Source organism: Rhinopithecus roxellana, chromosome 11 (assembly GCF_007565055.1).
Source record: "Rhinopithecus roxellana isolate Shanxi Qingling chromosome 11, ASM756505v1, whole genome shotgun sequence".
In the NCBI taxonomy this organism is placed as follows: Eukaryota; Metazoa; Chordata; class Mammalia; order Primates; family Cercopithecidae; genus Rhinopithecus; species Rhinopithecus roxellana.
Window position 1 is genome coordinate 12023329 of NC_044559.1, and position 69566 is coordinate 12092894.

The 69566-nt window shown below is 50.0% G+C and overlaps 2 protein-coding genes across 5 annotated transcripts; one reads left to right on the forward strand and one right to left on the reverse strand.

The window, feature by feature from the left end:
• The first annotated feature begins 337 nt into the window (after positions 1–337).
• Positions 338–46861, forward strand: ANXA11 (annexin A11). Of its 3 annotated transcripts, XM_010363276.2 has the most exons (15): positions 338–585; positions 29913–29975; positions 31837–31952; positions 33356–33748; positions 35386–35473; positions 35720–35814; positions 36492–36605; positions 37893–37983; positions 38416–38495; positions 38624–38680; positions 39984–40077; positions 42808–42903; positions 43998–44056; positions 44257–44379; positions 46079–46861. In XM_010363276.2, the coding sequence occupies exons 2-15, from the start codon at positions 29921–29923 to the stop codon at positions 46136–46138; spliced, it is 1521 nt and encodes a 506-aa protein (XP_010361578.1). In that variant the 5' UTR covers positions 338–585; positions 29913–29920; the 3' UTR covers positions 46139–46861. The 3 variants fall into 3 exon arrangements, with proteins under 3 accessions (XP_010361578.1, XP_010361575.1, XP_010361576.1); XM_010363273.2 differs by lacking the exon at positions 46079–46861 and having other exon boundaries at positions 44257–45043; XM_010363274.2 differs by lacking the exons at positions 338–585; positions 46079–46861 and adding an exon at positions 3895–4641 and having other exon boundaries at positions 44257–45043.
• A 10397-nt stretch (positions 46862–57258) lies between these two features.
• On the reverse strand, positions 57259–69486 carry PLAC9 (placenta associated 9). Of its 2 annotated transcripts, XM_010363270.2 has the most exons (4): positions 69248–69478; positions 60556–60653; positions 58289–58412; positions 57259–57738 (listed from the first exon to the last, which is right to left on the reverse strand). In XM_010363270.2, the coding sequence occupies exons 1-4, from the start codon at positions 69309–69311 to the stop codon at positions 57728–57730; spliced, it is 297 nt and encodes a 98-aa protein (XP_010361572.1). In that variant the 5' UTR covers positions 69312–69478; the 3' UTR covers positions 57259–57727. The 2 variants fall into 2 exon arrangements, with proteins under 2 accessions (XP_010361572.1, XP_010361571.2); XM_010363269.2 differs by lacking the exon at positions 60556–60653 and having other exon boundaries at positions 69248–69486.
• Positions 69487–69566: the final 80 nt, after the last annotated feature.

Genomic DNA, 69566 nt, shown 5'->3' on the forward strand with positions numbered 1-69566 from the left:
TCACATACTGTGCGTGACCTTCCCCCCTCCACCACCACTGAGTTTTGATACGAAAGAAATGTGTTTGACCTTTTCAGTGTAAAAAGTTTTCTTTACCTTAAAGAGAGACACGAAAGACGCACACGGGGCTGGAGAGGACTTAGGAAATGCCCACCCCTGCAGGAGGGCGAATGCGGCTCTGCGCTGCACCGGGCGCTGCAGGGGGTTAGGGGCGACAGAGGGACCTCCGGAGCCGGAGACGTCCTGAAGCAGCTGCGCAGCCGGAAGGGCGCTGCTGCTCGCGGGCCCGCCCTGCCCAAACCTCATCTCGGGGCGGGGCCGCGCTCAGGCCTCGCCCCTTCCCTGCCCTTCCCCCGGCGCCTGGGGCAACCGCGCCCTCGGAGTTTTCCGCCCGGCGGGCTCCTCCTCCCGCCCCGCCCTGAAGGCTGCGGCGCCCGCGACTCCCGAGTGCCCCGAGTGCCCCGCGAGCGGGAGTGGGACACAGCCCCAGGCAGAACCCAGGCACCGCGTCCGGGACGCCCGCGGAGAGAGCCACTCCCGCCCACGTCCCATTTCGCCCCTCGCGTCCGGAGTCCCCGTGGCCAGGTGAGTGAGGGTCCCGGGCCGGCCGGGGGCCTGGGACCAGGCGGCGGCAGTGCACTGCGGCACCGCAGGTGAGGCCCGGGGCTGCCCCGCTCCCAGCCCAGCGCGGCCCTGCTGCTTCCTGGTTGCATTACAGGCGTTGGGGTGGGGGACAGAGGAGGCGTCGGCGGGTCCCGGGCTGGCCGTGTCGGTCTGGCAGCCCCCTCGATCAGCCTTGGCGTCGGGGACTGCCCCCTCCTGTGCGGTCGGGGTGCACTCGCCGGCCCCCCGCCCCCGCCCCCCCCGGGCTCAGGGGTCAGGGTCTCAGTCTGGGCTTGGGTAAGGCCGGGGGCCCTGACCCTGGGCGCAGGAGGCAACGGGTGGCGGGAGGGATGCCGGAGGCCGGGCCCCGCGGCCACGCAGCCCCGCAGCCCCGCGGGCCCTCCGGGGTGCGCGCGCTCTTTCAGGCAAGGCTGGGGGAAAGCAAGCAGAGAAGGCTATCTTCAGAAACTTTCCTCCGAAACTGGGAGCACGCACATTCCTGGGAGCTGCTACCATTGCAGTTTATTTGTAAGGAACTCTCCCCAATGTTTGAGAGAATGCGGGAGCCATCCCAGATGTTGTGCCTCCCTTCGCCCCTTCCCCAACTTTGATCCCCAGTTTCAGGAAGGGATTCCTGCAGGCCAGCCCCTTAAGACTTAGAAAGGTAAAACGGTCTGTTGGTTTAAAGGAGACACGCGAAATTTGCCTCCTAGAGACTTTGGAGGGGAAAAGTTAAGCCAGCCAGTGCTAGCCCAAGCTGGAAACAGTCGGCCCGGGGCATTTCTGTCTCTGCCCTCCTATCTGTGACCTCTCTGTAGAGATTGGGCGTTTGTGGTGGTTCTCCCATCTGTTCTCTGCCTTAGGCATGGAGTGGAGCTGTGAGGCCGAGCCCCTGCCCTGCCCACGCAACAGGGACTAAAGGTTTGCAGGGCATGCTCACCCTTCACTGGCTCTCTCATTGCTTTCCTCATTCCTTTTATGCGTCAGTCAACTGTTGGGGATTCCAGGAGGATTAACAGGCCCCCTTTCCTAAAGGCATTCTTTGTGCTGCAAGGTGTTCCCTGACAAGAGAGGCCAGGTGAGGTGCCAGGGCAGTTTGTTGCCCTGGCATTGGGTGCCCACTACTTCAGGCTCCTACATATCTTGCTATCTTGTCTCTGACTATTGTCTGTGCTTTGGTTTCCTCATCTGTAAAATGGGGGTAATACTAATCCCTGCCTCACAGGTTTGTTGTGAGATTCAGTGCATTTATTTAATAACCATACAGCACTCAGGTATGGACCAGTCAGAACAGGTGGTGACTGCTGCACCATACTTATGTGTCCCAGATGGGTGTCACCCAGATTAGCCATAAAGTGTGTGAGGCAGGCCTTGGTCATAAATAATCAGGTGTAAGGGTCAATAAATAGTAGCAGTGGAAGGTTCAGCTAAAGTTGAAATGCGCTTCTCCTGAACCATCTTTCTGGCTTAGCTCATGCTAAGCGCATGCTCTCTGTCTTCCTGGAATGCTCTCCCTCCCCGTCTGGCCCAGGATTCTCCACCCTCCTGGGAGCCATGCCGGTGCCTGCTGCCCAGCAGGAGGGATGGGATATGCTCTGAGCTCACTCAGCCCCTCCAGCACTGACTCAGTTCTCATCTCTCGCCTTGCCCGTAGTATTTGTGTGACCATGTGGTTTATCTCCGCCCTGTCCTCTGACTCTGGAGGGTGGAGGCTGTTTCTGACTTACCTCTTGGTGGTGGCACTCAGGATAGGTCTTGCCTAATGTAGGTGCTCAGAAAATTAGTTGTCGTTAGTTGAACAACAGAGGCAGCACAGGGAAGTAGTTTCCTTGTGGTTAAAATATAGGACCTTGAAGGCTGGATTTGGATAGGCAGAGAAATGTGGGGAGGGTGAGATGGAGATGAATTGGGACTAAGAGGTGGGAGTGGAAGCCCCATCTGATGCCTTTATGCATGATATTATAGAAAGGGCCCACCCTGGGTGGATGTGTCTAGAAGGCCAGGATCGATTAGTGATGCCTAGTTCATGTGGTTGGGGAGGTGATGTGTGACTTGGGATGACAGGAGTGGGAGTTGAGACAGAATAGGTTAGTGTGGGTTCTTCTTGGGAACTGTAGAATAGAGAAAAGAAACTGGTGTGGGCAGGAGGTGAATGTGGAACCAAAATGCATGCTGAATGCTGGAACATCAGAGGTTCCAGGACCTTTCTGGTGCACCCCCTCCTTCCTCCTGGATTCACCCCTCTTCTTCCTCTTTTTTTTTTTTTTTGAGACAGATCTCATTCTGTCGCCCAGGCTGGAGTGCAGTGGTGCAATCTTGGCTCACTGAAACCTCTGCTCCCTAGGTTTAAATGATTCTTCTCCCTCGGCCTCCTGAGTAGCTGGGATTACAGGCATGTGCCACCATGCACGGCTAATTTTTGTATTTTTAGTAGAGATGGGGCTTCACTATGTTGGTCAGGCTGGTCTTGAACTTCTGACCTCAGGTGATCTGCCCGCCTTAGCCTTCCAAAGTGCTGGGATTACAGGAGTGAGTCACCGTGCCTGGCCTCCTCTCTCTTCTTTGCCACCGTCTTCCCCCGTAAGCCTGAAGCAGTTCCTGACACTTGGTCCCATGGGGAAGCGTCTGTGCAAGGGTGTGCTTCACCAGCACTGCCAAGGAAACAGACTTTTCACTTTCTGTGGATTTTTCTCTGCAGCACTCTCAGATCCCATTACCCCCAGAATAGTGGGAATTCTGAGTGATACCTAGATAGGAAAGCTCTTAGGATTAATGAAGAAACTGAGGTTTTCTTGGTGGGAGTTTGTGCTTTTAAAGGGAATTGTTGCAATTCAGTGGAACTCTCTAATAACCGCTGAAACTGTTACACATTAGGCTTACTGATCCTATCTCCTATAACCCATGAAATAAAAACCTGATAGTCACATAGTTGTTTGTTATTTGGGAGGATCCTAAAAGTACAGCCTGAACAGTGACCCAGACCACAGCTGGCCTTGCCCATGCTGAAGTGAGGAAGGAATGGGTGGGGGCCACCAAGAAATTGGGGGACAGAGTTCTCTGTACTGGGTATCCTGGGACAAGCCACCCAGCCACACTGAAACCCCCCCCCCCCACACACACACAGAACAGTTCTGGATGATAAAATGCCTGCCTGGAATGGAGAATCAGATGAGAAGATGTTTGCAAAGGGGTTTGAGATCAGTTAGGGGGTGGTGATGACAATGTTGATATCGTGGGTGTGTGACTGCCAGGAGTTGTGAAGCAGCGGGTGGAGCATGCGGTGGTCAAAGCCTGGTTCTGAGATCTCTAGTTTTCCAGGGGCTTAGGCTCCGCCTTAGCAGAAAAGAAGGAAAGGAAATTGAGAGGGAAGTCAGATGCCCCCTGCCCCTCACACCTGGAGGTGGCTGACTTGGAGGACTTGAGATGGGGGGAAATCTGAGTGAGGGCAGAGAGGAGAAATGTGGAGGCTGCCCACAGGGAGGCTGGAGAGCATATGGCACATCCAGCCTGGGGAGTGGCACCGCTGGGGGAAAGGGTGCATGTGTCGGTGGGGAAGGAGTGGTGATAGCAGATGTGAGCTTGCTGTGTCCACTAAAAAGGTCACAGCTATTTTTAGGAAGTAGGTGACAAGGCATGTTCCGGTAGAACGGCTCATTACTGAGAACCCACTGTGTGCTTAAAAGGAGAGACCGCCCCCACTCACCCTAGAGTCATCCCCCTGGTGTCCCTGAGACACGGGACACTGGATGAGGACCAGGTTTGGAGGATGAAGAAGATCATGTATTTGGTTTGGACATACTGTGTTTGAGTTATCTTTGAGATACCAAATAAGCTGTTGGGTCTGAGGCTCAGGAGGAGTCTTGGCTAGACAGACATTTTTCTAGGTTGTGTTTGTGTTTGAAGTCATGGGCACAGCGAGATGGAAGAACTCACCTTGAACAGCTGAGTAAAGGAAGATGAGCCTATAAAGGACCCAGAAAAAGAGCTGCCTGAGAGGGGCCCAGAAAGCCAGCAGAGAGTTGTATCTCAGGAGCCAGGGTGAGTCTGCTTCGTGGGATGGAGTGGTCAGCTTGGCATCGCGGCTGTGGTGAGTGGCATGGAGAAGATGCAGCTGCCTTCACTGCTTTGGTGGGATGATGGGAGCAGAAGCGAGGTTGGAATGAATGGGTGAGGAGTAGCAGGACATGAGGATCTGATGATAGTAAGTTTAGACAGGCTCTGAAATGGTGGCTTTGAAGGCGAGGAGGACGTGTTTGACCCTGTTGCCTCGATTTACCCTCCTGCTCCCTTTCCAATCCCAGAAGGGAACATGTGGATGGCCTGCTACCGACATCCCTCCCCATGGCGCTCCGTGCTCAGGCAGACCTAGGTGCCTGCAAGGGTTTGCTCCTTTCACAAAATGGATTCATTTTCATGAATGAATGAATGAGTGAATGAAGCATGTTGCCCAGGCTGGTCTCAAAGCCCTGGCCTCAAGCAATCGCCCCACCCCGCCTCAGCCTCCCAAAGTGCTGGGATTACAGGAGTGAGCCACTGCACCTGGCTGGTATTAAATTTTCTTTGTGGCCAACTGCATGATAAATATTAACATGTTTCATGGGCGTGAAAGGAGAAAATAGGTACTCTGCGGGACACTGACTTGAGATAGAGCTCTTAACTTCAGTTGCCCTTATATCCCTGCTTGCCTGGCTGTCAAATTCTGAGAGGTATAACAAAAACTCACTGTAGTTTTTTAAAGTCCAGCTCTATTTATATTTGTGGGAGTTCTAGCCTTTTAAATTTGGCTTTCATGTTTCATGTATACAGGCTTATCAAGCTGATCTTCCTACCTTGTGTCGTTTGCTGGTTATTTAATGCCTTTGGTCTTTGGCCTTAAATTCCATATTGTCTGTGTTTTAGGAGAATACATGGCTAAGGATCTGGAAGAATCTCTTTTCTTTACAGTCTTAAAATTAATAAATAAGTGCATTTCATAAGATAATAAGTGAAAGGCTCAGAAATTTTAACGCAGGCATCAGAGGACATTCAAGTCATGCCCCTTTAGTTTCTGTTCAGGCTCACACAGAGCAGTTAGTAATCAGGTCTCACTGCTGATCATGAGCTCCCTGTCCTTGGGTGTCCTGATGGTCCCCATGATAGCCAGATTTTTAGGAGGGGTGGATAAAGTGAGATTTGCTTGCAAACTCTTGGGACGTTGCCTGGGAGCCTCTTCTCTTACTTTGCAATTCTTGCCCGCTTCCTGTAGGTCCAAGGAGCGGACTGCTCTGCCTCTCATTTACGCATTTCCTTCCTCATTGGAGGCAGCAAGATGAGCTTTTGACAGAGTAGCCAGTACAAACACTTCCCAGGGCCAGAAGTCAGAAAGATGTGGGCCCCAAATTGTAAGCTCGTCTCTGTGCTTGTGTTTTAAGCCACATAAACTTTCTCAGCGGGCTGGACTAGCCTACGCCTTGTTGTACCCTGAGATCCTAGTGAGTAGTTCTCCAAGTCCTGTGTTTACAGATAAAGGCAAATGCCAGAGAGAAATGGTTGGAAAAACCCCTTGGCCTGCTAAGGCAGGATTATTGAAAAGTCTTCCACGTATGTACTTTTGAATTTTACATATTTTTTCATTTTTATTTATTGTGAGACCAGACTAATTTTTGTATTTTTGGTAGAGATGGGTTTTGCCATGTTGCCCAGGCTGGTCTGAAACTCCTGGGCTCAAGTAATCTGCCCACCTCAGCTTCCCAAAGTGCTGGGATTACAGACATGAGCCACTGCACCTGGCCAACCACTGTGCCCAGCCTATTTTTAATATTAGTATTTCCACCTCTGGTTTTTCTTTGCATTTATTTGGTATGTCTTTGCCCAACCATTAGTTTTAAATATTTCTTTCTCACTTAAAAAAGTTTATCTTGGCCGGGCGCAGTGGCTCACTCCTGTAATCCCAGCACTTTGGGAGGCCAAGGCGGGTGGAACATGAGGTCAGGAGATCAAGATCATCCTGGCTAATGTGGTGAAACCCCATCTCTACTAAGAATATAAAAAATTAGCTGGGCATGGTGGCGGGTGCCCGTAGTCCCAGCTACTTGGGAGGCTGAGGCAGGAGAATGGCATGAACCCGGGAGGCGGAGCTTGCAGTGAGCTGAGATCGCACCACTGCACTCCAGCCTGGACGACAGAGCAAGACTCGGTCTCAAAAAGAGAAAAGAAGAAAAATGTTTATCTTGAAAATAGAATCTTCATAAATAAAATTTGTTTCTCTTATAATCAGCACATGGTTGAGGGTGGATGGAGGTTGACAGAAGGCAATGATAACAGCAACAAACCTAATTGCGTGGTTTCTGTCTTTGGTAGAGGAATTCTGACTGCTCACATGCCAGATATACTTGATTTTGTTCTTTGCATCTTGCTTATTATTTATTATACTTGCATGTTATTCCTTTCCTGATTTTTGCTGTTTGGGTTAAGTTTCTCATCATCATCTTCCCCACGCCACCTGTATTACGTTTCAGATTTGGCTGTGAATGAAGACAGGATCCTCTCTCTCTCTCTCTCTCTCTCTCTCTCTCTCTCTCTCTCTCTCTCTCTCTCACTCTCTCTCTCACTCTTTCTTGAAAAATCAGAGTTGAAGTTCAGTGGGTATTCCATGAGGTTGTCTAGGCATCAGGCTCCTTACGGACTGTTGTCCCTAGCATTCTTGAGGGCTGTGGTTTTCAAACTTGAGCATGTATAAGAACAATCTGGAAGGCTTGTTAAAGCATAGATTCTTGGACTGCACGCTGAATCATTCTGATTTGGGAGGTCTGTGATGGGACCTGAGCATTTTAATTGCTTACAGGCTCTCAGATTGTGTAATGCCGCCAGTCTCCGGGCCACATGTTGGGTAGCACCGTCCAGGTGCCTCCCTAACCTGCATGGCCCAAGACAGCTCACTTTCACATCCTCATGGCAGGCCCTCCTAGCTGCTAGGGGTCTGGGAAACAGTCCTTAGTTGGGGCTGCTGTGTGCCAGGCTATGGTGAGTGTTCCGTTACTAAAGCAATAGAGAACAGATGGTTGAGGAAGACAACCAGAAGTTTCTGGAACACCACCCACTGCTCTCCTGAATTTGAAACTACTGCTGTGAGTATCAGTCTTGCTATTGGCTAAGCGTGTGTTCCTCAGGTTAGGAAGTAGGAATGGTTTCTCATGACAGTGGCAAGCCTGCAGGCAGTGCAAGCAAGGCAGCCTCTGTTCCTGTGGGCTGGTGCACAGACTGGCAAGCTGCTGTGGCTTTGCTGATGCCCCGAGAGTCATCTGCTGCTCCCAACCATCAGGTCTGGCATCCACATGTTCCATCACTGCAGCCACCACCAGATCTTCCAGACCCCATGGGATCCAGGGGCCCCCTCCAAGACCCAGTGGGATAGGGGTTATTTTTTTGTGCTACCTCCTCCCAACTTGCCTTCTTCAACCCCAAATGGGACACCTATGTGACTGTTTCTAGGAGAGTTTGAGGGCAGAGGCCCTTTGAACCCTGAACTGAGGTGGGGCTGATGTTCGGTCTCCGTGGCTGGTAATATCCTTGAGAGATCAGAGCAGTGGTTGCCAACCCCTATTCTCTGTTGTCATAGGGAGGTGATCTGGAGAGAAACAGGGTCATAAGGCTCCTGTGGAGCAGCTGATTCTTTTCTGTGTGGCTTGATTATATGGGACATTATTTGGGAGGCAGCAGTTACTTTCTTCTCTCTTTCCGGAGTTTAACCTTTGTATTTCTCAAGTGCATTCTCCAGCCTGAGAAGGTGGGATGGAGCTCAGAAATACATTGAGTGGTGGGGGACCCACCTGGTTCGTAATGCACTGGCCTGGAAATCAGAGATGTGGTTCTAGTCATTGTCCTGCCCCCAGCCAGCTCTGAGACCTCAGGCAGAGTCCTTTTGCTCTCTGGGCCTCAGCTCCCACCTCAAATAAAATAAACCGGTTGAATGAAGTGATTCATGAAGGCCCCTCCCAGCTCCAATATTTTAGGATTCTTATGTAATCCAAATGCTAGTGCACTGAGGATTGACTTTATCCTGAAGAAGTGTCTTTCAGAACCTGCTTGCTTAATAAGTTCAGCCCCTTGGTGAGGCTCCAGACGCTGCCCGTTGCCATTCTCCCAGCCTGTCTTGCCTGGAGTTTCTCCAGGCTTAGCTGCCCCAGGTGCCAGCCCTCAGAGGGGAGGTCTGAGGCGCAGCCTGGCTAATGATTAACATAGGCTGCAGCTATTTTAGTTTCTGGCATGTGGGTGGGGAGTTGAATGCTTAACAGCACCTGTGTAGATTTTTTGTTTAGTGCCTGGGAAAATATGGTCAGGGTTGGTGGAGTGCTGCCCTGAGGCTGGCTGGCTGGCTGGCTTTGGTGACTTAATGGCACCTGTGACCAGCAAGGGCAGCACACTGGGGCTCTGGAATGCCCGCCCAGGGCCCCCACCCCCTTCTCAGTAGAGCTGGGGATGTTCATACGCCCACTTACATCACTGAAGGTCCTGCCTTGGGGTGGGGGAGAGAGGGGGAATGTCCTAGATGTGTCCTCCCTGCCCCCAGAATTCCTGGGACCTACGTAACAGAGGCACCAAATAGGTGCCACCCAGAGAGTGGAAGAAATGAGTCAGGGTCCACTGGGGTTCCTGCCAATATTCAGTATGTGTCAGGGGCCTCACAGTGTAAGCCCTGTGGCAGATGGTGGTGGGGGACAGGAAGAGAGGCCTGTCCTACAGCCTGTAGCACTGATGCTGTCATGGGGAGGCCTGGGAAAAAAGTGTCTGGCTCTGGCACTTGGGTGTGTGACCTTTGCATGTCCAGAGTCAGCTCAGCCTTGGTTCCCTTGCTTATAAAATGAGGATGATAATACCTATCCAATAGGAGCATTGTGGCAGTTAATGAGCTAATACATAGGGAGGTAATATGTGTATCTATCCTAGGAGTTAGAAAAAGGGGAGCTTATTAGAACACTAGAGAACATGGAAAACATTTTAGGACAAGTGCTGGGAGAGTTCCAGGAAGAGCGAGTGTTGTGGCTAGGAGATCAGGGTGGGCTTCCTGAAAGAGATATGATATGGTTTGGCTGTGTCCCCACCCAAATCTCGAATTCCCACGTGTTGTGGAAGGGACTTGGTGGGAGGTAACTGAACCATGGGGGCAGGTCTTTCCCATGCTGTTCTCATGATAGTGAGTAAGTCTCACAACATCTGATGCTTTTATAAAAGGGACTTTCCCTGCACAAGCTCTCTTCTCGTCTGCTGCCATGTGAGATGTGCCTTTCACCTTCCGCCATGATTGTGAGGCCTCCCCAGTCACGTGGAACTGCGTCCATTAAAGCTCTTTCTTTTGTAAATTGCCCAGTCTCGGTTATATCTTATCAGCAGTGTGAAAATAGACTAATACAAGGTGGAACTTCATCTGGACTCAGGGAAGGCCAGGAGACAGGAGGTCAGACCAGCTGGAGGGAGCACCTAAGCAGAGGTGTCCTGAAAAGGGAAAGTGCTGAGCTGGACTGGGCTAAGGACATGCATTTTCTGTGCTTCTCTCCATCATGCATGTCCCTGAGGTACCTTCTGTTTTCTTGCTGTTCCTCAGTGGCCCAGTGTGAGTGACTCTTGGCTCCAGACTGCTTGACACAGCTTAGAATGCCAACTGCAGAAGGGTCAGCCCATTCCCAAGTGAAGGTGTTCTCTCCTCCAGAGTGAGCTGCAGGTCCTTCAACTTCCAGCTGCAGGCGGCTGACTGGGGAGCTTGTCACCATCTGAAGAGCAGCCCTTGATAAGGGATATTTGGAAAGGTTTCCTGAGGCTTCTAGGCAGAGCAGGGGTGCTCAGCCATTTGGAGCTGGAAGATACACTCTGTTAAGTCTCCCAGGCTTGAAGGGGCTGAGCTTCCAGAGTGGTTTGAACAGGCCCTGAGGACTGGCTGATGGGCGTCAGGGCCTCTCCAGGAGAGGCCAGGGGACCCCCTGCTGCCATCACACTCTTCAGTCTTCTTCACTTCTCTCCCTCAGCCTATGGTGAGAGAAGGGTCTGGGCCGGCCATTCATAAGGAGATGAGATGGCTCATCACACACCAACTGGAAGGGCCCTGGTAAACCTCTGCTCCTGTGATCACACATGCAGATTCCTGCAAGGACAGCCCCAGCAGCTGAAGGAGAGAGGGAGGGAGGTGCGCAGTTGTTGCCAGCCCTAGCTGAGTGTCACCATGCAGAAATGTGGGACCTTTGTTGCCAGAGTTCCCGTTTTAATATTTTTGAAAGATTTAAGCCAGAGTCTCCCTTTTGCAGCCCTTTCCTGCCTCCAATGAAATAATGCTATTGAGCTCCAAAACCTTCAGGAGCCCCAGGTTCTGGGAGGCAGCATGCAGACCACTGAGGCCCTGCAGGCGCACTCACTGAAAATAGGTGAGGTAGACGAGGCCAGGAGGGCTTAGGTTTGCCAAGGCCCCTCAGAGAGAGGCCGGTTTCTCAGACGCCCCTATGCTTCACTCCCAGGGAACACATTTTCTAAATTCTTTGTCTTCCCCCACACTCTTCCTGGGAGTGGCTCTTAAATATTGTAGTGTGTGTTTCCTGGAAGTGGGCTATTGTGTTTATCTCCCCATCTAGTTGGAAAGCATGATGCAGGCCAGGACTTTATTTTTTTCTTCCCTATCCCGGGGAGTCTAGCCCAGCCCCTGGTGCCTCCATAAACCCAGGTGGGATTGCTGTGAAGCTAATGAAACAGAAGCTTCAGGCCCCTGGACTTGCAGCACCCTAGTGAGGGGCCATGGGAGGGGCACTACCAGTGAGTTCACAGAGTCCTATGATTTGTAACATTCGCAGAAAACTAAGATGTTTTGTATTCTTTGTCCTGAAGAGGGCTGCTAACCTTGTATAAGCTTCAGGCCCCACAAAACCTGGACCTACTGCAAATGCTGGTATCAGTCTCACAGACTGGCTGCTAGTGTTTTATTTTAACTTTCCCTTAAAAAATATGTGCCTGTTTTTTCAGAAAGCAGTTGTAGAATGTAGTTCACCAGGCTGGTTGGTCAACATGGCGAAACCCCATCTCTACTAAAATTACAGAAATTAGCTGGGAGTGGTGGCGCAAGCCTATAATCCCAGCTACTTGGGAGGCTGAGGCTACAGTGAGCTGAGATTGCGCCACTGCACTCCAGCCTGGGTGACAGAGCAAGAGACTGCTTCAAAAACATAAAAAAAGAAGATGAATGTAGTAATATTCTCTTTTTTTTTTTTTGAGACAGAGTTTCCTTCTGTTGCCCAACATGGGCATACGCCACCACACCAGACTAATTTCTGTATTTTTAGTAGAGATGGGGTTTTGGCCATGTTGGCCAGGCTGATCTCGAACTCCTGACCTCAAGTGATCTGCCTGCCTTGGCCTCCCAACGTGCTGGAATTACAGGTGTGAGCCACTGCGCCTGGCAGAAGTAATGTTCTCTTTCTACAGTTAGATAATAAAGGATGCTTATTTTATTATGCTTTATAATTCATCTATATGTTGTATTTATTGCTGTATTACAAACATATTTTATAATTAAATAATGAAAAAAGCCGAATATGTTGATCCAAAAGGCTTACAATGAAGCCAGCAGTCCCCTGACACATCCTTCCTCTTTCCCTCTTTCTCCAGAGTTAACCATTTTTAACTCTTTATTTTTAATGAATAGGCTTATATGACTGTTTCTTCATTTATCAGTTTTGAAATATGTTGACTTCCTGCTTGATAGATTAGGAACCAATATATTCATCAATATTTAATGTCTGCATTATTGTGACCATAAATTGTATTGTTCGATGCTGTGCCAGTATTGTGCTGTGGTCACACATTAGGAGTACAATCCTTCCTGTCCCATTATTCCTCAAGTGGATGCTTTCCCTGCTTAGGGGCCTGATTTTCCGTGTATCTGTTGTTCCAAACTGGCCTGGTTGCTCCCCAGGCCTGCTGCTCAGCTGTTGTCCAGGGACACCTTTTTACAGTCTTCTGTGTTAGATTTTCCTGTTCCTAGATCCTATATATTTTATTTTCTTTATATTCCTTATGTATGTTCTCATTTTGCTGAAATCATCCAGAAGTTCCTAAGAAAAGTACATGGAAGGTAGATTTTGTTTTGTTTTGTTTTGTTTTGTTTTTTTGTTTTTGAAGCTTGTGTGCCTGCAAATATCTCTGTTCCTCCCTAATGGATAGAAATATCCATTCCAAATATCTCTATACAGTAGTGGTTCATTTAGCTGGCTATGGAATTATAAACTGAAAATAATTTCCTTCCCAAACACTGAACACATTGTTCTGTTATCTTCTAGTTTCCAGTGTGGCTGTTGAAGTCCAGTGTCCTTCCAGTTCCCCTAAAAAGGACCCTTGTTCTTTCTTTTCTAAAGTTTTAGTATCTTTCTTTTGCCTGTTGTGTTCTCAAATTTCACAATGATTGCTTTGCTGACCTTTTTGCTTTGTGGATATAATATTTTCTCTTCCGTCTCTGAGGATATTATTGATTATATTTTTGTCCTCTGTTTCTAACCATTGTCTGTTTCTTTGGTTCTCTTCCGTCTCTGAGGATATTATTGATTATATTTTTGTCCTCTACTTCTCATCATTGTCTGTTTCTTTGGTTCCTTTTCTTCTGTTTTGGTCTCTCCCTTTCTTGGTATAGACTTTCTCAGATGTCCTGTGACCCTTTGCAGTCTATATGAAGAGGGAGACCATAAAAATCTGATTAAAGTGCATAGGTGAAATGTACAGGTGGGGCAGGATTTTATCACATCTCTTCCTCCTTCATTGTATTTCCTGGAAGGCAGTCATTCCCCAGTATTGCAAAATTCATCTCTCCTCAGCCCTGGTCTTCCCACTGTACCTGCTGTTGCCTCGGGCAGGAAGCACCAACCCAGGCTTGAACTCCCACGGGCTGCCCGCCTGATGGAACAAAAAGAATCATCCTAGAGAACTGGGCCTGAGTCTGCCAGCGGCTTTGAGGACAGGAAGCCTCTCCACCCACCCACCCTGCCCTGGGAACGATGAGCTCTAGCCTGGGAGTGGGGATTGGGCACCAGCCCTCTTAGGCTCCTGCTGTATCACCTTGGCATGCCACATCCCTCTCTCTGGTTGTCAGTTTTCCCGTTTGTGAAATGGGGTGAGGTGGGGTTGGTGGGAGTGAACTGAGTCATCTCTGAGGTGCTGAACTGGCCTCTGGCATCCCGGTTGTGAGGTCTTGGCCGATGGGGTGTGATGGCCCTGCCTGTGCAAATCCGACTGGGCAAATGCTGAGTGCGCGTGCATAGACTGGCCACACGGAAGCCACTGAGGGCCCAAGTCCCCTGGTGACTCATGTTGACTGGTAATTCAAGTTAACACACCTGTAACGAGCCTGTTCCCGACACGTGGGAGAGGCAAGCACCTGGTTCCTGCTTCCATTGTTGGAAAGGGTTTTTTTGTAGTCTTGGTGGTTTAATACTTCCCTTGTTGAGGAAAGCTGGCTGAGTTAGGTAGATGTGTTCACAGAGCTTTCATGCAAAGAGAAGAGAGGCCCTTGGAAAGAGAATGCCATAGAAGGATCTGGAAGGGAAGAGAGAAGGAATGGTCACTGTATATATTAGTTTTCTTTAAAGTTTTTGTTGTTGTTGTTGTTGTTTGTTTTTGTTTTTTGATACAGAGTCTCGCTCTGTCACCCAGGCTGGAGTGCAGTGGCACAATCTCGGCTCACTGCAACCTCTGCATCCTGGGTTTAAACAATTCCTGAGTAGCTGGGATTACAGGCATGTGCCACTACGCCTGGCTAATTTTTGTATTTTTATTTTTATTTTATTTTATTTTGAGATGGAGGTTTGCTCTTTTTACCCAGGCTGGAGTGCAATGGCATGATCTCGGCTCACTGCAACTCTGCCCCCCAGGTTCAAGTAATTCTCCTGTCTCAGCCTCCCGAGTAGCTGGGATTACAGGTACATGCCACCATGCCCAGCTAATTTTGTATTTTTAGTAGAGATGGGATTTCACCATGTTGGCCAGGCTGGTCTTGAGCTTCTGACCTCAGGTGATCCACCTGCCTCAGCCTCCCAAAGTGCTGGGATTACAGGCATGGATCACTGTGCCTGGCCAATTTTTGTATTTTTAGTTAGAGACATGGTCTCACTATGTTGCAAGTGATGTTATAATCTATGAATAAAATGTGAAATAATTAAAGCAAACTAGTTAATATATCCATCACCTCAAATAGTTTTCAACAATTAGTTTTCCATTACTGCTGTAACAAATTACTACAAACGTGTGGCTTAAAACCATGCAACTCTTTTTGTGGTAAAAATATACACAACATAAAACTTACCATTTTACCCGCTGTTAGGTGTGCAGCTCAATGGTGTTAAATACATTCACTTTGTTGTGCAACAGTCATTACCATGCATCTCCAGAAGGTTCTCATCTTCCCAAACTGACTCTGTACTCATGAAATGGAAACTCCCCATTCCCTCTTACCCAAGCCCTGGCCAACAGCAGTCTACTTTCTGTCCGTATGAATTTGACTACTTTGGAGACTTCATATAGGTGGAATCAGAAGTATTGGTTCTTTTGTGTCTGGTTTGTTTAGCATGATGTGTTGAAGTTTTATCCGTGTTGTAGCATATGTTAGCTTTCTTCCGTTCTGGGGCTGAATGATACTCTCTTTTTATGTGGAGATCTCGTTTCATCTCTCCTTTCATCCATCCATGGGTGTTTGGGTTGCTTCCACCTTTTGACTACTGTGAATTAGGCTGCTGTGAACATGGGTGTGCAAATCTCTGTGGGAGTCCCTGTTTTCATTTCCTTTGGGTATATAGGTTGAGTATCCCAAATCTGAAATGTTGCAAAGTCCGAAACTTTTTGAGCTCTAACATGATGCTCAAAGGAAGTACTCATTGAAGCATTTTGGATTTTGGATTTTTGCATTTTGGATGCGCAATGGTAAGTATGATGCCAGTATTCCAAAATCTGAAATCATCTGGTCTGAAGACCAGCATGTCTGAAACATTGCTGGTCCCACACATTTTGAATGAGAGGTACACGGCCTGTATGCTCAGGAGTGAGATTGCTGGATCATAGGTATGGTAGTTCTATGTTTACGTTTTTGAGGAATCTCCATACTGTTTTCCATAGTGGCTGCACTATTTTACCACATGGCTTTTTTATCTTAACGGTTTTATCTAATGGTCTCTTGGATCTCATGGTGCTAAAATCAAGGTGTTGGCAGGGTTGTGTCTTTGTCTGGTGGCCCTGGAGCTGAATGCTTCCTTGTCCTTTTCAGCTTTAGAGGCCATCTGAGTTCCATGGTACTTGGTCCCTTTCCTGCATGGGTGGAATCCCTCTCATGCCTGGACTCTCTCCTGCTTATTCTTCCTTTTCATCCTTAACCCAGCAACAAAGGCTCTCTGCTTTGAAGGACGCTTTTCATTGGATTGGGCCCACCTGGATAATCTAGGCTAGTCTCCCCATTTCATGGCGGGTAACCTTAATCATGTCAGGACAGTCTGTTTCACCATGTAAAGTAACGCATTCACAGGTACCAGGGATGTCTTTGAGGGACCTAATCAGGGAAGCTGATGGTAGCTGAGTTTCAGGCTCTGAAAAGCCCTCCCTCTACCCCTTCCCTTACCAGCATTTTCCTGAGACCCTGGGACCCTAAGGGTTGGCTGGACACTACCCTTACTGTGTGGGCTGGGCTGGTCCCCTGGCGGGAGCCTGACACCAGATGAGGTTAGTGTGTGCCCAGGATCTGTGACCCTTTTCTCCCTCTCCAAATGTCAAAGCCTGGCCTCTTTGGCCACTTGGGAGAGATCAACACTAGGTGTGTTAGTCAAAGAGTGAAGATAACTGTGTCCTGCTTTACAAAGCGCGTTCCTGTTCTTTTTACTTTTAGTCCTCATAGTAATCCAAGGTAGGTGGGGTACATCAGATCTTTGCAGACAGAATGGAGGTTCAGAGAGGTTAAGTTGCCCAGGGAGGGTCACACAGCAAGCAGTTGCTTTAGGAACCAGACCTTGGCTCCAGGCTAATGCCTCCTAGGGACTGAGTTAAAATTAACTGAGCACCTGCTGTATGCTAATACCTGGTGTAGAGCTATATATATATATGAATACTATATTCTCACAGCTGTGTAATGAGATGGATGCATTTTTCCTCTTTTTACAGGTAAGGAGGAAGGCTCAGAGAGGTCAATCTTTATATCCAGGGTCACACAGCTAACAAGAGGTAGAGCTAGAATAGAATCATTGTCATTGGACTCCGAACCCTGTGTGCCATCCCGGTGGCCCAACAGCAGTGTTAGAAGATGATATCAGAGCTGTGTGGGCTGTGGTAAAACTCATGCAGCGGAATTGAGAAGTCCAGTGTGACTGTCCTGTGATGTTTGGGGCTCTTGATGGGGGAGTGTGGGCTGTGAAAAGATGGGGGAGCTGGTTTGGAGTGTGTGAGAGAGAGTAATTGGGGTGGTAGAAGGGCCTACCGAGAATCTAGGGGTAGACATTGTGAAGCCAGTGTCAGTGAGACTCAGGCCCTGTGTCTTGGGTAACCTGCTGAGCTTCCCTTTACCTCGCACTGCAAGATGAGGGAGAGGTTTAGAGAAGTTTTTGCTTCCTTCCGGCAGAGCTGCTGGAAGGGTTGTCTTGTAGACAGTAACTGCTGCAGGGCTTGGAATGTGGCACGTCCCTGTGGGCCCAGGAGCTCTGGGAGGAGCTGGGTTGGACTTTGCAGTGATTGGAGTGACCTGACAACTAAGAGGGGTGGGATCGACAGGGAAGCCTCAGCCACCCTGGGACTTGTGCCTGATTGACATCAGCTCACTACCATTGTTTTGTTCGTCTCTCCTAGGCGGGCCCTGGGAGAAGCTCCCTCTGCTCAGGTGGTGTAACTGGCGGTGGCTTCCCCATGCGGAAGTGGGCAAACAAAGACAGAGACCTGTGTCCCCTCCCTGCCCCTGCCACCTGCACTTACAAACACAACCCACTGTTTCCCTTTTTGGGAGTGAGTGTGTGAGTGTGTGTGTGTGAGTGTGTGTGTGTGTGTATGTGTGTGTGCGTCCATAGGTTCCGTCTAAATCCGTTCAGGCTGCTGTAATAAAATATCATAGACTGGGTGGCTTATAAACAACAGAAGTACATTACTCACAGTTCTGGAGGCTGGAAGTTGAAGATGAAGGTGCCAGCTGACTCAGTGTCTGGTGAGGGCCCACTTTTTGGTTCACAAATAGGATAGTACCTTCTCCCTGTGTTCCCACATGATGGAAAGGGTTGGGCCCTCTGGGCTCTCTTTTATAAGGGCGTGAATCCCATTTATGACGGCTCCAACCCCATAACCTTCCAGAGGCCCCACCTCCAGATGTCATCACATTGGGAGTTGGGATTTCAATACATGAATTTTGGGGAGACAGAAGCATTCAAACTATAGCAGGTCCTGGCCACACTTTGGAGTCAGGGCTTGGGTGGGGGGCTTTTCCTGTCACTGCCACTGTGTCTGTTACAAGAACCTCAGTGTCCTCCAGGATCTGAGTGCCCATCACATGCTGGCCTGCGTGGCAGCCAGATATTAACACTGTGTCTCTGTCACCTTCTTCCTCTGCTGCCTACTTTCCACTCCTCAGAAATTCTGAATCAGACTCAGCATTTGACCCAGCATTGGCTCTTGTGTGAGCCCATTTAGTGTGAGTCAGAGATGACTCTGCCCACAAAGAGGAGTGGCCCAGCTTGCAGGGAAGCCTGCTCTGGAGGAGCGTGACAGAGAGACCTGCGTGTCATGCTGTGTGCTCTCGGCCTGCCTCATATGGAAAGTGAGTTCCTCCTCACTTGCCCCCACCCCCCTTCTCAGCACCTGGTCTGAAAAGGCAGGCAGTAGGAGAGAAGATGGCCCCGTCCGTGCCACGCCTCAGTGAAGGTTCTGAGGACAGGCTCCGGTGCCTGCAGGATTGGAGCTTCTTGCAGGCCAAGGCCCTGCCTCTGTGGATCCCTCTCCCAGGCAGGTTTCCTCTCCGAGGGTCTTTCAGATCTCCCTGCCCTGTGGCCTCCCTCCACCATCAGTCTTGCCTCCACTGCCCTCTCTACTACTGGAGTGGAGCAGGCCCCCAGACACCCAGGCACGTGGAGGGGATGGAAAGAAAACAGTGCCAATTTCCTGTTGGTGCTTTCTCTATTGGGAGGCTGGAAAATCTAACACAGCCATGCCAGTGTGCTCCCTACTCCCATCCTCCACCTGTCACACTGCCCTGACCCTTCCCAATTCCGTGTTTCTCTCCCACCCTCTCCCTTCCCCCTTCAGTCCCTACAGTTCTCATCCTGGGCATTATCAAATGGCCCAGGGTCCTCTCTTTCTTATTTTGTTTTCGAGAAACAGGATGTCATGATATGTTACATGATATAATGGGAACAAACTTGGTATTAAACTGTTACTATCCCCATTTTACAGATGAGGAAAACTGAGGTGCAGAATGGTCATGTAAACCGTTAAGATCGCCTAACTGGTGGGGAGCAGGACTGGGATGTGAACTTGGGTAGTCTGGCTTCAGAGTCCATGTACTCACCATCCTCCACTGCCTTCAATGAAGTACCTGGGGTCATACAGTGAAACCAGACTTAGAAGCCAGGTATCCTGATTCTGAGTTCCATGCTATTTCATCATACCAGTATTTCTAAAGCTCTATTCTCAAAATACTAGTTCCTGGGACCAGTGGGTACTGTGAGGAAGTATAACGTAGTGGTAAAGTCCTGGGTTTTGGAAGCCGACTGCCTGGCTCAGCCATTCAATAGCTATAACCTTGAGCAAGTTACACAGCCTCTCTGTCCCTCAGTCTTCATTTCTGATATGAGAAGGATAATTTTAGTATTTGTCTCATAGGGTTGTTGTAAAGTTCAGTTCCACGTGAAGCATTTAACACAGTGCCTGGCACATAATAAGCATTCAATAAATGATGACTATTATTATGGCCTAATTAGTTTGGGAAATTTGAGGATAGAGTTAAGCAGGCACCATTTTTCCAGGATTTATCAGAGCTTTTATTACGCTATTGCAAATTGGCAGTTTCTTGGAAAGGGGATGTGTAGTTATAGTACCTAACTATATGTAGTAAGCATTTTCTAAACTTTTCAAGCAACTAATCTCTTGCTCTTGTCTGCCTGTCTCGCTCCTTAAACTGCGTGCCTTCTAACTTCACAACTTGCAAGATATGAAGCTGGCGTCAGAAAACACATTCAGGGCAGCACTGAACTGCCCACCACACTGCCTGCTTCTAGGTGAGGCTGAGCTGGGCCTGGGCATCCCAGTTAGATCTAAGCAAGACTTTTGGGGGCAGTAGATGGCAGGTGTTCAGAAGCAAACAGACTTATAGTGAAAATGAACAGACCTGATGCCTGGAGGAAATGTTTGGAGCGTGTATGTTCTGGATACTTGGAGCTGTTTAGCTGTCATCAGTTGACTGAGTTGACTGTCACGCACTAGGTGGGTCCTGCTCTACAGAAGACCAAAATGCATATTGTGGGAGTGTGATGTCCTTGCTGAGAGCCTTGGATTTATAAGTGTTTATTATGCTCTTCCTTGCCCTGCAGGCCAAATACATCCTATTTGATACTTAAATAATCTTAGGAGCCAATGAAGGAAGAGGTTATAAAGGAGAAAATTGACTAACTGGCAAAGCAGAAGCCAGTCCCCAGAACTCTATCTATTCTTCCACTCAAGCTGCATTTATGAGGTGCACTTTCAGCCAGATGCTTGGGTAACAGTGGGGAACAAGGCTGTGGGACTACATTTTCAACTCTGGAAAACATTTGCAGATGGTTGGCAGCATCACCACTAGGTAGAGCTCAGTGGCCCTGGAAGAGTCCTAGGGAGGTTGGTTTTCTGGCCCTCTTGTATTGACAGGCGCCCCCTCAAGCATTCCAAGCTCGTACTCTTCCTAAGGTGAATCAGCACCTGAGTCCTTTGCTGGTGTAGAAGCCTGATCTTAACTTAGAGTCCCAGCTGTATTAGTTATATAAACTCTCTGTGTCTGTCTGTCTCACACACACACACACACACACACACACACACACACACGGTCCCTGATTCAAGATGGTTAAACTTACAGTTTTTCAACTTTATGATGGGGTTACATCACTTTAAGAAGAACTTATCGGGATGTAACAAGCTCCTCCACTTATGATGGGGTTACAATGAGGCTACGGTTTTGATTGAGTGCATGTCACTCTTGCACTGTCATAAAGTTGAAAAATCGTAAGTCGGACCATCGTAAGTTGGGGACTGCTGTGTTGCCAGCATTAAATGCATTTTCAACTAATGATGGGTTTATTGAGATGTAACCCCATCATAAGTCAAGGAGCATCTGTATGTCTTTTGTAAAGACAGCGTCTCATTATGTTTCCCAGGCTGGTCTCAAACTCCTGAGCTCAAATATCTGCCTGTGTCAGCCTCCCAAAGTGCTGGGATTATAGGCATGAGCCACTGTGCCTGGCCTCTTCTTTTCATTTTAAAGAATATATCAGCAGGGATTATTGGACCTGCATGGTTTAAACTACTGTCTTAGTTCATTTTGTGCTTCTCTAACAAGATATCACAGACTGAGTAATTTATAAACAACAGTAGCTTATTTGGCTCACAGTTCTGGAGACTGAGAAGATCGTGAGGCTGCATCTGGCAAGGGCCTTCTTGCTGCTTCATAACATGGCAGAAGAAGTGGGTGAGAGAGAGCAAGAGTGAAAGAGAGCATGTTATACTTTTGTAACAAACACACTGGTGGTAAAGAGCCCACTTCCTCCATGACACATTAATCCATTCATGAGGGTGGAGCCTCTTAAAGGTCCTGCCTGTCAGAACCGTTGTACTGACCATTGAGTTCGCAGCACATGAACTCTGGGGGGATACATTTAAACAATAGCAACGATATATTTACATTTTATGGATGCAACCTTATGGGGAAAGTACTTTAAAAATAAATTGGTGTGTGTGTGTGTGTGTGTGAAAACAGGTTAAGGATCTAATGTTTAAAAAAAAAAAAGAAAAAAAACCTAATATACAAATGAATATTCCAGCCACCAGGCTAGGGAAGGCCAGTGGAAAATCATTCCACGAAAGCCTCCATTTTAGTCCAGGCCTGCTTGGTTTGCTGCTAGGCCCTGAGGGGCAGGGGGTGTCACTGCTCTGTGGCTTCTGGCCCGAGATGATGTTTCTAGGCCCTTGCCTCTCAGCATTAACCTGGTATAGGCTCTGTTCCCAAATGAGCCCTGTGCTGTCCCTCTGGGGAGGACAGTCCAGAATCCCAGGCATGACACTGACACCATCCACCCCTCCTTTCCCTTCTGTGTCCCTGAAGTCAGGCAGGACACCAGCAAATGTGCATGGCCTAGCCTTGCTGGTGGCTGGAGCCCATATCTCCACCTCCCATTGTTGGGTAGAGACACAGCAAGGCTTCCCTTTTGGTAGGGGGATGACTGAGTGGGGGCAGTGAGGCTCTTCTTGCTCAGGCAGTTGCTTCCTGTCCCAGTGTAGCATTTCTAGATTCCCGTGTTAGAGGACTCCGGCTAGTACCCTTTTAGAGCCTGTGGAATTGAATGGTACACTTACGTACACAAAACACGGCTTTAGGGAACAGGCCCTGTTGCAGCTCCTGAGAAGCACCCTCAGATAGCTGCTCTATGCTTTTGGCATTCACCGAACGCTTTGAAGCTGGCTTCTGATGCAGTGCTGTCATGCCAGACTCCTGTCGACTTTAGTAGGGGTGGCACCATGTTTGAGAGGCTGAAGAAGAGACCCCAGAGCCAGCGAACAAGGCATAGGGCTTATTGAGGGGACTTTTATATGGGGCAGTCCAGTGGTGATAGGCTGGATGGGAGGACCACTACTGGTTGTAAAAAGCATGCAGTTTGTATGGCCATTTTTTTTTTTTAATGGAGTCTCGCTCTGTTGCCCAGGCTGGAGTGCAATGTTGTGGTCTCGGTTTATTGCAACCTCCACCTGCCGGGTTCATGCCATTCTCATGCCTCAGCCTCCCGAGTAGGTGGGACTACAGGCGCGCGCCACCACGCCCGGCTAATTTTTTGTATTTTTAGTAGAGACATAGCATTTTAATTTAGCATCCTCCTTCCTAACCACCACCACCTGGCAACCTTCATTTAAAGTAGAACAAAGGGCCTTGATCTCTTGTATGGCCTGCATCCCATGGAATGGCTTAGGGATTCTGATGTTCCTTATAGATAAGGAATGTATCTCCAGGTTGGCCACAGTTCCTTAGCTCAGAACTCTGAACACACGTTCTTCTTAGACTGTAGGGTTGTTCTGGGTATGCTTAAGTTAAGTGATTGCTGTCAGGCGCATCTGCCATACAACTGTGGGGGGTGCCTAGGTCTGGTGCGTGTCTCTAGAGCTTGCTATTGTGAAGAAGAGTGTGTTAGTCCATTCTCACACAACTATAAAGAAATATCTGAAACTGGATAATTTATAAAGAAAAGAGGTTTAATTGGCTCATAGTTCTGCAGGCTGGGCCTTTCCCAGGTTGAAGGGCCCAGAATATGGGAGCCAAGGGACCAGCATTTTTAGCGAGCTCTCCAGGTGAGGGAAAGCATGATGCTGGCATCTACTTGGGGAGGCCACAGGAAACTTAGAGTCATGTGGCAGGCAGATCTTAACCTGGCTGGAGCAGGAGGAAGAGAGGTGTGGGGAGGAGGCGCTACACTTTTAAACAACCAGATCTCACCAGAACTCTGTCATGAGAACAGCACCAAAGGGGGAAATCTGCCCCCATGATCCAGTTAACTCCCACCTGGCCCCACCTCCAATGCTGGGAATTACAATTTGATTGTATTGTAATTACAAATTACAATTTGGGCAGGGACACAAATCCAAACCATATCAACGAGTGAGATCAGATAAGCTAGAGAGTATCCAATACCTTAAAGGAAAGGGTGTTTCCTAGAGTGTGGACCACAGAACCAGTTACATCAGAATTACTGGGGACTAGGGGGTATGTGTGCTTGTTTACACTTCAGATTCCTGGGCCTATCCCAGGTTAAAAGGCCCAGAATGGGCCAGGGCACTAGAGTGTTTAGCGAGCTCTCCAGGTGATTGTCATGCGTGATGAAGCAGTGTGGCCTGCAGGCAGGCAGCATCAGCATCACCTGGGAGCCACTGGAAATGCAACTTCTTGGGCCCTGCCCCAGAGACACTGATTTACAGACTCTGGAGGTGGGGCCCAGCAATCTGGGTTTTAACAAGCCCTATGGGTGACTGTTTTCCAGAAGCACCGATTTAACTGGAGAGGGCCCCAGCTGGATGAAATCAGGTGCACAGCTGCAGGTGGATGGTCGCAGTGAGGAAGGAAGGGCGGTATTTGTGCTGCAGCCTGCCCTGAGAGGCAGGACCAGAGGCCAGAAGTTCCCCCGAGACAGGTTTCTAAGAATTCGACCAATCCCTAAGGAGGCCGGCTGCCTGCTGTGTGCAGGAGGCCCTCTCCATTGAGTCCCCGTGTCAAAGGGCTGTGATCAGAAGCAGGCATAGAGTGGGGGACATGCCCCAGCCATCAGAATTGCACCAGCAGTGTGAAGCATGTCACTTGCCCCATGCAAGGAAAGAAGGAGGAGAGAAGCATTGGTCAGGGCGGAAGGTATGATTCTCATGGATGCCAGAGAGAGAGAGAGCAGATCTGCTGGATTATAGCTCACTGTGTTGCCTCTCTCCTAGAGAGTGGGGGTTGAACAGGCTAGAGAGGGGGACATGAGGGCCTTAGAAGTCCTGCTGAGCCCAGATTTGGCAGCCCTGGGGTGCCAGGAATGACTCCTCCAAGGACAGTCCCTTGTGGTGGCCTCTTTTGAAAAAATGCAGAGGTCAAAGTTACCAGAAGACCGGACCGTGAGCAGATTTCTTAATTTTCAAAGAAAAGGAGAAGAATGCTGCTTCTGTGAGTCAGAGAGAGTGTGCTGATCCTGCAGCCTCTAGCCTCCTGGAACATGGATAGCTGCGGGGGAGATTGGTCGGCACTGGGAGTCTGTGTCCACCTGAAGGTCACCCCTGGCTATTGGGCTGTGTTTATTTTTCTTCTGGGGGTAATTAGGCAGATAAACAGGCTTCCTTCAGAGTAGATGTGCTAGAACCCTCACTTGGGCACGTGGAGAAATGTGTACTGGGTGGTGGCAGTGAGTTGGGGGAGAGCGGGTTAAATGCCTGCACCCACATGGTGCCTGGTGTTTGATGTTGAACTGGGGAGTTCTGAGTATGACAGTTCTATAGTGTCCCTCATTGGTCCTTACATCGTGGTTACTTGGCAGAACACAAATGCCATGTCTATTGTGTCTGTGGATGTAAAACAAAGCTGAGAGAGAGGGGGAAGATGTTTGATGTTGAGGAGAATCCCAGAAGGTCTCAGCAGACTGGAGCAATGGGCAGAATCCAAGGGAGAAATTTCACAGGAGCCCACATAAGGTCTCTGTGGCCTGGAAAACCCACATGTACCAGTCCAGGGAGGTAGGGAGTACCATCCACTGGATGGAGAGGAAGGTCCTGCCCTGCACTCTTCAGACCATACCTGGGGCCTTTGCTTCTGAAAAGAACCAAAAGAGAAAGATAAGAGTGGGGTCAGGCCAGGCATGGTGGCTCACACCTGTAATCTCAGAGCTTTGGGAGGCTGAGGCGGGCGGATCATCTGAGGTTGGGAGTTCGAGACCAGCCTGGCCAACATGGTGAAACCCTGTCTCTACTAAAAATACAAAAATCAGCCTGGCCTGGCATGGTGGCAGGTACCTGTAGTCCCAGCTACTTGGGAGGCTGCGGCAGGAGAATTGCTTGAACCCAGGAGGTGGAGGTCGCAGTGAGCTGAGATCGCGTGGCTGCACTGCAGCCTGGGTGACACAGTGAGACTCTGTCTCAAAAAAAAGAAAAAGAGTGGGGAGCAGACTTGAAACTGTTTCAGGCAGAGAATGGTAGAGGGAAAAATGAGGCTATTCTTTCTAAGAAGGGAGGATTAGAGACTAGAGGCATATCTTGGGGAGAGGGGAAGACCCAGGGTTTCAGGACCACAGCTCACAGTGGGGTTGACCTGCTCTGTGGGGCTGTGCGGGGCAGAGCTCCTAGCCAGGAGGCAGATTTTGACTCCTGCTGGGAAATCCCTTAAAAGCCACCCCAGGAATGAACTCCACGAGTGCCATCAAGGCTGGCCTGCAGGCCCTCCAGGGTTACCAAGGCTGCCTGGAACTGAATGGACCCTGTGTGTGTTCTTTTAGTCTAGGAAGACCAGCCAGGACTTTGGGGGCCAAAAGGCTAGCCTCAAGTGAGCTCAGAAATCCGCACCTGAATTGGGCCTTTTTAGAAGTTTTTTAATGGGCAATATATGTGTGTGGCAGAAAGGCACGGGAAACAGATCTAAACCGGAAGCCTCATTTTCTAGCCCCAACTTTCCTCTCGAGAGGCAGCTAGTGTTAGCTCGTTTCTTGTGTGTCATTCCAAGGAGGTCCCTGCACGTATACACACAGGAACCACTTAGTATGTTTCTGGGTTTTTTATTAGCTTAGTACGTATACAGTACTGCACCTTGATTAATAATGGTGGTCTTTTCATCTTTCCATGTACAGAGCTGGCTAATTCCAGAAATAGCTACAGAGTATCCATTGTTGGATCTCTTGTGGTTTATTTAACCAGCCTCATTGGTGGAGGTTTAGGAGTTGTTGCAGATAAGGCTGTAGTAAAATTCATGTCTGTATGACATTTCACACAGGTGTGTGTCTAGGAAAGTCACTTACAGAAGTAGAGTTGCTGAGTCAAAGGTGTGTCATTTTAAATTTAAAATTTTGACATCTCTGTGTTTTATTTATTTATTTAGTTTGGAGACAGAGTCTCTCGCTCTGTCACCCAGGCTGGAGTGCACTGGCGCAATCTTGGCTCACTGCAACCTCCGCCTCCCAGGTTCCAGCCATTCTGCTGCCTCAGCCTCCCGAGTATTACAGGCACCTACCACCATGCCCGGCTAATTTTTATATTGTTAGTAGAGACAGGGTTTCACCATGGCCAGGCTGGTCTCAAACTCCAGACCTCAGGTGATCCGCCCACCTCAGCCTCCCAAAGTGCTGGGATTACAGGCGTGAGCCACTGTGCCTGGCTGACATCTGTGTATTTTTAATTGGTGATTTCCTCAGCACAGTGGTGAAGGTAAACATCTTCAGCTCCTTTTCTGTAACTACCAGATCTGTTCATATCATTTGACAGTTTCTCTAGTGGTTGTTGATCTTTTTCTTATTATATTAATAAAACTTTTTTCCTAAGTTTTTTTCTCATCTTTTTTTTTTTTTTTTTCTAGTTTGTCTCTTATGCTGAAATTTTATTTTCTGCCTTTGGTTCTTGGGGCTACTTCTTTCATTGCATTCTCTGGCCTGGCTGGAATTTACTTGGTGTAAGGAACAGGGTGGTATCCAACTTTTGTTTCTTGGGTTTTTTCCCTGGCCTGGCTGTGGATGGAGCTTTTGGCTTCATTTCTCTGAGAGGAGGCCAGGAGTGGAGAGTGTTTTTGGTGCTCAAAGGTCCTGCCTAGTGGTGTCTCCAGAGAGGAACGTGACAGAGACACCATCCCGGCTCTTCCTGCTCACCTGTGGGGCAGTTCCTCTTATTAGAAGGTTCCTGGCCCACTGGTCATTTACATCCCCCAGGTTACCTCCTCACCAGTGAAGTTGGAGGGTTTGGCAGAGTCTGGGCATGAAGGATCAAGTTGGGGCCGGGACAGGGAGGGCTTTGTACTGACAGCCCACCCAGCCTCAGGGACATGAGTCACACCCTCTCTGAAGGTGATGCCACCGGGGACCTCACCCACCACGTGCTTAGGGGCTCAGAGAGACCGAAAGCTGTGCAAGGAGTAGGTCCTTGGTCCACACTACAGGGAGCCAATTCCAGCTCTCTCCAAAGCCATAGGGCTTTGCCTACAGTCACCCCTGGACCCACTGACCCAAACAAATGACTACACCTATAGGGCTGAAAACCAGACCCACCCTATAGGGACCGGTGGTACCTTAAGGAAGTTCTTTAGCTTCCTTAAAAACAGCATGTAGGCCAGGCACGGTGGCTCATGCCTGTAATCCCAGCAATCTGGGAGGCCAAGGCAGGCAGATCACTTGAGTCCAGGAGTTCAGACCAGCCTGGCCAACATGGCGAAACTCCATCTCTACTAAAAATACAAAAATTAGCCAAGATAGTTGCGCCCTCCTGTTGGAGGCTGAGGCACAAGCCTTGATCCCAGGAGGCGGAGGTTACAGTGAGCTGAGATCGCACCACTGTACTCAAGCCTGGGTGATAGAGTGAGACCCTGTCTAAAAAATAAAAATGGGCCAGATGTGGTGGCTCATGCCTGTAATCTTAATAATTTGGGAAGCCGAGGCGGGCAGATCACTTGAGGTCAGGAGTTCGAGACCAGCCTGGCCAACATGGTGAAACCCCGTCTCTACTAAAAATACAAAAATTAGCCAGGCGTGGTGGCAGGTACCTGTAATCCCAGCTGCTTGGGAGGCTGAGGCAGGGGAATCGAACCCAGGAGGCAGAGGTTGCAGTGAGCCGAGATCACACCATTGCACTCAGCCTGGGTTACAGAGTGAGACCCTGTCTCAAAAAAAATAAATAATAAAAACTTAAAAAGAACAGCATAGGCTGGGCACAGGGGCTCACACCTGTAATCCCAGCACTTTGGGAGGCTGAGGCCGGCGGATCACAAGGTCAGGAGATCAAGACTATCCTGGCTAACACAGTGAAACCCCATCTCTACTAAATACAAAAAATTGGCCGGGCATGGTGGCGGGCACCTATAGTCCCAGCTACTCTGGAGGCTGAGGCCGGAGAATGGTGTGAACCCAGGAGGCGGAGCTTGCAGTGAGCCGAGATTGTGCCACTGCAGTCCAGCCTGGGTGACAGAGCAAGACTCCGCCTCAAAAAATAATAATAATAAAAAAATTAAAATACTCAAAAAATAATAAAATTTAAAAAACAGCATATACCAGCCTGGGCAACATAGTAAGACTCTCAAAAAAAAAAAAAATTAGCTGGGTATGGTGGCACATGTCTTTAGGAGGCTGAGGCAGGAGGATTACCTGAGCCCAGGAGGTCAAGGCTGCAGTGAGCCGTGATTGTGCCAGTGCACTCCAGCCTGGGTGACAGAGCAAGACCCTATCTCAAACAAACAAAACCCAACATGCCCAGTTCTTCAAGATAGATATGAAGGGCAACTAGACTCTTATAGTTGGATAGCATGGCCAAAACAGTGGTCTTCTAAGTGGGTTCCCTGGACCAGTAACATCATCTGGGAACTTGTTCAAAATGCAAAAACTGGTTCTACTGTCTCAGAAACTCTTGGTGGTGGAGCCCAGCAATGTGTTTTAACAATCCCATCAGGTGATTCTGATATGCATTGCAGCGTGAGACCCGGAGTGTAAAAAGAAACCATGTACCCGAGACGAGCAGGTGTGATTGTTGAGGGAGGCTGCAGGTTTCCTCACATGCCTGCCTGCCACTGGGTGTCTCTGCAAACTGCAGCAGGAGCTGCTATTAGCAAGAGCAGGCAGGTTGCACAATGTGGCTGGTGTCCCTCCTTGCAATTTAACTGGAATGGGACATTGCCAAGGGATCCATGTTCAGAGGCACTTCATGAGAGCAGGTGTCTCACCTCGCACCTGTCCAGGCCTCTCTTCTTCCCTTACTGACAGATCTGCAAATCACTTATTTCTCTTAGCAGCCTCTGCTGCAGAAATAGGGTGGTGCTGCCTCATTTGCCCTGGTTCTTCACCCTGCATCAGATGAACCTCCTGAGGGCCCTTTTTGCTTCTAGGAACGATGATTCCATACCTTACCAGGTCCCCTTGCCTGATAAACCAGAGGTTGGAGAATGAAGAGAGACAGGGGCCTCTGACTTCTCCTGTTGCTGGAGGGATGGCAATAAGGACACAGGAAGACAAATAGACAGACTTGGAGCCCTGAGAATGAGGCAGTGCGTCTCTAGCTCTGAGGTGGGAGAACAGACCCAGAGGCACACTGCACCCTTGCCAGCAGAGGCAGGAGCAAAGCTTCAGTGAGAGGGACTTTCAAGGGAACAGCCTGGTGGGCAGTGAATCCTGTCACTGTGGGTGGTGCCAGGGATGTGGCCCTGGCCCAGAAGTCAGGCAGCATGCTGGTGGGTTATGTTTCTATCTGGAGGCGCCAGCAGGGGACAGTGCACTGGGCTGCGACAAGCAGGGCAGATACAGCAGCTTCTCCTGCAGGGTCCCAGTTGTGGAGGTAGCTGCCCTCTTGAGAAGCTGGCTCCCACAGGCCAGCAGGGGCTCCCAGACAGAGCCTGAATGTGCTTTCCTCTTCTCTTCCAGATCTAACCATGAGTTACCCTGGCTATCCCCCGCCCCCAGGCGGCTACCCACCAGCTGCACCAGGTAAGAGGGTCTGGGGGGGGAGGAGAGTGAATGCTGCCTCTGTACAGTGGCTGGGAGTGGAGAGGGGAGAACAGTAGTTTCCTCCCTCCCCTCCTCCCTTCACAGCCCAGCCCAGCAGGGGAGGAGAGGACAACAGGAGCAGAGGGACAGCCAGCAGGGGCAGGGGCTGGAGAAGAGTATTGAGGCTGAGGCCATGGGAGGCCTGGGTTTGAAACTGGCTCCAGAAAGCCCTGGCCCAGGCCTAGGGCTGGGTGTCTTGCCTTACTCTCTAGCAACAGTAGGCAAATGCTGTCACTCTGAGACTCAGTTTTCTTCTCTGCAAAATTGCTTCAAGGATTTCTCCCTCATTAGGTGGTCCTGGATACTGATGAGATAGGCAGGCAGAGCCTCTGATGTGGTGCCCTCCAAAGCATTCCTAGGTGATGGTTGCCCCTTGCCACCTCTCCTACCCTCTGCTCAAGGTGTATGGGTTTGCAGCAACAAGATCCCCCTTGCCAAGAGAGGAAGTGGAGGCAGATGCTAAGGGTCAAAGGTCACTCATTCCCTGTTTTCTGCAGGAGCTGTGGGTAGTCACATGAAGAAGTCATCTTCTCTGGCCCTGGCCCCTTTTGGTCCTCAAATGAGATTTGGTCCCCACTATGGGAAAGGAAATATGAGGGCTCATGGGACCAAGGGGAGAAAAGGGCCATTCCAAGGCTGGTCATCCTGAGGGTGCCTGAGCTGCTGCCCCTCGCCCCAGGGGACCCCCAGGCATCATTCATTTCTCTGGAGCTGAGGTCCTGTGGTTTGAGCACCACTGACCTGCAGGCCATTTACCTTCCCTCCCATTCAGCAGGTGAAGAACAAACTCAGATCGAGAGGTGGCTCAGCTGCTGTCCCAGAGCACGTTAGGGGCTGAACTGGGCCACTGCCCTCTGAACAAGCCCATCCCAGGTTGGCTGGCACTGGCCTCGGTTCCCTCTCTGTAGTAGAAATCCTGCCACTGCCACCTTTGCTAGCACAGCTGAACAGCCTCTGAGTAGCAACAGAGAAGGAGGCAGGAGATTTAGGGAAGGTTCTTCCTGGAGGATCTGGAGCCCTGGAGATGAAGAGCCGATCCGAAGCTGCCATGGACAGGAAAGCATCTAACAGGCTTGAGGCCCCATGGTGATGTCGAATGCCCATCGGGCACCCAGCGCCCTGCAGGCGTTAACTCAGTCTTCGTCACAGCAGTCTAGGCATACACTCACTATTAGCCCATTTGTCAGCTGAGGAAACAAGCCTAAGGAGGGTGAAAGCCTTGCCCCAGGGCACATACCGGTCCTGCTGGTTTCAGAGTGGGCTTTTCACCTCTGTTTGTGGACTGGTGTCTGTGTTTACCGTGACCCAGCCCCGTCTGCCTCCAGCCTCTTATCCTGCTTCTCCCTGCCTTTTACAGACTTGTAATAGCCAACAGCCAAAGCCCCTCCCGCCAATGCCTTCACATTACTGAAATCTCAGAGTTCCCTATGGTCACCTCTGACATGGGCTCAGCGTGGTGTCCCACAACAGTCTGTCTTTGTCTGTCCTCCCGCTCCATGATGGTGTACTCGGAAGGGCAGAGCCTGACTGGGCTTTCCCAACCTCCTTAATACCCCACAGAGGGTCTTGGGAGTGATTGGGGAACTCCACCTTCCTCCCTGGGAAGAGGGGAAGGTGTCCCCTCCTCTGCCAGTGGACTAGGGGGAAACTTTCCCCCTGGTGTTTTCATGTGGTCTGTGGTGTCCCGAGGCTCGAGGCTCTACTGGGCCTCCCTTCCTGACCACCTGGGAGCTCGCATCTCTGCCTTTCCCCGTGTGGTGGGGGGACTGGTAGGGGCTAAATGGCTTGATGTTGCTTTCAGGTGGTGGTCCCTGGGGAGGTGCTGCCTACCCTCCTCCGCCCAGCATGCCTCCCATTGGACTGGATAACGTGGCCAGCTATGCGGGACAATTCAACCAGGACTACCTCTCGGGAATGGTGAGTCCAGCCTTCCTGCTGAGGCGGCCCCAGGGCCACACCTGCGTGGCCAGAGGAATCAAAGCTGCTGGCCTCTGGGGCTCCAGAATTGTCTATGTGTGTGTTGCTGTGGTGTGTAGTGTATTGAGCTGTACCTCAGAACAGGGTTTTCATCAGGCTTCTGCCACCTGCTCTCTGCCCCTGTCTGGGTCTCACTTTTCCCATCTGTAAAATGAGTGGGGGGACCAGATGATCTCACAGGTCCCTTTTAGCCCTGCGGGGTTAGGGTCGGGAGGGTGGTGAGGGTATGTGCATGAGTGTGCATGCACGTGCTATATATGAGTATCCACATCCATGTACCTGCGTGTGTGTACATATGGAGGGCTCTTGTGGTTAGGCCTGGGTGGGTGTGTGGCAGGTGTCTTGGGCAGACATGCTACTTTTTAAATTTGTTGTTTTGCTTTTAAAATAATACATTTTATGATTTGAAAACAAACGTATGCTTAGAGGAAATTATGCAACCAGTACACACCCTAATTTGTGCCAGGCCCAGTTCTAGGCACTGGGGATATGTGAATAAAATAAACAAAAATCTCAGCCGTGCTGCATTTATCATCTATGGGGAAAAGACAAGCAGTAACTTAAGTCAACAATGTGATGTTATTGGAAGCGTAGGTGCCATGGGAACAAGATGAGCAGGGTAAAGGGGTCAGGAGTGGGGGTGGGGTGATGGAGGGATAATGATTTTAAGTTGGCAGTAAGGTGGGTCTGGCTGAAAAGAGGATGTGTGAGCAAAGACCTGCAGCAGGGGAAGGAAGTGATGTATGGATGTCTAGGGAATGCCAGTGCCCTGAGGTGCCAGGGGGCCTGAGGTGCTTGGGGACAGGGAGGAGAGGCCAGTGTGGCTAAAGTGGAAGGGCAAGGGGATGAGATGAGAAATGAAGTCTGGGGGTCCACCTCTTGCAGGGTGTAGGAGGCTATTCATCCTAAGGATTTAGGCTTTTATTCCTGGTGAGTGCAGATTCACCTGAACATGCCTGCCAGAGGTGTCTGTGGGTAGCAGGCTGATGTGATGGGGGTGCCCCCAACCCTGAGTATGGGACCCACATGCCTTCTTGGGCAGTGAGCTCTTAACCTTCACCCAGGTGGTCTGGGATGGGAGGAGCAGCCATGTGGAGAGGGAAGGCATTTCCCCTGCAGAAGGGGGTGAGGATCTCTGGTTTGCATCCAGCCGCACTGTTTACTGGCTGTGTAGCTTTGAGCAAGTGAAGTCATTCTGTGGTCTGTGAAATAGGTATAACGGTACTTCATGTTCCACAAGCGGAGACGCTGTGAGGACTGACTTGGCTTAGATGTGAAAAAGCGTGGAGGGACAGAGTGCAATGGGGCCCGTTGGCCTCATGCTCCGCTTTGTGTCCTTGCAGGCGGCCAACATGTCTGGAACGTTTGGAGGAGCCAACATGCCCAACCTGTACCCTGGGGCCCCTGGGGCTAGCTACCCACCAGTGCCCCCTGGGGGGTTCGGGCAGCCCCCCTCTGCCCAGCAGCCTATTCCTCCCTATGGGATGTATCCACCCCCAGGAGGAAACCCATCCTCTGGGATGCCCTCATATCCACCATACCCAGGGGCCCCTGTGCCAGGCCAGCCCATGCCACCCCCTGGACAGCAGCCCCCAGGGGCCTACCCTGGGCAACCACCAGTGACCTACCCTGGTCAGCCTCCAGTGCCACTCCCTGGGCAGCAGCAGCAGCCAGTGCCGAGCTACCCAGGATACCCAGGGTCTGGGACCATCACCCCCGCTGTGCCCCCAACCCAGGTGAGTGTCAGCCCACTGCCTCCTGGGCCCCAAAGACTGGAGACACATGGCCCAGTAGATGGGGAGACATGGAAAGGCGCAGGCCTCCAGCTGCAACTTCTTGTTTTAACAAAGAGTGTCGGCCGGGTACAGTGGCTCATGCCTGTAATCCCAGCACTTTGGGAAGCTGAGGTGGGCAGATCGCTTGAGCCCAGGAGTTCAAGACCAATCTGGGCAAAATGGTGAAACCCTGTCTCTACTAAAAATAGAAAAAAATTAGCTAGGCATGGTGGTGTGTGCCTGTAGGCCCAGCTACTCAGGAGGCTGAGGTGGGAGGATCATCTGAGCCCAGGAGACAGAGGTTGCAGTGAGCCGGGATCATGCCACTGCACTCCAGCCTAGGCAACAGAGTAAGACCCTATCTTTAAAACAAACAAACAAACAAACAACAACAACAATGAGAAACAGAAAAACAAAGAGCGGCACCTTCTTGCAGACTCCCCACCTCTGGGTTGTGTTGCTTAAGGCCCAAGGGAGCTGCCCTGTTTCTCCCAGTGTGATGAGACGCTCCACCTGCGAGTTGGGTCAGAACGCTCCTGGCGAGTACTCCTTATTCCTCTGTCATTCACTGCCTGGGCTGTGTGTTTTGTAAGAACTGCCCAGGCCACCTGTCTTAAGGCTTTGTGCCCAATAGCGTCTTCAGTCCCCTTGATATGCACCCCCTACAGACAGGTTTTGGAGGATTCTTAAAATTCCCTTTGGATAGGGAAAATGTTGGCAGTTCCTCCAGGGTTGATCTTGGCTCATTTTGGAGAACAGTTCATGTTTGCAGAGCCTAGAATTCATTGTCATGGTTATATGGCCCAACCAGCCAGCACAGGGGTAGTGGTATGTGCTTGATGACTATTTTTAGACAGAGGGTCTCCTTTCCTCCTTCCCTTCCATACCCACACGTTCCCCCACCCCTGTGCCATCCTCCAGCCTCCCTCCCTTATTTTTTCCCTGAGCTGCCCCCATAATTGTGTTATAACCAGTTGGTACCAGCTCCTAGGAAGACAATCCACTGGGAGACAGTATAACCTGGAAAGTTCAGATTTGCTGGGTTGTGCAGCTGTCAGGGTCTAGAGGAAGTCCGGCAGATGCTAGTCTAGAGAACAGTGCCAGGGAACCAGTGCTAGATCAAGAGGTCGTCAGGCTGCCATGCACAATTGTGGAGTCTGAATACCTGCATCCGCTGGAGGGTCCACATGGGCTAGCCAGCCCAGTTAGGAGTACCCACGTGTGCTCACGTGCTGTGGAGACCAGTCATCTATGAGAGAGGCCACAGCCCCTGCTCCTGAGGCCTGCCCTTCATCAGGAGCCTGAGCCCCAGCCCTGGAGGACCTGGGCACTGGGCAGATTTACAGCGTCAGGTTTCTGCTATAGGTGGGCTCCCAGCCACTGGAGCCAGGGAGAAGCTTCAGTACTAGAACACAAGGCCAGATAACAGTCAAGTTAGGCAGACTTGACGTAGAGTCCTCTGCGTTGTTGACTGTGGGTTCCTTTAGATACTCCAACTCTTAGAGAAAGGGCTGTTCCCAGAGTCTAGGGGTGGAGCAGTCTTGAATCGGGGAAGGTGGCATGCATATCATCTTACCTGTGACTGTTTGTCCGAGTAGTTTGGAAGCCGAGGCACCATCGCTGATGCTCCTGGCTTTGACCCCCTGCGAGATGCCGAGGTCCTGCGGAAGGCCATGAAAGGCTTTGGTAAGAGACCCTGGGTGGCTCAAATCCTACCCCCTGCCCCCTATTCCCCAGGCAGTTTCACAGTGGCTCTGTGGGCTAGGGTAGCTGGGGGACGCAGACCTGGCCCCAGTGGTAATAAAAGAGAGGATGGATGTGGGATTGCGGCTGGCATGCCCAGAACAGTTGAGGCACCCAGGCCAGGGAAGTCTCAGCTGCAGAGCATCTCATGACCCCTACCTGACCCACCCCTGCTGCCTCTTCCTCCAGGGACTGATGAGCAGGCCATCATTGACTGCCTGGGGAGTCGCTCCAACAAGCAGCGGCAGCAGATCCTCCTTTCCTTCAAGACAGCTTACGGCAAGGTGAGCTGCGGGGTGGGGGCGTGGGACAGCGAGGCGTGTCCTGAGCTCAGCACAGCCCTGCTCACCCCTGCTTTTCCTTGGGTGGGCCCGGGTCTCCCAAATGGACAGTAAGGAGCAGGAGGGCATTTCCTTCTGCCCACCCAGCGGGTGACATCGTTGGGAGGTGAAGGATGCCACAGGGTGCCAAGGTTTGCTGAGAGGCTCCAGACATCTAGCCCTGGGTTCTAGCCCTTGCTCTGCCACATCTCACTAAGGTTGTGGCCACATCATTTTCCTTCCCCTGCCCTCTTTATGACCACCCTGGGGGGTTTAGCTGATGTAAGAGCTTTGCAGGGAAAGGCTGTGAGCACTGCCCAAGTACGAGGGGCATGTATGAGCGCATTTTGAACTTCTGGGGTTTTGAATCTTAGAAAGGTAAAAACTGGGTAAATATTGATTAGATTCATGTTCTAGCCCAGTGCTTCTCACACTTCAATGTGTCACCAATCCCCTGGGCATCTTGGTAAAATGTGGTCTCTGATTCGGGAGGTTTGGGGCAGGCCTGAGAGCAGGCTTTTCTCTCGGGCCCCTGGGGGATGTCCGCTGCTCCTTGAATCTGGGATATGGCTCTTAGTAGTCACCTCCTGTGGATTTTTAAAATAGACTTTGTTTGTTTGTTTGTTTGAATATCCAATCAGGATTTGATCAAAGATCTGAAATCTGAACTGTCAGGAAACTTTGAGAAGACAATCTTGGCTCTGATGAAGACCCCAGTCCTCTTTGACGTATATGAGATAAAGGAAGCCATCAAGGTGTGTACGTGCGTGTGTGTGTGTGTGTGTTTTCATGCATTCATGCATGTGGACACACAGCCCAGAAGGAGGCCTGGACAGTGTGCTGTGTTCTAGCCCACTCATTAGGTGCTGTTATTAGTATGGCTCCCAGGCCTTCCTGGGTTAGAATCCACATGCTGTAGAAAAGGGAATTCCCTGTGCTTTCCCCAAGAGGCAAGTGATGCACCCATCAACATCAGGGAGCCTTAGGTCTCTCTCCATCTGGTCTCTCTCCATCTTAAAGAAATGGTGGAGCTAGGGTTTGAAGGTGGCAAGTCTGTGGTAAGAAGAGGGGTAGGAGGCCATGGTTGGTATCGTTCCCATTCTTTAGGACTCTTGTTACTAGCAAATGACAGAAACACACTTCGGTTTAAGAAGAACAAAGGTGGAAAATCAGTTATGTGGGTAAAGCCAAGTGCCTGGCATGGAGAGGGCCAGGCCAGACGTCTCTCTAGTCTCTGCCTCTCCTGAGCGCCTGCTCTTCTGTCAGTTTCTGTGCTTCTCCTGCCATGGCTGCTTCATGCGGGGTTGGGGAGGGGTGCCTGTCGACCACTCTCCACGTACCTATGAGACCCAGCTCCAGAAGAAACCAGCAGGGTCTCCAAACAGGGACAGGTTCTGACGGGCCCAACTTGGGCCCACTGTTTCCTCCAGTCCTGTGGGTTTTGACTGAGGGGCGGATCCTGTCCATTCTGTGCAGTCGCACAGCTCTGTGTGCACCCCACGGGCAAGGGCAGGCAGCACAGCCCCGAAGCTCTATGTGCACCCCGTGGGTGAGGGCAGGCAGCACAGTCCCGAAGCTCTGTGTGCACCCCGTGGGTGAGGGCAGGCAGCACAGTCCCGAAGCTCTGTGTGCACCCTGCAGGCAAGGGCAGGCAGCGCAGTCACGAAGCTCTATGTGCACCCCGTGGGCGAGGGCAGGCAGTACGGTCCCGCAGGCCTGTGTGTAACCCAACCATTTACTGTGTGGCCTTGGACCAGCCAGTACCCCTCTCTGATGCTCAGTTTTCTGATCCATGGGAGTGCCCTTTGTGTGAACCCTACTCATCACCACTGCTACTGTCAGTGTGCTTGCCCGGGCTGTGGAGAGGAGCTGACTCCCTTAAGCCTGGGAGTAGCCGGAGGGTATGTCTGTGTGTCAGGGGCCTCTGTTGCTAGGGTTTGGCCCTGGGGTCCGGGCAGCAGCATGGCCCCCACTCTCCTTCCCGGGTGCTGGTGAGGCTGCTGTAACAAGCGCATGGTTGGTTGTATTCTCTGCCCCTGCAGGGGGCTGGCACTGATGAAGCCTGCCTGATTGAGATCCTCGCTTCCCGCAGCAATGAGCACATCCGAGAATTAAACAGAGCCTACAAAGCAGGTGACGCCACTCCCTCTGCCCTCTGCCCTCTACAGATCCCTGTGCTCTCAGGGCTATGGCCTCACTCTCTCCTAGGGCCTCTTACTCCTTCCTGGCCTTCTTATCAACCTATCTTCTGCCACCCCCAACACACTGGGCTTTGACCCAAGACCCAGCCCTTCCTTCTGTTTATACATGGTGCAAATGACTAAAGTAAGGGAGCGCCAGGGGAAACCTGGATGTGGTTTGGGCCAAGGCTGACTAGAGCCCAGGTCAGCCTGGAGGTCGCAGGCTTGTATATCCCTGGAGGGCCATGTGGGCTATTTGGTCTCTCGAGCCCGAGCTGAGACCTCCAGCCTTATTCTCCCCACTACCCACTGTTGGTAGTGTTTTGCAATGGGCAGCTCCATAAACAGAGCTACAGGGTAGACCTTCCTTGCTTCTCCCTTTCAGAATTCAAAAAGACCCTGGAAGAGGCCATTCGAAGCGACACATCAGGGCACTTCCAGCGGCTCCTCATCTCTCTCTCTCAGGTACTTTTCCCATGACAGGGCTCGGGGCCCCCAAGCCATGGAAGTCAAAGAGATGGGATCCCAGCAATGAGGAAAGGGAAAAGAAATGGGGAAGGAGTGGGCTTGATCATACACCTGCTTGCTTTCAGGGAAACCGTGATGAAAGCACAAATGTGGACATGTCCCTCGCCCAGAGAGATGCCCAGGTGAGTGTGATGGCCAAGCCCCTGGACTTCCTAAAGCAGGGTGTACCCCGCTTTCTTGCTTCCTGAGAGAGGCGCCCTAGGGTGGAAAGAACAATAGATAAGCAGTGGGTTGCAGATGCCGCGAGTTTCAGACGTGCTGAACTGCTCGACTCGTATGACCTAGAGCAGGTCATCTGACCTCCTGGGCTTCACCTTCCCCACCTATGGGAAGGAACATGTGAGATAATTGTATTTCAGCAGTTGATAGATCACGGTTTTGGAGGTGGGATTTCGTGCGAGTGCGTACTTTCCCCATGTTTAGTTGCACATACCATTGTTTGCAAAGGGGCAGAATTTGCACTTGCCTATTAGTTTTGTGAGGGTTTGAGCCTAGAAACCAGCTGCCACATTAGTTGAGCAGCCTTAGAATTCTGTCCTTGTCCACCTTGTGAGTTGCAGACAAAAGGGGAAAAGTCCAAGCAAAGTCCAGGCATCTGAGCTACTCTCTTGAGAAGTTTGGGTTTCCCACTAATGAATTTCAACCATAGTATTACGGCAGGGCAGAGCCGTGACTTCCTGATGGGGTAGAGTTAGCCATACCTCTCCGTCCCCCTTCACTGCCCTTGTCATCCATGGCAGGGCATTCACCAGGAGCTGCCAGTGGTCTAATTATCTCTATCATCTGTGGGTTTGGAATGAGACCCCAAGGCATGCCCCCTTGTTAGGACTGGAGGAGAGCTACTCCTCTGGACTGGTCCTTTTTTCCAGGTGAGGAAACTGAGGCTCAAAAAAGTTGAGCACTGTTCCTAACTGAAAGCTAGAGGCAGAGCCCGGACAAGGGCCTAAAGCCCTGGCTCTGTCCTCCGTGCCCAGTTAGCACCTGCCTCTGCCCTGGTCTCTGCCCTGCTGCTCCTGCAGGGGTCTGCCTTATTCAGTGTCTCTGTGGCTGGTGACATCCATTCCCATTCTGGGAGTCAGAGCTGGACACCCCTGGGGCTCAGGGCTCTGGCTTTTGCTCCAGTGAGAGTTTTGTGTGCGAGTTTCAGCGGGGCAAAGATTGTCTCGTGCTCTGCCTTATCAGTCCAGACCTGCTTTGGCCTCAACTTGACCTGTGGGATCTCAACCCCTGTTGCTGCTTTCTGCTCTTTTTCAGGGCTGCTACGTGAGGCCTAGCAGGCACTTTAGAGGCCATCTAGTTCAAAGGTTGCAAATTGGCAAACACTTTAGGCTCAAACCTTCAGAAGTTTACCAGGCTCTCCTGGGTGACCTGGGCCTGGGGTCTGGGTGTGGCCTGTGCCGCATGTACATCTTCCTCTCTCTCCAGGAACTGTATGCGGCCGGGGAGAACCGCCTGGGAACAGACGAGTCCAAGTTCAATGCAGTTCTGTGCTCCCGGAGCCGGGCCCACCTGGTGGCAGGTAAGGCAGGCCAGGGTCCCTCTGAGGCCAGTTAGTTGAGGGCAGTCGGGATTGTGGGGAAACAAAGCTATGGGAACACTTGGCGGTTCCTCCCTGCATGGGGCTTTCGCCTCCTCAAAAGAGCCCCCTGGTGGGGATTTAAAAGACACTGTCAGAGGGTTTCCTGAGTTCTGGCAAACATCTAGTTCTGGAGGTTCCACCGGTGTAGAAACCTGGTGTCTTCGTACGTGGGAATGTGGAATGTCAGAGTTGGGAGAGTCCTTCAGGAGCACCCAATCCAGTGTTTTCCAAAGCCTGGCATAAGAAGCAGTGATAGCAATAATACTGGGTGCCATTCATTTACTCATTCATTCAACAGATGTAAATCTCACTTCCCTATGGGTCAGTCCGTCAGGTGGTGGAGCAGGCGTGGGGCCACTGTGCGGGGCAGGGCACTGCAGAGTCTGTGTTCCATGGGCTGCACCTTCTCATCTGGGGAGACAGACAGTAAACAACAATGAAATAAAATCTGTATCAGATGGTAAATCCTGTAGAGGAAAACAGCCGGAAACAGGTAGGGAGTGATGGTAGGGTCCACCGGGAGGTTCTTGGGCCAGTCCCCACTGAGGTCAGGACATTTGATTTAAAAACCTAAAGGAGATGCAGGGGCAGAGACCTGCCTGGGGCTCCCAGCACGACTGAGAACAGTGAAGGGGGACCATGTGGAGCAGTGGAGTGAGCGAGAGGAGTGGAAGGTGAGGGCAGAGACGTGAGAGGGCCCTGCTGATGACTTCCCGGAGTTGGGTATTTATCCTGAGCAAAACAGGAAGCCAATGGAGGGCCCTGAGCAGAGGAGGCTATGCAGAATCCCTGGCTGTGGTGCAGAGAATGGAGTGAAGGGTGCAAGGCCAAGCAGCGAAGCCGGTCGGGAGGCTGCTACAGGGACCCAGGGAAGGAACGGTGGTGGTAGGGGCTTGTGGTGAGGAGGTGTCAGGTTCTGGCCGTGTTTGCTGATGAATTGGACACGTGGTGTGTGGGAGAGAGAGGGGTTGAGGATTACACAGGGTTTCTTTAGGCCAAGCAGTGGGAGAATGGCCCTCAACTGAGACGGGAGCTGTAGGTGGAGCTGGCTTTAGATGCCTGCAGGGTGGAGCTGCAGGGAGGCTGCTGGGTTGCTGAGTGTGGAGGTCAGAAGAGATTTGGCCTGGACGTGAAAGGTAAGGGAGCTGTGGGTAGTCGAAGGTATCTGAGGCTCTGGGACTGCAGGAGGTCCCCTCGGGAGGGAGACTGGGGAGCTCACCGGTGTGAGGAGACTAAGAAGGAGCAGCTAGGGAGGTAGGAGGACCCAGAGGAAGGGGGTCCTAGAGGCCAGTGTGAGGTGGCAGGCAAGGACTGAGGATGGTGACCACACTGAGCAACTGGTGGGCTGTGGCCAGGGCTGCTCCAGTGGGCAGTGAGGGTGAAAACCCAGCGGCCGCTCTGTGCTGCACACAACAGGCGCTGTAGCTCTCCCCATTTGCAGCTGTGGAAGCAGGCACAGGGTGGTAAGGAAGTAGGGGTGTACAGCCAGTAACAGCTGAGCTGGGATTTGAACCCAGGCCACCCGACCCCAGGGCACACTTTTTAACCTCTGCACTATCCTGTAATGGAGCCTGAGTGAATGCTTTTTCATCTTAATCATTATTTCTTTTAATGAGTACAGAACATGTAAGTAGTGCATCAAGCCCATGGCTTCACAAACATTACTTAGGAGAAAAGAGTAGCTGATTTGAAGAAGATATTGAGACAGATACAGATAGAGCAGAAATCACGACTTTAATATGCAAATGGAAGCTGAGACTCAGGCTGGGGAAGGAGAGTTTTATGTCCTGGGTCAGAGCTGGAGTCAGGACCCAGGTTTCCATCATGCTGCCTGCCTCTCTAGGAGCCAGCCGTCCACTCCCATGGGTGCTTAGCGTGTCCTAGATCGAGCTGGGCTGGCAGGAGTGGGCAGAAAAAGCCAGACTGGGTGGGGCAGGCTGGGCCTCAGCTCCCAGGCAGGCTGAGGAAGACAGATGGATGCATGAATAAAGCCAAGGAATGGGTGAGACTGCAGGTGTGGGGGATTTGAGAAGAGGGGACACTATGTTGGGGTGCGTGGGAGTGGGCCCTGGAGGGGTATTAAGGTGCGGTTTGCTTAAGTAGATTGGCAGTCCTGAGAAAGGGACCACACAGGGAGGGACATCAGGTGGTGTGTGTGACTTGTGACGAAGTCTCTGGCTTCCTTGAGAGCTAGGTAGACCTGGGGACGTGCAGGGTGTTGGAGCAGAGTGGGAGGCGGGGGATTTGGGGGCAGAGGCCACCTCATGTGAGTCCTCTGTTAGTCTGCTCATGCTGCCATGACAAAATACCACAGACTGGGTGGCTTAAGCAACAGACGTTCATTTTGTTGCAGTTCTGAAAGCCAGATGTCCTAGAGTGGGGTGCTGGTTTCTCCCGTGGCCTCTTTGTGGCAATCAGTGTGCTCACAGGGTCTTCCCTCTGCATGTGCACATCCCTGAGGTCTCTGTGTGTCCTAATCTCTTATTCTAAGGAGACCAGATGGATTGGATTAGGGTACACCCTAGCAGCATGTTTTAACTTAATTACCTCTTTAAAAATCTTATCTCCAACTACGCTTGTATTCTGAAGTCCTGAGAGTTGACACTTCCACATATGAACTTTGAGGAGACACATTTCAGTTCATAAAATAAGCCTCTGTCATCCCCCTAGTTTTCAATGAGTACCAGAGAATGACAGGCCGGGACATTGAGAAGAGCATCTGCCGCGAGATGTCCGGGGACCTGGAGCAGGGCATGCTGGCCGTGGGTAAGTGTCTCGGGTTTGCCTGCCCACCGTCCAGGGGCTAACGTGTCATAAGTGTTCAGGCTGCTCGCCTGTCCTCCAGCTGATGGGTGACATCATGATGAAAGGACCACAGGATCCAAGATCACTCAGCCCAGAGTGTCCAGATGCTGGGAAGTCATGCCGCTTCCCGGGTCCCTGTGCAGTTGAACCCCTAGCTGTCCCGGAGGTGTCTTGTGTGTGTTTGTGGTGCAGCTCTGGAGAAGGGAGCTGCAGTGTGGGTATTAGTGGGAGGGCATCCAGCTGCTCTCCCGGAGGAGTATGACTCATATCCTGCCAAGTTTCCTCTAAAAATACATCCCTGCAGGCAGTTGTCAGATGTTTGTGATGGAAACACGTGGAAAGATTTTTATTTGCAACAGTGAAACAGGCCCATGCTGAGGAAAGCTGGCTTGGCTCCGGGATGGTAGTGTGCCTCTTACATTGCCTGTGTTCTCTAGCAGGGCCCGGTGGGCTCCAGGTCCCTTCCACTGTGCAGAGTTGAGTCCCCGCCCTGAGGCCCTCACAACCCCTCTTTCTACTCACCTGGGAAAATCAGTCTGCCCCTTTTTTCATTATGCTTTTTTTTGGAGTTTTCTGGATGGGAGAGATGAAAAATCCTCATTTCCCTGCCTGCCCCCCACAGTAGGTCTCGTGTCCTGGGGAGCCTAGGGAGATGCGCATTCCACTTGGCCACGGTTTCTCCATGAGGGTCATGGCCTCTCCAGTCTGCCCCTCCTGCCTGAGCAGCAGCGCAGTTCCTCGTCACCATCTGCATTGCTTCCCTGTGTAGCTCCTCGCCCCACTAAGACCTCCGCCTCTCTGACTCTTGGTCCTTTCATCACGGTGGTTGCCAGGAAAGAGGGTGGGTTAGTGTCCAGACTCTGCGTGTTTCTGTTCCAAAGAGCTGGAGCCAAGATCATGGGATAGTTGAGCCTGGAACAGAAGGAAGAGGAGAAAAGATGGATGCGGTGATGGATTTGACATTTGGGCCTCTAAGAGGACACTTGTAGACTCCATGCCCTGCTTGGGCTGAGAATTCTCTGCAGATCTGGTTATGCTGAGTTTATCTCTTCTAGTGAAATGTCTCAAGAACACCCCAGCCTTCTTTGCGGAGAGGCTCAACAAAGCCATGAGGGTATGTAACTTCCATGTGCAGGTTGCGATACCTTAGCCCCGCCTGTGCCTAGGTCCAAGGGCTGAGGGTAGAAGGCCTGGGGAGAGCCAAATCTCAGCCGAGAGTTCTGAGGACTTGGGTAGGGAGGAGACTGGAGGGCCCAGGGCGGGTGGGAAGGTGAGGAGGCCTGGTGCTCATGCTCTTGGGGGGACTCTCTTTAGGGGGCAGGAACAAAGGACCGGACCCTGATTCGCATCATGGTGTCTCGCAGTGAGACCGACCTCCTGGACATCAGATCGGAGTATAAGCGGATGTACGGCAAGTCGCTGTACCATGACATCTCGGTATGGCACTGCTGCAGGCAGACTGGGCTCCCTTTTGGCATCCAGTCACCTGTGGAACCTCCCTCCTTGGAGTGGCCGTATGCTTGGCCTCTGTGCTGTGTGTGGGCATCTTGTTTAAGGACCTCAGACTTGCTCATCCCATTGCCCCTAAACTTCTGAGGGCAGGTGGGTCATGACCTTGCTGTCGCCCCCACCTTGCATCCCCTAGCAGCATCAGAGAACACTCAGGACCTCCTCAACCTTGACCACGACCTTCAGCGTCCCAACCACCCTGTGATTCCTTGATCTGTCAGTGAGAACTCATGTCCCAAAGGCTCTGTGGAGCTCTGCTCTCACTCGCTGACAAAGCACTTGCACTCAGCTTTATGGCATAGGCCACATAGTAAGGCTGTTCAGAGTGAAGGCCGTGGGGGGTCACGCCACTTGGAGTCCAGCTTTTCTACTTGCTAACTGTGTGACCTTGAATAGCTTCCTTAAACCTCCCTGAACCCCAGCTCCGTTGTCTTTAAGATGAGAAAATAATTGTTCCTTCCCGGGAATGTTGTGAGTATTGAGTGAGGCGGTGCAGGTCAAGTGTCTATTAAACACTAGCCACTGTTGTATTGCTGTGCGGCACAGCCAGTCTGACAAAATACATTCTCAGCTACATGGTCTAACACTCAAATTCTGAACTCATGTGAGCCTTGAAATTGCACTATGGGGACCACATCCTCCCACCTTAGACTCAGTAGCATTTAATGATGGTGGGCATGTCATCACAGGAAGCTTACTTTGTTTCCTTGGCTGTATGAATGAAGCTGTTGCTAGAGAATTAGTAATTCTAGGCTGGGCACAGTGGCTCACACCTGTAATCCCAGCACTTTGGGAGACTGAGGTGGGTGGATCACTTGAGGTCAGGAGTTCGAGACCAGCCTGACCAACATGGTAAAACCCTGTCTCTACTAAAAATACAAAATTAGTTGGGCATGGTGACACGTGCGTGTAATCCCAGCTACTCGGGAGGCTGTGGCAGGAGAATTGTTTGAACCTGGGAGGCGGAGGTTGCAGTGAGCCGGGATCACGCCATTCCACTCCAGCCTTGGTGACAGAGTGAGACTTCATCTCAAAAAAAAAAAAAAAAAAAAAAAAAAGGTTAATAATTCTTTACAGAGTATCTCCTGCATGCCTTGCCCTCAAGTTGCTTAGGGTGGAAGGAAATGATTAGAAATGAGCCAAGCCGAGCCTGCACTCTTAGAGTAAGTGTAGTGGCCTCAGACAGAGGAGAGATCCCTGGGACCTAGGAGGTCTGAGCCTTCCACTGGACAGTCATGTGTGAGGAGATTGCGTTTCCTAAGCAGGACACTGTGTTGCGTTACATTGGTAACCCCAGTTTAAGGCAGCATAAATGCACTGGGTAAAGAGCAGTATTGGTTAGCCCTAGGAAGTGGTTTTTAGGACGATTATATATTTTTTTGTGGGTATTCATTTGACTTGGATAGTTGTGGTGAGTGCTGCTTTCCAGCTTCTAATGGGGGCCTGGGGAAGGCTAAATTCCATTTTTTAAGGTCTGTGCTGCCTGCTGCAGGAGCTGCAGCAGGGGAAAATTCCCCAGGATGGGTCTTCCTCCCTATAAGGGTGCTCTGGGCTGGAAATCAGGAGCCAGAAGGCTGAAAGTGAGCGTACCTCCCTTAACGGATGTCTTCCTTGTTTCTGTGGCCAGGGAGATACTTCAGGGGATTACCGGAAGATTCTGCTGAAGATCTGTGGTGGCAATGACTGAACAGTGACTGGTGGCTCACTTCTGCCCACCTGCCAGCAACAGTGGTGCCAGGAAAAGGCCAAAAGAATGTCTGTTTCTAACAAATCCACAAATAGCCCCGAGACGCACCGTCCTAGAGCCTAGGTCTGTCCTCCACCCCTCCTGACCTGTATATTGTGCCACAGGACCTGGGTTGGTCTAGAACTCTCTCAGGATGCCTTTTCTACCCCAGCCCTCACAGCCTCTTGCTGCTGAAGTAGATATTTCATTTTTCTGACTCATGTAATCATTCCCCTTTGCCTGTGGCTAAGACTTGGCTTCATCTTGTCATTTAATTGTATATTTTTATTTGGAGGCATATTTTCTTTTCTTACGATCATTGCCAGACAGATGCATACAAGTCTGTTTGCTGTGTACACATTTCTGTTGAGGGCGACTGGGTGGGTGAAGTGCCGTGTCCTCGCTGAGGAGAGAAAGGGAAGCATGCCTGGGAGGGTAGCCTGTGCATCTGGTGAGTGTGTCACAAGCTTTGTTACTGCCAAACTCACTCCTTTTTAGAAAAAAAAAAAAGGTCCAGAAAGTCATTTGTTCCATCTTCCTTGCAGAAACCACGAGAACAAAGCCAGTTCCCTGTCAGTGACAGGGTTTCTTGTAATTTGTGGAATGTGCCTTAAACCTGAATGTCTGTAGCCAAAACTTGTGTCCACATTAAAAGCCAGCCAGCGCTGGAATGTTCTGGAAGTGTCTTCCTGGTACCAACTTGTTTTCTTCTGCTTGATTATGCCCTGTGGCTCAGAGTTCTCGCCTTATCAGCCAGTGAAAATGCATGTAACCTTAGATAGAGTTTTGTGTGCAGTAAACCCTGAGCATACAATAATTTGCGGGGACTCGTAAGGACATGGGAAGGGAGGTTCCTGAAATCCAGGCAGGGCACCCAGACACCTGAAAGGCAGAGGGACCTTGGTCGGTTGCAGGTGCAGTGAAGTCCACTGAAGGTGTGGCAGGAAGAATGTAGTCCTTCACCCAGGTCCCAGGTGGGAAGAAGGATGTGTGCTAATTCCTGGTGCCCCTCGACGGGGGCCAGAGAGAAGGATGGAGACAACCCAGAGAGTCACAAGACCAGTGCCTCCCCTCAGGGTGCCTCCAGGCTGAAAGGGGCTCCTGGCTCTGGTCTCTGGGGACCCTGTGCCCGTTGGTTGGTGGTGTAGGGGAGAGAATCCATAAGAGAGTTTCTGAGAATTACGGTGTCATGTCCAGAAGCTAGAGCTTGCCTTGCATCAGGGGTCTCCACTCACTCCTTTTCCAACCTCCTGTGTTGAAGTTTAGAAAGGAGAGAATCGACTAGGCACTGTGGCTCATGCCTGTAATACAAGGACTTTGGGAAGCTGAGGTGAGAGGATCACTTGAGCTCAGGAGTTCAAGACTCGCCTGGCCAACATAGCGAGACCCCTGTCTCTAGTAAAATGGCCAGGCATGGCGACTCATGCCTGTAATCCCAGCACTTTGGGAGGCTGAGGCAGGCAGATCACCTGAGGTCAGGAGTTTGAGACCCAGCCTGGCCAACATGGTGAAACCCCGTCTCTATTAAAAATACATAAATTAGCCAGGCATGGTAGCACATGGTGGCTGTAATCCCAGCTATTCAGGAGGCTGAGGCAGGAGAATCACTTGAACCCAGGAGGCAGAGGTGGTAGTGAGCTGAGATCACACCACTGCACTTTAGCCTGGGTGGACAGAGTGAGACTCCGTCTCAAAAAAAAAAAAAAAAAACAGTACCTGTCATTGTAGTGCATTCCCTGTAGTCAGCTACTCTGGAGGCGAGGCTGTAGTGAGCTGTGATTACACCACTGTACTCCAGCCTGGACAACAGAGTGAGACCCTGTCTCAAATGAGAAAAAAACAAAAAGAAATGACAGAATCCAGAGAGACTAGGCTAGATCAAGCCTACTGGGTCCTGGCAGGAGCCCCAGGGAGTAGCTCATCTGCAGACATTTGCTTTAGTACTACCCCCTAAACATAGAGGAAGAATGACATCTAAAGGGTGTGGAGCAGCCATGAACTGAGAACTAGCCTGGTCTACCTGGGATTGATGGCAGGTCCTGGTCAACACGTCAGATCTGCATCACAATCCATGCCTGAAGCCCAAGCTAAAGCCCCATCCCTGCTGTTCTCCCAAGAACTCCTCTGCTAGGGCAGGCCCCTTGCCCTTGGGTGCCAGGTGGGACCTGCCTGATGGGATGGGGTGCTTGCCATATACAACTTGCCATGAACTCAAGGTGACCCTGGTGGTCTTCTGAGTTGTGGTGGGGCCTAGAACCATTGTGCTCTGATGTGACCATATTCTGTGACGTTGCCTTGCCCTGTTTACTCCAAAGTTCCCAGCCTGGTGCCCAGCAGGCAATTTTGCACTTACAGACACATTTACTTTGGTTTCCAAAGTGTTTTTAGACATTTGAATTTGTTGCCAACATTTAAACATTGAGAGATTTCATATTTTTAAAAATCTGGAATTCTGGCTTCTCTTGAAAACTCAGAAATTCTGGCACCACGGGGCTTGCATTCCTGCATGGCTAGAGCTGAGTTGCAGCTGCCGCTTTAGGCCTGTACCCCTTATTTGCCATAGGCTCCCTCTTGTGTCACACTGAGCCCATGTTACCCATTTGGCTCCTGCAGGCCTTTGGGTTTGAGACCCTGGTCTACACACTTGGGGACCACCTGTTGTAAGGTACATGGATGTGCTTTGGTCAAGAAATAGACCAAGGTGAACATCCAGGCCAGAGTGACTCAACGAGTTTAGGTCACAGGCGTGTACTCCACTTGTTATATAACCTGTTTGTGTTAAGTTCATACTTGGCTCAAAGCCACTATTGTTTGGAAAAGGTATAACTGCCCTGCTGACGCTGTATAGACGTTCTTGGGCTTGGATGGGCATGGCTCCACATGGCATGCACTGGCACCCAGAGAGTGAAGCTACTGACCACTGTAAGGGAGAGCGACCATCTGGCAGATAAAGGGGAGCCAGGACACGGCTTGGCTTGTGCCCAGATGGGGAGTTAAGCCGTTGACCCTGTAGCTGGCCTTGCAGGCCAGGGTGTGCACCTGCAAGCATGGGGGCTGCAGGAGCCGCAGATCTGGAGAAGACAGCCAAGGTAAACGTGGACAGTGTGAGAGCTGCTGGTGAGATAGCTGCTGAATAAAACTAACATTTTACCTGCCTACGGCCCGCCAAGTTTTCTTTCAGCTATCGCCCATCCACCCACTCCCCTCGAACCACAGCATGGGCTGGAACCTGACCCTGGGTGTGACATTTGGCATAGTCGTGGACCTGACACCTCTGTTTGTCCCAGTCCTGGTTCTCCCTGCCTTCCTGTTCCTCTCCCTGCCCTCATGGTTATTCCCAAGGGGTCCAACTCATGTTGAGTATGGGCTAGAGGACTTCATGAATGCCTCATGATCTTCCCAGAGGCAAAGGCACCTCCTGCTTTCCAAGGTCAGTGGGAGGCTGGGATCAACACTGTTTATTATGCTTATGACAAAAAAGATAGAAAGACACGCAGCCTTACAGGTCATCTTTCTGGGATAGAACACAATGGGTCTTTTCCTGCCTCCTGAATATGTTAGTCAAGGCCAGTCCATGCTACACATCTAATGTGACTTCTAAAATAGCAAGTAGAGGATGAAGCACCAGATGAATTCAGCCCTGAGAATTTTCAGCAGCTGTGGGGGCACTGGAAGAAACACTATTAAATAGTTTTGCACCTGAGACAAATGGCCTCGCTCGCCTCACCCTAGTCCTGGTAGCATTTGTCTCAGGTGCAAAATTTAAGAAAGAAACCTTGGAGTGCTCACCCTGTGGCTGGGTAGATGATCCTGAAGTGGTTTTCAAGCCTGAGTGTGTATCAGGATCATCAGAGGAGCTTGCTAAAGAGCAGGTCCTGGGGTCAGACCCTCACACATTTTGAGCAGGTGTGGGGACTGGGAAACTGCGTCTGTAACCCTCTGTAATCTAATGTTTATCTAAATACTACTGTGCTCACACAGAGAACTCCCCAAAAGCCGAGGTGTTCCTCCAGAGGGCAGATGAGCAGATGGCAGACTCTGGAATTCAGTCAGGTGATGAGAGATGAGATGAGGCACTCCTAGCTTTGGGAAGAGGGAGCTGAAAGATGAACCTTTGCAGGTGCCCACAGTCAAAGTGGTGGTTTAATGGCGTGCCATCCCCATCTTCTATTGGCCTTGGCAGGGAATTACAGTCCTAGCTTAGGACTTGGCCCCTTATTTCTGCTGTAGGCTCTTTCCTGCCCTGACTGAGATGGAGTGGAATGAGACCTAGAAACAGATCAAGCTAAATGCATGTCCTCAGACAGATAAAGGTTTACATTTTCACCCCCATCAAATCGGAAAGCTCTCTGCCTGTGTTTTTCTAAGGGACAGGGACATCATTACTCAGTCCCCAACCTGGCCTCATATAGGGTCCCCTGTCAGTAAAGGAGTCAGTTAAGCCCACCAGGTATACCAAGGACTCTTACCTTCAGCCCCTGCTCCTTGGAAAGCTGCCCTTTGGCCTAATATTGGTGTTTAGCCTGAGCCTGACTCCTTCTCAACACTAAGAGCTGATGAAGTTCTGAAGCAGAAAGAGCTCTGACCTGAGAATCAGGCATCCTTATTCTGATCTCAGCTCAGCTACTGATTTGTTGTGACCCTGGATAAATCACTTCCTGTCTTTCTGACCCTATAAAATGAAGAGTAGACTAGAGGAGAGCTTCTACAACTTTAATGTGGTCAACGAAATGGAATAGAAAATTCCACAAGTCTGTCCTTCCAAAAAGCAGCAAATAAAGTGGCCAAAACGCAAACAAATGTATGGGAACTCTGGAAACTAATTGAAAGTTTACAGCAATCAGGTGAATACCTAAGAATAAAAGCTGGATTTAGTAAGAGAGCTTTGTTGTGTTTTAGCTTACACTGGCCCCATCCCCTACTCCCCAGCATGGCAGCAGCATCAAAAACAATATCCCTCATTCCCTGTATAGGTTCCTGTCACTGGAGGTAGCAGATTAGACCTTATTCTCAAGAAGCATGTTTATTTTGATTTGTCAGGTTGCTCCCTGAAGGACTGGTTCAAATGCCTTGCTTTTATTTTGCCTAATTTGGAACTCTCCCAAAGTGAAGATGGCAGCCTGGAAAGACATTTCAAGGTCAATATATTAGTGGCTCATGCCCAGGGGAAGGAATAACATTTGGAGCAAACAGGAGACAAACTGAAAAGTTTCAGAAGGAAAGTCTAGGAAATAAGATTCTTTGAGGGAGAATAAGGACTTTATTTATTTATTTATTTATTTATTTATTTATTTATTGAGACGGAGTGTCGCTCTGTCACCCAGGTTGGAGTGCAGTGGCCGGATCTCAGCTCACTGCAAGCTCCGCCTCCCGGGTTCACGCCATTCTCCTGCCTCAGCCTCCCAGGTAGCTGGGACTACAGGCACCACCACCTCGCCCAGCTAGTTTTTTGTATTTTTTAGTAGAGACGGGGTTTCACCGTGTTAGCCAGGATGGTCTCGATCTCCTGACCTCGTGATCCGCCCGTCTCGGCCTCCCAAAGTGCTGGGATTACAGGCTTGAGCCACTGCACCCAGCCGAGAATAAGGACTTTAAAGAGCTTCCACATATTCCTGGGAATCTAGAAGGCCATACACATGCCTAAGGCTGGGCATGTGCTTGAAAAGACTTGAGAGGGCCCTATGCTCTCACCTCTGCCTGACCTTCAGTCTCTGTGCATGCAGGAAGTGAAGGCTAAGGCATAGTTATAAACTGCATGGGTGAAAGTTGAAATGTGTGTCCCAACACAGAACACATCTGCAAATGCTAGGAGGCTTTTTGTTGTTCAAAAGAAATCTTTTGAATCACTAACTGACCACTAAGCTAACCAGAGACTTAGTGGTCACACCTGACAAAGAATACAAACGAAAAAACTAAAAACATAGTTCAAGAAAATAACAGGTTGGGCACAGTGGCTCACATCGGTAATCCCAGCACTTTGGGAGACTGAGGCAGGTGGATCACTTGAACGCAGGACTTCGAGACCAGCCTGGGCAACATGGCAAAACCCCATCTCTACAAAAACTACTAAAAATTAGCAGGGCCTGGTGGCACACACCTATAGTCCCAGCTGCCCAGGAGGCTGAGGTGGGAGGATCACCTGAACCTGGGAGGTCCAGGCTGTAGTGAGCCATAATCCTGCCATTGCACTCCAGCCTAGGTGACACAGTGGAGGAATAATTTTATTTCCAAACTTGCTACATTATAAATAATATTCAAAATGTCCAGTTTTCAACAAAAATTATGAGGTATGCAAAAAAAGTATGGCTCATACATGGAAAAAAAGTCTGCTAATAGAAACTGAGGAAAGCTCAGACATTGGACTTAACAGGCAAGACTTTAAGTCAATTATTTCCAAAAAGCTCAAAGAGCTAAAGGAAACCAGGAGAATGATATCTCACCAATATTGATAAAGAGACTGGAATTATAAAAAGGAACCAAATAGAAGTTCTGGAATTGAGAAATACACAAATGAAAAATTCACTGGAAGGGTTCCAAAGCAGACTTAAAATGGCAGAAGAAAAAAATCAGCAAACTTCAAGATAGGTCAATTGAGATTACCTATTCTGAGGTGCAGAAAGAGAACAACAACAACAAAGTTAACTGAGCCTAAGACACCTGCAGGATACCATCAAGTGTGCCAACATACACCTAATAAGAATCACAGAAGAGTGAATGTAGAAGAAATTTTTAAAGAAACAATGGCTGAAAACATAATGAAAGACATTAATCTACACATACAAAGAGCTCAGTGAATTACAATAGGGTCAACTCAAAGAGACACTCAGTGTGACATTGAGACACGTTATAATCATACTGTCCAAAGACAAAGCAAATCCTGAAAGCAGAAAGAGCCACTTGACACGTACAAGAAATCTTCAATAAGATTAATAGCCAATTTCTCATCCAACATTATAGAAGTGAGAAGGTAATGAGGTGACATATTCAGTGTGCTGAAAGGAAAATCTTGGGTGGGCTTGATACTTGTAGATATTCATCTGTGTCTGAGCATTGAAGAGTTAGGTATTTATCGTAGTCTTCACAGTCTGTGCTTGTTTGTACCTGTCCTTCTTGGGAAGGCTTTCCAGATATTTGAATGGCTTGGGTGTTGTGATCTAAGCTGTATCTGCTTAAGGGTTCACCCCAAGCCCAATAACACTTTGGTTTTTTTTAGCCTCGTAGAGGTACTGCCTTGATGGTCTTGAACAAGATTCAGGATTCTCTGGATTACCATACAGAGACTCGTGTTCTATTCCCTTACTGTCTCCCAAACAAAGGGAGTCCCTCTCTCTGTTCTAAGACACCTGAAACTGGGGGTGAAAAGACATAAGCACCCCTGTGGCCACCACCACTAGGACTGCACTGGGTCAGACCTGAAAGCCAGCACAGCACTGGATCTCACCCAAGGCCTTCTATTACCACTCCCTGGCTACTGCCTATGTCTGCTCAAGGCCCTGGGACTCTACAATCGGCTGGTGGCAGAGCCAGCCAGGCTTGTGTCCTTTCCTTCAGAACAGCAAGTTCCTCCAGGCCTGAGGTGGGCCCAGAAGTGCCATCTGGAAGCCAGCAACTAGAGTAAAAAATCTTAGAAGTCTACCTGGTGTTCTATTATACTGCAGGTGAGCTGGCACTGAATCCACAAGATGCAGTCCTTCCCTCTCTTCCTTCCCCTTTCCCAAGACAGAGGTGCCTCACTCCACGGCCACCCGCCACCACAGGCCACAGGGAGTGCTGCCAGACTACTGCTGATGTTCCCTTAAGACCCAGGGATTCTTCAGCCGGCTTGTGGTGAATGCTGCCTGGCATGGGACTCACCCTCCAGGGCAGTGGGCTCCCCTCTGGCCCAGGGTAGGTCCATAAATGCCATCCAAGTCCTGGAATTGGCAGTCCCAAGAACGATTTGGTGTTTTACTCTCCAGTGGCTTGGCTAGTACCTAAGGTGTAAGACAAAGCCCACTTTACTTTTCCTTCCACTTTTCTCTAGCAGGAATCTTGCCTTTGAACCACCACAGCTGGGAATGTGCTGGCTGAATCTGAACCTGAAATCAGCAAGACTCAGAGTGTCACCCAAGGCCCTCAACATAGTACCCGGGTATCTCTGCTGGTTATTCAGGGACCAAGGGCTCTTCAGTTAACAGGCAATGAATGCAGCCAAGACTGGGTCCTTTCCTTTTTTTTTTTTTTTTTTTTTTTTTTTTTTTTTTTTTTGAGACGGAGTCTCGCTCTGTCGCCCAGGCTGGAGTGCAGTGGCCGGATCTCAGCTCACTGCAAACTCCGCCTCCCGGGTTTACGCCATTCTCCTGCCTCAGCCTCCCGAGTAGCTGGGACTACAGGCGCCCGCCACCTCGCCCGGCTAGTTTTTTGTATTTTTTAGTAGAGACGGGGTTTCACCATGTTAGCCAGGATGGTCTCGATCTCCTGACCTCGTGATCCGCCCGTCTCGGCCTCCCAAAGTGCTGGGATTACAGGCTTGAGCCACCGCGCCCGGCCAAGACTGGGTCCTTTCCTTCGAGGCAGTGGGTTCCCTTCCAGCCCAGGGTGTGTCTAGAAATGTTGTCCAGGAACAAAAATCCTGAACAACATGCTAGCAGACTAAATCCAGCAGCATATTAAAAGCATTATACATCATGACCAAGTGAAATTTATCCCAGGAATGCAAGGGTCATTTAATATATGAAAATCAGGCTGAGTGCAGTGGCTCACTCACGCCTGTAATTCCAGCACTTTGGGAGGCCGAGGTGGGCGGATCACCTGAGGTCAGAAGTTCAAGACCAGCCTGGCCAACATGGCGAAACCCTGTCTCTACTAAAAATACAAAACTTAGCCGGGCACGGTGGCGGGTGCCTGTAATCCCAGCTACTCAGGAGGCTGAGGCAGGAGAACTGCTGGCACCTGGAAGGCAGAGGTTGCAGTGAGCTGAGATCATGCCACTGCACTCCACCCTGAAGAACAGAGCAAGACTCCATCTCAGAAAAACAAACAAACAAAAAAGATGTAATGCATGTAATTAATAAAATGAAAGGGGAAAATCACACATGATCATCTCAACTGATGCAGAAAAAGCATTTGAAAAAACCCAACATCCTTTCGTGATTGAAAAAACACTCAACGAAATAAGACTAGAAGGAAAATGTCTCGACCTGCTAGAAGGCATCTATGAATAAGCCACAGCTAATATTGCAGGTGGGAATGTAAAATAGTACAGCTGCAATACAAAAGAGTTTGGTGGTTCTTCAAAAAGTTAAACATAACAGTTACCATGTGACCCAGCAATTTCATGCCTACATATAGACCCAAAACAAATTAAAAAACAAATATTCACACAAAAACTCGTATATGGATATTCATAGCAACATTATTCATAATAGCCAAAAAATGCAAACAACCCAAATGTCCATCAATTGATGAATAAATGAATAAAATGTGGGCCAGGTGCAGTGGCTCATGCCTGTAATCCCAGCACTTTGGGAGGCCGAGGCGGGCGGATCACCTGAGGTCAGGAGTTTGAGACCAGCCTGACCAACATGGTGAAACCCCGTCTTTACTAAAAATACAAGAATTAGCCAGCCGTGGTGGTGTGCACCTATAATTCCAGCTACTTGGGAGGCTGAGGCAGGAAATCGCCTGAACCTGGGAGGCAGAGGTTGCAGTGAGCTGAGATCATGCCACTGCACAACAGCATGGGTGACAGAGTGAGACTCTGTCTAAAAAAGAAAAAAAAGAATAAAATGTGGTATATTCATATAATAAAACATTATTCATCCATAAGGAATGAAGTACAGATACATGCTACAATACAGATGGCCCTTGAAAACATTATGCTCAGAGAAAGAAGCCAGATACAGCTAGGCTACATATTGTATGATTCTATTTACAGTAGTACCCCCTTACCTTCAGGGGATAAATTTCAATACCCCTAGTGGATGCCTGAAACCACAATAGTCTCTAATCCTATTATACTATGTTTTTTCCTTTGCATGCATACCTATGAAGTTTAATTTATAAATGAGACACCGTAAGAGATTAGCAACAATAGCTAAGAATAAAATAGAACAATTAGTACAATATGCCAGCTTCTGTGAAGGGAGAGTTGTGTGAAAAACAACAACCATATGCCAGCAGCTCTGCTCTTCCACTTTGGGTCTTGATTAAGAGAAAGAAGTGTTGCTGGAACACAAGCGCTATGATACTGTGGCCGTTGATCTGATAACTGAGAAGGCTGCTAAGTGACTAACAGGCAGGAAGTGTAGACAGCGTGGACCATTCTGGACAAAGGGAGCATTCACGTCCAGAGTGGGATGAAGTGGGATGGCAAGAGATTTCATCAGGCCACTTAGAATGATGTGCAATTGAAAACTCATATATTGTTTATTTCTGGAGTTTAATATTTTAGGATCATGGTTGACTGCAGGTAACTGAAACCACGGAAGGTGAAACCACAGATAAAGCGGGACTACTGTATTTAAAATGTCCAGAATAGGCAAGTTCATGAAGACAGAGACCAGTGGTTTCCAGGGTAGTCGGGAGAGCAGGAATGGGATGTGACTGCTTAAGAGATACAGAGTTTCTTTCTAGAGGGAGAACAATGTTCTGGAACTGGTGGTGATGACTGCACAACTTCTGAATGTACTGGAAGCCACTGCATTTGTACAATTTATTTATTTTTAATTAATTTTTTTTTTTTTTTTTTTTTTTTTTTTTTTTGAGACAAGGTCTCTCTCACCCAGGCTGGAGTGCAGTGGCATGATCATGGCTCACTGCAACCTTGACCTACAGGGCTCAGGTGATCCTCCCACCTCAGCCTCCTAAGTAGCTAGGACTACAGGCACGCGCCACCATGCCCAGCTAATTTTTGTAATTTTTGTAGGGATGGGGTTTCACCATGTTGCCCAGGCTGGTCTCAAACTTCTGGGCTCAAGTGATCCTCCTACCTTGGCCTCCTAAAGTGCTAGGATTATAGGCGTAAGCCACCGCCTCCAGCCTTGTACAATTTAAAATGGTTAAAATGATGAATTTTACATTGAATTTCACTTCATAGGAAATTTTTTTAAAAACAACAACAAACCACTTTAATGGACACGTAAATTCCCTGGGGGTCTCATTGTAATGCAGATTTGGGAGTCTGGGTGGGTCCTGAGACCCTGATCCCCTTGCTTCTCACCTATGGCCACATTTTGAGAAGCAAGGCCACTCGAAGGGCCCCCACCTGTGTGAGTGAACCCCTGCTCCATCTGCCCCTGTAAATAAAGAATGCTAAAGCACAGATGGCGGGTGTGGGCGTGTCCCCAAGTCTGAGCCTGAAGCGGGTTGCAGGCCTCCTCCAGGCATGGAAGTGGAGGGAGAGGGGGCTATAGTTAAACGGGTTACTCTGTCAGCAGACACAGAGGAGACCAAAAGAATAGCTTTTATTTCACACGAAGCTGAGGAAGGACAGCGAGAGGACAGGGCTGGCTCTGTGGGTGCTGCCTGGCAGGTGCACCACCTCCAGCTGCAGGGCTTCAGCTCCGGGGCTCAGAAGCCATCTGAAAGAAAGCAGAGGCCTCCAGTGAGCAAGCTAGGGTGCTGCAGGGTACCCGCCCCCGGGGTGTCCAGCAGTTCTTTCCCTTCCCTCCCTAGTCCTCGGGAACTCCTGTGCACGGGACACAGGGATCAAGAAGACAGCAGAGTGCAACCACATCCCTGCCTGATCAGTAGGGGTTACCCGTCTTCCCTGAGAGGGTTTTGGGGTGGAACAGGAGTGGCTCCTCAGGGTGAAAAGAAAGGAGCTAAGGAGCTCCAGTCGTGAGAAGGCCAATGAAGGAGGCAGTTTCTCCGCGCCGGGGTTGTGCTGAGATGGCATCTAGGGCTGTCTCTTCCAGAACCTCATTTGACACTGGGCGGCAGCGACCGGGTGGCGGGGGCGCGGGGCGGGGAGCAGGGATGATGCCGTCCCTCTTCCGTCCCCAGGGAGCGCTGGGGCCCTCCCTGCCAGCCAGGCTACACCTGTGTGGTGGAGCAGCTGTCCCCGTCTCGCCTGCCCAGCCCCAGATGACAGCAGCCCAGAGGCTGTCCTCTGCCACCTGCACTGCTCACCTTCTCCGAGGAGGTCGGGAGCGGGGCTGAAGGGTCCCGGGGGCAGGTTCCAGGCCAGCTCCTCCAGCAGACCCAGCAGGCCTTTCACCTCTGTCCCCAGGTGATCCACGGTCTTCTCTACCATCTAGAGTGGGAAAGGGGGTAAAGTCGAGGACAGGAGTGGTTCCACGTTCTGCTTCATCAGCCAGGTCCTAAGAGCAACTGGTGGTCCAGTGCGCTGCAGTGAGAAAGGACTAAGCGCTGCGGGACCTGGGTTTTCTTCACTCAGGCTCTGCCCCTACCTGCCTCAGTTTCCCCAGATGACAATATCCTAGGGGGCTCGCTCTCTAACGTTCCTTCCTTTTTGGCACTCAGTCACAGGTTTGGGTGAAGCGCCTGTAGAATACTCTCCCTTTTGGCCTTTGCAGACTGGAGCTCACATTCCTTTTGTTGTTCTGCCCCCTGGTGGTGTCTCTGCCAAATGACAAGTTTGGGATTCTGAAATTTACTCAGGGTTCTTAATGGTTTTTCCCTGTGTGTGCCATGGATACCACTGGCAGTGTGGTGAAGCCTATAGACCTCTTCTCAGAATAATGCCTTAAATGCGAAAAATAAAACATATAGAATGACCAAGGGCACCAATTGCATTAAAATATTCAAGTATTAGAATGGCATGAACCCAGGAGGCGGAGCTTGCAGTGAGCCGAGATCCGGCCACTGCACTCCAGCCCGGGCGACAGAGCGAGACTCCGTCTCAAAAAAAAAAAAAAAAGAATTCAAGTATTAGGCCAGGCGTGGTGGCTCATGCCTGTAATCCCAGCACTTTGGGAGGCCGAGGCAGGCAGATCACCGGAGGTCAGGAATTCGAGATTAGCCTAGTCAACATGGTGAAACCCTGCCTCTACTAAAAATACAAAAAGAAGCCGGGCGTAGTAGTGCCCGTCTGTAGTCCCAGCTACTCGGGAGGCTGAGGCAAGAGAATCACTTGAACCGGGAGGTAGAGGTTGCAGTGAGCTGAGACCACACCATTGCACTCCAGCCTGGGTGACAGAGTGAGACTCTACCTCAAAAAAAAAAAAAATCAAGTATTTAAAATTAAACTTTTTGGCCCAACACGGTGGCTTATGCCTGTAATCCCAGCACTTTGAGGCGAGATCACTTGACATCAGGAGTTTGAGACCAGCCTGGCCAACATGGTGAGACCCCATCTCTACCAAAAGTACAAAAAATTAGCTGGGCATGGTAAGTACAAAAAATTAGCTGGGCATGGTGGTGCATGCCCGTAGTCCCAGCTACTCGGGAGACTGAGGCACAAGAATCATTGGAACCTGGGAGGCAGAGGATGCAGTGAGCCAAGATTATACCATGCACTCCAGGCTGGGTGACAGAGACTCTGTCAAAAAAAAAATAATAATTTTTTGATGTAATATATATGTATTGGCCGGACAAAGTGGCTCATGCCTGTAATCCCAGCACCTTGGGAGGCTGAGGTGGGTGAATGGCTTGAGCTCAGGAGTTCAAGACCAGCCTGGGCAACATAGCAAAACCTTGCCTCTACAAAAAAATACAAAAATTAGTCAGGCATGGTGGCACATGTGCCTGTAGTCCCAGCTACTTGGAAGACTGAGGTGGGAGGATCGCTTGAGACTGGGAAATGGAAGTTGCAGAGAACCAAGACTGCACCACGGCACTCCAGCCTGCTAGACAGAAAGAGACCCTGCCTCAAAAAAAAAAAAAAAAGAAAAATGTATTTATTAACTCACTAAATCACATGATTTAACATCAGGCCTAACCACAACTGAAATTTTGACACAAGGGTAAAAATTGTATGTTGAGATATTCATAACTAGAGGCAGATGAAATTATCTGGATTTCTATTGATGACAAAGTTATAGTACTGTTAATACCACGGCTTGCTATCTGTATTTATGATGAATAGGACACTCAATTTCAGTTAAAGGCTTGTGACAATAAAGATGTAAACGTTTCCCCACATAAGTTAGGAATCGTGGGTATATAACAAAACAGTGACTGAATTTCCACCTTCCCATCCAGTAACGATGTTGAAATACCCAGGTGGGGATAAGCAAGGCCTTAGGAGAGGCAGAGTCCATTGGGGGCTGGGCACCCTGGCAACCCAGATGGGAGGGTGATGTTGGACAAGGTGGTCACAGGGCAGGATTGGCCTGGATGTCCTCACATTCCAAAGCAAGCCTGCATCTGCCCATAAAAACACCATTCTAGAAGGTGGTCCTGAACCCGCATGCCCTTCCAAATCACCCTGTTACCTCCTCCATGACATCTAGACGGCGTTGCACAGCCATATGTCTGTCACACACTGTGCTCTGAGCTGAATTTCCTCGTGGAGGGCTGAAGGGTTCTGCAGCTGTGGGAAAATGAGTCTTTTCACTGTGGGACCCTTAGTTTTCCATAATGCCAGAGACTCCTGTAAACACTGGGCTCAAGTGGGGTCAGTCCTCAAGGCAAACGCAAGAGCAAGCAAAGGAAGGCCCAGGTGGGGGTCAGTGTGCAAGTGTCAGGCATCTCAATCCCACCAGTCTCTACAGTCACAGCCACCTACAGACCCAGATGAACTTCCTCAAGGAGGTGAAGCCCAGGGAGGAAGAGAGGACGGGCTTCAGCCAGGGAGCTGCAATGATGGAGGGGTCTGAAAGAGCATGGCTCACTGTGTAAACCCTGCAGGCAGCCTGCAATGGCTGGAGATACAGGGTGGGTGGGAGAGAGACTGGAGAGGGAAGTCCTGGAAATGAAGCCAAAGGGGTAGAGTTTTAACCCAGGGGCTTTAATAAACCAGTTCTGATGCTTGTTTGGTTTGTTCGTTTGTTTGTTTGTTTGTTCTGAGACAGAGTCTCGCTCTGCCGCCCAGGCTAGAGTGCAATGGCGCCATCTCGGCTCACTCCAACCTCCGCCTCCCGGGTTTAAGTGATTCTCCTGCCTCAGCCTCCCGAGTAGCTGGGATTACAAGTCCTGCCACCACGCCCTGCTAATTTTTGTATTTTTAGTAAAGACAGGATTTCACCATGTAGGTCAGGCTGGTCTCAAACTCCTGACCTCAGGTGATCCGCCCACCTTGGCCTTCCAAAGTGCTGGGATTACAGGTATAAGCCAGCATGCCAGGCCAAGGGGGTTTATTTTAACAGAAAAGTCACAGGGTCAAACATGAATTTTTAAAATAGAGGGAATAGATTGGAGGGAGATGCCTTTGAAGGCAGAAGTTTACTGCAGCAATCAGGATAAGAGCAGTGAAGGAGAAGTGATGAGCAGAAGCAGGAGCTGTAGGAATAGTGAGGAAGAAAATGAGAGGAGATATTTTAATAGCAGCATTGACGCTGGAAACCCGTTAGTAACAGTTGGCATGTGATGAGCACTTACCATGCACCATGTAGGGTGCTAACGTAACCTCTCCAACAACCTGTTGTTATGCCCAATCTACACATAGGAAAACTGATGCACAGAAGGGTGAAAGGATGTGTCCAAAGTCACTACTCATAAGCAGAGGATCTGCCATTCAACCCGCTCAACTCCTGATTCACCATTGTTCTTCTTGAGTTAGCTCTTCCAGGCACCAACAACCCTCACAGCAGAAGTCTGAGAGCCCTGATTCCAAGTTCAGGTTTCAGAGTTGGTAACCCTGAGATGCCTGTGGGGCATCAGGGTTGGCTGGAACCTTGGGGAACGCTGACACTCAGGAAGGAGGGTGCTGCCCCAGAAGTCAAGAGAAGCCAGGAGCTTTACAGATTCTACAGAGGATGAAAAGGGTCAGCATGACCAAAAGCAGCGGGGAGGTATAGCAAGTTAAGGACTGGAAAGAGAGCACAGAAAGGCCCTGCTAAATTTTACCCCAGCACTTTTAGGAGTGGTAGAAAAGCAGAGTTTGGATTACTGTGAGATGAGAAGGGAAGGTGAGGTTGGGGGTGGAAACTTGGAATCTGGAAAATTCCACGAAGCTTGGCTGTGAAGGAAGGGAGATTGGATCGCAAGGTCTAGAGAAGTATTTATGGTTGTGTTTTTTTTTTTTTTTTTTAAAAAAAAAAAAAAACCATGTAAGCATGGTTGTATTGGAAAACACAACCATGCTTACAGCCTGAGGGACAGGAAGAAGACAGGAGAACCCAAGGAATGCACTTCCTGAACTGATGGGAGGCCCTGGATCCAGAGCAGGGGGGACCACATCTGGAAGGAAGACAGAGGAAATGCAGCAAAAACAGGCAAAGGCAAACCATCTAACTAGGGGCCAAAAAGTGGAGTGAGCTCCCACCTGATGGCCTCTGTTTACTCTGTGCAATAAGATGGAGATCACGTAGGGAGGAGAGCTAGATGTTACAATTACAAGAATTCTTTGAGTAGGTTGCTAAACACAGACATTAAAATAGTGACCGTGGTGTCTGGAAATGGCAGCTCGTGCCTGTAATCCTGCCACTTTGGGAGGCCAAGTGAGAGGATCGCTTGAGGCCAGGAGTTTGAGACCAGCCTGGTCAACATGAGACCCCCATCTCTAAAAAGAAAAAATTTTTTAAGTTAAAAAAAAGTGGTGGCCATGATGGGAACATTTACACCACAGAAATCAATGACCCACCCCCACTTTTTTTTGAGAGCCAATCTATCAGTGCACCACTAGGTAAGGGACTTGAATAAAGAGAGGGCTTCAAAAGAGGATGTGCAGAATGAGGGATGCAGTGTAGGAAGACCATGCAGAATGAGTCGGCATCAACAAGGAATCCTGGAAGCAGAGTCCTCCCCCAGCAACGCTCCATAGTCTGGGCGTAGAGCAGCAAAGACAGATGACTGGATGGAGCTGAAACCTAGGAGTCTGCAGGATGGATGTGATGGAGGCAAGGGGCCAAGGAACTGAGATATGGCGAGTCAGGGGTTTAGGACAGGAGCCCTGGAATCCAGCTGGAATAAGGAAGGAAATGAGGCCAAGAAGGGGGCCAATAAATTGGGAGAAATGGGGGCTGAAGAGACGGAGGTCTTGGGAATCACAGGAGGAACAAGAGGTAAAGAATATTGTAATTTTAGCTTTTAGAGGTAGAGCAGATTCAGATAGTGACAATATTAAGGCTGTGGCCATGGATGTGGGCATCCAAAGTTCAACAGGGGGAGAGAGTTATGGAACTTGATCTCTCTACGTGCAATGCTTGTAGCTGTAAGGCCTTGGTGTTGGAAGGGTTGGCCAAGGGGCCATCTGTAGTTGTCTAGAAGTGGGGCAGGTCTTGAGGTAGGACAGAGCTGGTGATGGATGTGTAACTCTGAGAGGCCGAGTGATTTGCCCAAGATCACACCACCTGCAAATGCGCGGACCTCAGGCACCCTGACCTCCCGGCCTCATCTCAGCAAGGTGGAGCCCCCTACCCTGTGATTTTCTGATTCCAACTCTATCTAGCTCTCAGCTCTTCCACTCAGGGATGAGAACAAGACCAGGGACAAAATGTCCTTCCACTCTGAGCATCTTTTGTGGAGAACAATCTGTTTTTCAAATTATCCTTTCCATAATTTCCCTCCACTGAACTTAGAGAAGACTTTTCAAAAGATAATGGTGTTATTGCTGAATCCGGGGAGGGAAGAGGACATCATAATGGTGCTTTGGTTATTTTTTTAAGGAGAGTTCTTTAAAGACCTATACTGAAATATTTACAGATTAAAGGCTGTGCTGTTTTGGATTTACTTCCAAAGTAAATAATTCAGGCCTCGGTGGGGATGGGGGAGAGGCATGCATGGATGTTTAGAGCAAACAGGATGGGCTGAGAGTTGCTAATTGTTGAAGCTGGGTGATGAGCACATGGGGTCGCATTCAGCGATTCTGTCTACTGTTGTGTGCACGGTTTGAAATGTTCCATAACACAAGTCTGACGGGGTTGTCAGCAGAAAGCAGCAGCCATCGTTTGCTGCAGGCATCCATGTAAAATATTCAGAGATAGAGAGGCCCCTGGGGGCTATGCTCCATCCTGGCCCCACATCCTGAGAAGGCCCTTGAGAGGCAGGAGCAAGTCTAAAGGAGGCTATGGGAAGGGACTCCTTTTTTTTTTTTTTTAGACAGGGTCTCACTCTGTCACCCAGGCTGAAGTGCAGTGGCACGGTCACGGCTCACTGCAACCTCTTCTTCCCGGGTTCAAGCAATTCTCCCACCTCAGCCTCCAGAGTGGCTGGGACTACAGGCACACACTACCAGGCCTGGCTATGTTTTGTAATTTTTGTAGAGATGGGGTTTCACTGTGTTGCTCAGGCTAAGCTCAAACCCCTGGGCTTAAGTGATCTGCCTGCCTCGGCCTCCCAAAGTGCTGGGATTATAGGTGTGAACCACCACACCCAGTCTGGGACTCCAAATTTTAACTCAATTGCCTCAGCTAAAACTGGGCTGCTCAGCTTGGAGAGAAAAAGCTCTGAGGGGGCCGGAAGAGCTGTTCCCCACAGACAGAGTGGCTGTCCTGTGGGAGGGCCTGTTGTCATAAGTCTGTGGATACACATACTTCCTGCTGGCTCTGTCCAGAGGCCTTTGGCCAAGCCTTTCCCCTGAGGCTCACCTGCCGTCTCCCAGACCCTAGCCTCCCAGACAGAGTGGCTGTCCTGTGGGAGGGCCTGTTGTCATAAGTCTGTGGATACACATACCTCCTGCTGGCTCTGTCCAGAGGCCTTTGGCCAAGCCTTTCCCCTGAGGCTCACCTGCCGTCTCCCAGACCCTAGCCACTCTCCCCTCACATACTTCCCCCAGGCTTAGGCCAGAGGAATGCAGTGTGACCCTGCCAGCCAAGTGGGAGTCTGGCTGCTTTAGAAGTCAGGAACAACCAGAGCCTGCTTCTCTCCACTGGCCTAAAACACCCTGTTCTCTACGTGTCTGTGATGAGGTCTAACTTGGCTCCAAAACCCCTCCAGGGAAAAGGCTGGGCTGAGGTCACTCCCAACATGGCTCAGCACTAATCCTTCACATCTGGACAAAATTGTGCTCTGTGCACCCCGGAGCAACTGTCCATGAGCTCATCGGGGCCTCCACAGAGTGCATCTGAGAGAGCAAGCTTGGAGCAGGGCCTGACATTGTACTGCCTCCTCCCTCCGCACCAGTGTCCTCACCACAGCGCTGACTTGAACGCATCATGGTAGAAAACATGCTGGAGACCCCTGTTTTCAGCCTGGTTCAGCCACTAATGGTTGTGGGATTGTGAGAAAGTTTCTTCTCCTCTCTGAGCCTCTGCTGCCTCCTCCATAAAGTGGGGTAGGGTAGGCCCGAGGCCCTGACTCCCCCGTGTAGTGCATCCTTAATTCTTCTCTGTCTTTTGGAGGCTGTAGAGAGGCCTCAAGAGGCCTACAAGAGCTGGGCTCAGTGGTTCACACCTGTAATCCCAGAGATTTAGGAGGCTGAGGCAGGAGGATCGTTTGAAGCCAGAAGTTTGAGGCCACCCTGGGCAACACAGTGAGATTCTGTTTCTACAAAATAAATAAATAAATAAAAAATAAAAAAATTAGCCAAGATTGGTGGCATATACTTGTAGTCTCAGGTATTTGGAAAACTGAGGCGGGAGAATTGCTTGAGCCCAGGAGTTTGAGACTACACTCAGCTACGATTGCACCATTGCACTGCAGCCTGGGTGACAGTGAAAGACCCTATTTTGTAAAAAAAAAATAAAAATAAAAATAAAATAGTAGACACGCACATGCATTCACAGGGCTGTCAGTGGCTCAGACAAGGGGAGTGGAAAAGGCTGAAGGATTATAATGATTAACCCCGAGCAGCCAAGGCTGTGGCTCCGCAGGGCTCCCTTCCTTCCTTTCCTCCTGCTCTCCCAGGCCCTGCCAGTTGGGAAATGGACCTCCTTGGATGCTGCGTTGCTTTCTCTGGCCCAGCTCCTGCTTGGGGCCTGATGTGCACCCTGGATGGTGGCCACGGGCGGGGCATCCTGTGCTGGTGAGAACAGGCTGCTGTGGGGCCCAGAGGCCCCAGGGGAGGGCTGGGCTGGGCTGGCTGCCCCAGTTAAAGAGGCGTGGCCCCTGGGTCCCATCCTCTGAGGCGGAAGTACCGCTCCTTCTACTTACAGGCTTTATAGGGAGACCTTTTTTATCTGGACCCAAACAGTAAGAAAGTGCCACAGCGCAGATGATTTCTGCATTTTGGGTGATGAGAAATGTTTTCTCAGTGGCGTCTCTGAAAGGTGCTGCTGTATCTTCTGAATTGTCCAAGTCACACTCCGCTTTGAAAAGCAACCCTGGCCACTTGGTGGTTAATTATATTTGACCACATTCAATATAATAGAATAATAAATTTACCACATCCAATATTTGTATGAAAATGTATGATTCATTCAAAATCATCCATGGGTTTTGATTATTTTTGAAAGCAGCAGAACACTATTCTTCAAGTGATTCTATAAAAAACTCCAAAATATGGGCCTGGCGTGGTGGCTCATGGTCTAAAAAGCTATCAGGGATAAAGGTTTCTCTGAGTGCTGCTAAAAGAAACCAAGACTGCGGCCCAGCGCGGTGGCTCATGCCTGTAATCCCAGCACTTTGGGAGGCCGAGGCAGGCTGAAAATTGATGTCAGGAGTTCGAGACCAGCCTGGCCAACATGGTGAAACCCACCCCCGCTGTCCCCATCTCTACTAAAAAATGCAAAAATTCGCCTGGCGTGGTGGTGCGCATCTGTAATCCCAGCTACTCAGGAGGCTGAGGCACGGGAATTGCTTGAACCTGGAAGGCAGAGGTTGTGATGAGCCAAGATCACACCACTGCACTCCACCCGGGATGACAAAACAAGACTCTGTCTCAAAAAAAAGAAAAAAAGAAAAAGAAAAGAAAAGAAAGAAAGAAACCAAGGTTGGAAGTCAGACATGCTAGAGATAGCTCTCCATTTATAGAAAATATAAGGGGTGGAGGTATTTAAATGACATCAAAGGGATGCAATTAGCAAAATCTAAAAGTGGAAAACTTCACAGGACAAACTTAGTTTCTTCAACAACAACAAAAATTTAAGTAAAAAAAAGGGGAGAGAAAACTTACATATTTAAAGAGACCTAACAGACATATTGACCAAATGCAATGTATGTAACCTTATTAGGATTAAACAAATGAATTGCAAAAAGATATGACACAATCAATCAAGGACATTTGAACAGTGATTGAATATTTAATGATATTCAGTCACACACGGCTTTTGGAGTGTGATCATGGCATTGCAGTTGTGTTTATTAAAAGAGTGTTTATAGATGAAAATACATGATGCCAGGCCAGGCACTGTGGCTCACATCTGTAATCCCAACACTTTGGGAGGCCGAGGCTGGCGGATCATCTGAGTTTGGGAGTTCGAGACCAGCCTGGCCAACATGGTGAAACCCTGTCTGTACTAAAAATATCAAAAGTAGTCACGTGTGATGGTGCTTGCCTGTAGTCCCAGCTATTTGGGAGGCTGAGGCAGGATAATCAGTTGAACCCAGGAGGCGGAGGTTGCAGTGAGCTGAGACTGCGCCACTGCATTCTAGCATGGGTGACAGAATGAGACACTGTCTCAAAAAAAAAAAAAAAAAAAAGAAGAAGAAGAAAGAAAGAAAGAAAAGAAAATACACAATGCCTGGATTTCCTTTAAAATAATACAGGGAGGGGAGAGAGGGTGGAAACTATAGATGAGATAAAACTGCTCATGAACTGATGCTTGTTGAAGTAGGGGTGATAAGTACATTATATGATTCTTTCATATACTATTGTTTTGTGGTTTTTTGTATCCAAAAGTTTTCATAATCGAAAGTTAAGATATGTCATCTAAAATCTGAAAGATTATGCACAAAAATGTATGAAATCAGTGTGAAATTACAGCAATACATGAATACTTTCTTCCTTTTCTTCTTCCTTTTTTTTTTTTTTTTTTTAAGACAGAGTCTTACTCTGTCACCCAAGCTGGATTGCCGTGGCTTCATCTCGGCTCACTGCAACCTCCACCTCCCAGGTTCAAGTGATTCTCCTGCCTCAGCCTCCTGAGTAGCTGGGACTACAGGTATGTGCCACCACGCCCGGCTAATTACTATATTTTTAATAGAGACAGGGTTTCACCGTGTTAGCCAGGCTGCTCTCGATCTCTTGACGTCGTGATCCGCCCGCCTGAGAGGGAGGTGGGGAGAAGAAAGTGAACAGTGAAAGGCAAGGAACCCAGCTAATGAAGTACCCAGACAGCCTCTCCCTTCTGCACAGCTCTCTACCTCCACCCGGTCCCCTATCTCCAACCAAAACAGCTCAGTTCCCCAGAGAAGCTCCCTGGAAACTGGGAGGTGACTTCTTCATCGACTGCAGAACCACCTGAGGCCACCTGCCAGGTGAATAGGTGGCCTTTCTCCTGGGCCCCCCGCCTGGTTCTTTAAGGCTGTGCTGAGCTAGACTGGGTCACTCACCCTTTAGAGTCTAACTTGTTATGCAATGTCCTATAAAGCCAGGCCTGAGCCTCCACAGGCCCTCTGAGACGGAGCTGGCCTCCGGAGCTGCCCCACCCAGCAGCTGTGACCTCCCACTCCAGATCCTGGCTCCTTCTCTCCTGCCAGCTGTACTCCCGGCATCAAGCTTCCCTCTCTCTCATTTTTGGTCTCTCTCAAATCTTTCTCTTTTCTTCAATATCCTCTCTCCCTCCACCCCTTGCCATGTCAATCACTCTTTCTCTTTCCTTCTTCTGTCTCTCAAACTCCTTTTTCTTTCTATCCTAGTTCATATTTGTTCAGGGAAAGCCTCTTTCTGTCTCGGCCTCTCCTTTTCGTTTTCACTGTTTATTCTTTCCTCTCTCCTTTATCCCTCCGTTGCTCTACTTCTCTGCGTTTTTCTGAGTCTGTTTCGTCTCAGTCTTTCTCTCCATCCCTCCCTCCCTGCATCTGCCTCTCTCCATCTCGCTGCTGTGTCCAGCTCTCTCTCTGTGTCGCTCTCTTGCTCATTCCTTCCTTGCCATCTGCGGGTCTCCCCGGCTCCAGGTCCCCTGCCGCACCCCGTGCCCCACTCACCGGCCAAAGAGCCCGCGGCGCGGAGCAGGGTCAGCCCGGCCAGCGCGCAGAGCAGGGACCACATGGTGCCGGCCCGGCCGAGCGCAGCGCCGCGTCTGCCCGCAGCCGCCCTTCCCGGATCGCGCCCGGCCGGCCCGGGAGGAAATGCTCTCAGTTCGAGCCAAAATTCCTGGGCGGCTCCGGGCTTTCTGGCTCGAGAGAACCCGCCCCCTCCAGAGGCCCGTCTGCATCCCATGGGCAGCGCGGAGCCCAGAGACCCCGGGAGCTGAGGCACTGACGTGCCACCTGGGTGCCTCCCGAGGAAGGGGCCGCCCCCCTC

Coding starts and splice junctions, on each gene's coding strand:
- PLAC9 (XM_010363269.2), bottom strand. CDS start 69,482: ATGGGATGCAGACGGGCCTCTGGAGGGGGCGGGTTCTCTCGAGCCAGA. Junction 58,413..69,247: donor CGCCGCGGGCTCTTTGGCCG/GTGAGTGGGGCA, acceptor TTCCCACTCTAG/ATGGTAGAGAAGACCGTGGA. Junction 57,739..58,288: donor TCCCGACCTCCTCGGAGAAG/GTGAGCAGTGCA, acceptor GCTTTCTTTCAG/ATGGCTTCTGAGCCCCGGAG.
- ANXA11 (XM_010363273.2), top strand. CDS start 29,921: ATGAGTTACCCTGGCTATCCCCCGCCCCCAGGCGGCTACCCACCAGCT. Junction 35,474..35,719: donor GAAGGCCATGAAAGGCTTTG/GTAAGAGACCCT, acceptor CTCTTCCTCCAG/GGACTGATGAGCAGGCCATC. Junction 37,984..38,415: donor AAACAGAGCCTACAAAGCAG/GTGACGCCACTC, acceptor TCTCCCTTTCAG/AATTCAAAAAGACCCTGGAA.